Below are 70,654 nucleotides of genomic sequence, written 5' to 3'. Positions count from 1 at the left end.
TGTAAGTACTGTTGACCTTTGCAGTTACTTAGTCATTCTAGAATCACCTTCTCAAACAGCCAAACTGACCTATCATTGAAGACTCATTACTAGATAGACTTGCAGTTCTCCTTAATTTTATTCTGTGTTCCCAAATATAGTCGTTCTGTTGACATTCCAAAAACAAACTGGAAATGCACAACATACACTAGAAACCTACGGTCTCCCTTCCTGGCTGAAGAGGATCCAGAATATCAAATGTCCACCCAAATTCACCTCATGTTATGTGAGGAGCCAGAACAGTATAAAACAGACCACTTAAGCTCCCTGATTCTAACTTTGGATCAGGGACTCCTAGGGAATTTGTTTAGGACTAGTCAGCTATGCAAGACTTGTTTACAAATTTATGGGCCAGAAGTATAAAACTTTGTAGCTGTTGTCTTTATGAAATCTGTTTTTATATTGAGTTGTAGTTTAATGTTCCTGAAGGTAGAGATCAGCTTGGGTTCTAGCCTATGCATGTTTACTCAAAAGCCCAACTGAATTTAATAGGACCTTTTCCCCAGTAAGAGTGCATGGATTGCAGCTGGCGGTTTTAACACTGTGTTTTCAGTTTCCTCCTTTAAATTATGAATGTAAGCTCTTGACATCAGCAAGAGTTTTGCTGCTGAACATAGTGCAATGAGATCTTTTCTCACCCACTTCTGGGATCTCTTATTCCCAAACTTGAGATTAAGTAGATCTCTTGGGATACAGCCATGTAGTCTGATCAACAAAGCAGGAATCCCATCTGGAAGCTGAATTCAGTTTGTTTCCTTCCTCCCTGCCAAACACCTCCATTATTGATAATGAAAGCTATCTATGGCTGTAATTTCAGAAATAAATGGATATATTAAAATGACTAATGATTCTCATTAAAACCACTATATCTCTTAGAGAAGTGCCTCCAAGGAAGATAGAACGATTCACACTTCTGAAATCAGTGCACATTTATAAGAAGCACAGAGTTCAGTATGAAATGAGGACACATTACCGATATGTGGAGGTGAGTGAAGAGCTGTATGTTCAAATAAAGGAGAAGTATATAGATGATAGTGTAAACAGAACAAAAGTTTGATTATGTAGAGAGCAGTGCTCTGTCTGTCAATGTGCGAGCACACACTTCTGTCTTAGGGCGCAATCCTATCAGGATAGGTGGCCACCTCCAAACTTGGAGTTGATCACCTATCCAATGCAGGGCAGGAGAAGCGCGGAGGGGATCGTCCCCTCTACGCTTCAGCCGCCTTGCATTTACGGCTAGACAGCCATGAGACCTCGGAGCGCGAGAAGCGGCAGCCGGACGACACGTAGGATGTGTCATACCAGCATTTCCGACTTCCCCGCCCTGACGCGCCCCCAGGAACACCCTGTTTTTGCTGCTCCGCACTCCTCTTCTGAGCATGGGATTGTTCCATGCTGCCTATGAGGCAGCACAGGAGGGGATGGAGATCAGTTCTGGGGGAACCGACCTATCCTATGGCCGTCTAGCCACTGACTAGCAGCTATAGGATTGCGTCCTCCAACACTTTACTTGTGGTAGGCAGTGACTAGCATGAGTCATATCCAGGCCACTATTGCTTTGACCCTAGAAAGACCACTCCAGAGGTGAGTAACCACGTGAAGGCACAGCAGGGCTGTACAAACTGGGGCTGGGGGGGAGCCCCTTCGTAAGCCAGACAGGGTCATTTGTACAGATTGTCTTCTATTAGAACACATATTGTTATCTGAACTAAAACACTGCTTTTTGTTTCAGTTAAAGCATTTAACTGGCAGCACAGCCAATGTTTACTTGGAATACATTCAACGAAACTTACCTGAAGGGGTTGCCATGGAAGTAAAAAAGGTATTAGCTAAGATTTTTCTTGGGGCTATAGTATAAAAATTTATCTGACTCTTAGCTTTAGTATTAATCAGACAGCAAAGGATTTCTGCCACTTGGTAGCATATCTGCATCTAATACGTATGTTGGATTTTAAGAATTTGTATAAATAAGAATTACAGTAGAAGAGCTACAGAGCTTATGAACTGTTCTAGTATAAAATTGCTGTTCCACATTTTCCTTTGTTTTTAGACAAGATTAGAAAGACTTCCTGAACATATTCAGACACCTATTTGGGATACACTGCCTCCAGTAGAAGAAACAGCAAGTAAATCATAAACACCCTGTCTGTAGATTCCCCCCAACTCCAAGCTTTAATTAGAAGTAAAAATGAAATGTAACATTGTCCTTTTGAGAGAGAGACTTATGCTCACTTTGAAAATGATCTGTAACAGACTAGCTTTTAAGGATCCTGTTTCTCAACCAAACGGCTCTATAAATGCAACTCCAAAAGTCAGCTCATCAGTTCTGAAGAGATCAAGGAAAACAAGTTTGACAAAACTGTGTCGCACACAAAAACAAGTGTATCATAATTTGCTTGACCAATTTAAATACACTGGTACTTTATGTGAAAATATATTAAATGGTTGCTTGCAGTAATAAAAATGCACATGATTTGAAATGTTTAGAAGAATACTTGCTTTGGTAGCTTTGTATAAGGAAGCTCTTAGCAGATTGTTACAGATTTGACAATAACCTACAGCCAACTATCTTAATCGCAGGAACCTTTTTCTATAGAATTTCTGAAAAAGATGTTAACAGAATGTTTGCTTTCCAATAGGGATCCTATTATAAAATTCACTGTATTCCATATATGATTCTTATATATGCTGTGTTAAGAATCTTAGGATGAAGGGGCATCTGTTAGCTGGAGAAAATATGTTCCTAGTGCCAAATTCACAGTGACCTGGTTCGCACAAGCACTAATCCATGGTTTATTTAACCCATAGGTTGTTGTATCCTGGGTTGTCATGATGTGCTGACAAAAATGATTTGTTAACCCTGAACAACCCAGAAAGAGAAGCCATGGTTTGTTGTTAGGTTGTGAGCTCCAAGCTGTTTAAATCATGGTTGTTGTTACATGCAAGTAGTTAAAAGGGGGATCATGTTTACCTTGACTTTTTCTCCCACCCCAAATTACCACCTGCCTTCCACTGCCATTGATGTATGTTTACAGTATTCATGGTATACAGAACTAGCTGTGAGGATAGGCACTATAATACACAAGAAAGCCTAAGGCAGCTTCCTCTTGACTTTTAAACAGCCATAGGAGTGTGTGTTTCTGCAGGAACGTTGGCTGCATTACTAGTTCAAGAAAGACTAGGATACTTAAGGCATATGTTCCAATGGTTTAAGCCTCTTCAGTGTAAATTCTGTACAGATGTTTCCTTATCCATTTATTTCAGTAGTAACGGTGCTCTGAATTGTAGCCTTTCTATTGTAATTCCCTTTACTACCAAACAGACATTAAGTATCATAGCTGAGAAACTCATTTATTACATTTATATTACATTCCACCTTTCAGGATACAAATTGTTGCAAGGTAGCTTATGGGTAATATCAAAAGACATTACTACAACAAACATATAGCAAGTCATTAGGATTCTTCCCACAGAGCAGCTGATGGTGGTAAAGGGCCTTGGGTGTGTATTGGGGGTGGGGGGCAGGGGAAGAGGGACTCTTACTTAAACAGGAGCAGGGACCCAAGGGTCTTCCTCACCTGACTCCCTTTCTTAATAGACAAATTCTGAAGTGTTTAATGTGTAAAACCTATTTAGGTACTGCATGTTCTGGTGTAATATTAAATTACTTTTAAAGAGACTGAATGCTTTTAGGGATAATGGTGTAGGAGAACTAGTCAGACTGAGATCTAAACTGCCACGTTACATGAGAACGAGAGCATAATTTTCAGCCAGGAATTTTTGCAGGATTTATGACTTTCCTATATTGCTGTTAGTTCTTATCCACCAACTCAAGAATCAAACAAGAGTGCAGGGATCACAGCTACTCTTAAGAGAATTGGGGTTAAGAATTTGACATTGTGAATTGGCCAAGTTGCTGGCATGGTAATCTTAAAACAGATTTTTTCTTCTAAACTGTTCAGATTTTTATTTTATTTTTTGCTAAAGAGGAAGTGCAAGGCCAAGCTGTGCCAAAGAGCTTGTCTTAATTAGGCCAGCCTTGAGCAGATGCTAATCTCCCACATAGAGCTTAGTAATAACCAGAGGATCAAAAGCCTACAGAAATATTTCTGATTGGGGCACAAGCCAATCTGTTTTTCACATAAATACCATTTAACATTTTAATCTGCATTCCCCCGTCATTCCAATTTTCCCCTCACAGCAACCGTATGAAATAGAGCAACACTATTCTCATTTTTCAGACAGGTAAATCACACTTATCATCCATTCACTAACAGTGCAGTCTTATACATGTCTATTCAGATGTTCAGTGGGCTTACTCCCAGGAAGCTGTGTATAGGATTGCAGTCTACAGGACTTTGATTTCCTGATACCAAAATCCCCACTCTCTCCATAGTGCTACAATAGTTATTGACATGTCTGGAAAGGTGTTCAGGGTGCTATCCTATGCACACTTACCTGTGAATAAGCTTCACTAAACACAGAGACTGACTTCTGAGTAAACATGCATAGGATTACACTGTCAGCCAAGGCTTTCCATTGCAGATATATAAGCCATTTAATAAATTTATGTATTTGACAAGGTGAGCTTTGGGAACTGTATTTTACCAACATTGGGAATGCATCTTTGCCTCCAGTCCAGGAAGTTGTCTTCCAAGAGGGAACAAAACCACACATAGCTAAAGCTTTCCTTTGTGTAAGCTGTCTCTTAGCAACTAGACTTCAGGCAGCTAGGATACAGAAAAAACCGCAACTGTAAGGGGAAAAGGATTCCACTCTGGTAGAAGACAAAAATGATGTTTGATACAGAGATTGGTCACTCTTATCACAAAATCAAGGTGAATGAATACCTGGCTAAATATCTATTTCTATTGAGAACTATCTGTGTGATTTGGTAAAAAAAAAAAAAAAAAAAAAACACCCCTCAAGAAAACCATGCATTAAGAGAGACTTTTATTTCCTGGGGCTACTGCTGCTCCAAACCACGTGGGTGATTTTATACAAACAGCTCACAGTATACTGGGTGTCTTTATGATTCCTCAAAACATCAGTGACAAGATAATATAAGCCAGGCCTATAACTTGTCAGTTTTACAGTTTCTCTATCATAACAAAACATCTGCAACAAGCTGTTTGAGAAAAACAGTGTAGGGCACAATGTAGCAGGAGCTTTTTCCTGCACAGATTTCATTGAAATGAATAGGGCCATACACAACAGCAAGCTATGTACTCTTTTGCCGTGGTTGTTCATCTCACAGAGTTCATGCAGGAGCAGTCTGTCCATAATTCTGTTTACCTGCAACTAGGGTTAATTGGATGGATGATCCCAGATACCCAGAGAAGTGATAAAACGGTCGGCTGAGACACTGTCCCTCCCACAAAGGAAGCAGTATAGGAGAATGGTGCTTGTTATGTACCATATTCACATACCATACACAAAGTCACAGTAGTTAGATACTTTATTAACTTCTCATGTACTGATACAAATATTTGTTTCTTCATTGAAATGAGTTGATCCTGGAATGATGTTTGTTACAACATATAGTACATTCCTTAAATTTGATTCCTCCCTATCAGTGTCTACTCAGCCTGATAACAGGTCTCTCACAGCATACTGGATGCCTAGGACAAACAGGGTGGCAATCATGCTTTGCTTGTAGGCTTCCAGAAGCATCCAACTAGCAGCTTTTGAAAGTAAGGGTCCTTTGTCTAAACTGGCAAAGCAATTCTTAGAACCTCCCGAGTGTGGCTAAGATAAAAATACATTGGCCACTCTACACCTTTGCAAAGCCAGCTTCTAGGACTACAACTGACACAAAATAAAAGGAACTGCCTTTCTGCATATATAAAACACCATGATGAGACAACTGCCTCCCACTTCAACCCTTGCTTTCCCTCGCAGTGTCTGAAAATACACACCACAATCCTATACTTGTCTACTCAAAAGTAAGTCTGGCTGAGTTCTATGGATACATATAGGACTGCCTCCTTAATTACTGTGGCATGTGTTTGTATGTAACGGGGAAAAAAGAGGGACCATTTTCCAAAACCTTGTGGAGATGCTTCTGCCTAGTAATCTCAAGCATAACAATCATCTTTTGAGGGCTATAAGAAAAACATTTCAATTTCCCCAAAGAATGTAATATTTAATTTAAGCCTTTAGATTTTCAGTCATGAAGTAGCAATTACAATACTACTTCCTTTGGGGGATGTGCAAGTGCAGACTTAGGCCTGGTTTACACTAAACAACAATCCTGAGTATGGGTTGTCATTGAACCATGGGTTGTTGTTACATGCAAACCCTACATTATGGTTTAACTACAACCCAGAGTTCAGAACCCAGCAACAAACCATGGGGTTGCTTCCTTGGTTGTTCATGGTTAACAACCCATAGTTAAACCATAGTGCAGGGTTCGCACATGACAACCCACGATTCAATGGCAATCCATACTCAGGGTTGTTATGTGTGAACCAGGCCTTAAGTTTAAATGCCATTTGGCTACTGCCACAGCATAAAATGGGACAGCCCTGAAGGGTTTTTAGGAGTATACACCACCAAAGCAAGATTCCTGTGTGGGCTCTTGTCTTAGAGCAAAACTACTGTAACCATTACTCAAGTTTGGTACTGATAGAAAATTGTTTGGCATGAAGAATAATTACTCTGAACTCCTGAAATATAACTAAAAAAAACTATGAACATGAACTCTCTATGGTTGAACCTAGGCTTTGGATTTCTTTTACCACAGTGGCTAACCACAACCCTTTGTGCACAGCAGTCAAAGGCCATCAAAACATAATCTTTTTTAACTGACATTTTACCTGCAGATTTGCTACATTTTAATCTCCCTGATATAGTATTCTAGGAACATAGGAAGCTGCCTTATACTGAGTCAGGCCATTACTGTCTGACTCGGCATAAGCCCTGCATTGTCAACACTGACTGGCAGCAGCTCTCTAGAGTTTCAGGCAGGATTCTTTCCTATCTGTACCTGGAGATGCCAGAGAGTGAACGTGAGGCCTTCTGCATGCACTCTATCACACTAAGCTATGCCCTCTCCCTCAACACTGCTTGTTGCTATTTTAGTATTTATTAGTAATTTTACATTTTATCATCTTGGTTCTTTTTGTTAAAAGCTACCTTGAGTGAAAGGCAGGATAAATTTTAACATTTAAATATAAATCCACAACCCACATGCAATGATAAGTAGTGAGGCTTCTTCAATTTTAGAAACAGAACTTAAAACCACACCATTTATTTAGAGTGCTTATATCATGATTTATAGCCCCAAGAGGCTCTCAATGCAGCTTTCAAAAGTTTCTCACAATACAATCATGTTCAAGTGTAGTATCAGGAACAGAAATAATATAGTCTTGGAGGCAAAGTAAGTCAGCTGTACTTAGTAATGACACAGGTCCATTTCAATGGGACCTAAGTTCAACTGACTTAGTCTGGATCCAGCATATGCTATCAAAATTATTCAGGCAGTGTTTTTGTCCCCATCTGTGGTCTTCCCTGATGTCAGCCTTTGGCCGCTACCTACTAGGGAACAGTTCCCATGAGGACCTCAGGAGTGAAGGGAATGGTGCTAAACATTCTCTAAGCATCTATCAATATATTACCAATGTTAAGATCACATTTTCATTCTTCCAGCTTGTATTGGAGCAGCACTACATTTTATTTATTCAGGAATTAGAAAGACTAGTTCTTTTATATACATTTTAAACTTCTTAACTTTGTTAAGATTCAGAACAAGTAGAGTATCCACAAAAAGAGAAGGTAATCTCAAGCTCATCTTCCAGAAAATCTACACTGTCTGTACCATGTGAAATGAGCATCTTGGAAACTGAAATGGAACCAAACACAGAGATGGGCACCATTCTGCAGGCTGTGTACAGATTAGCTAACCTGTCTGTCAATCTGCAGTGGATGTTCCCCAAACCAATGCAAAATAAAGGCACGAAAAGCAGTTTCCTAGTCAGTTCGGTTAAAAAAAGGGGGAGGGGGAAGCAGGCTGATAAACAGGGTTAATAAGGAAAGCAAATGTTCTTCAAAGAAGTTTGCTTGCACACAATCAGATGGCTGCAGCAATATTCTGTATTTTTTATTGTAAATTTCAAAAAAACTATGAAAAGTAAAAGAAAAAAGTAACTACATGATTTGAATATATCAGTTTCAATTGATGCATATGAAATACAGTACTGTGCAAAAGTCTTAGGCCACCACCAGTTTTGTTTTAGCAAAGTTTTAATAACCATCCATAATTTAGGGATGTACGAATCCCTTACCTGGCTCCTCGCAGGGGCATCTGTGGTGGTGGGGAGGCACTCCGTCCCTCCCCCTGGAATCCTCCCTGGCCGGCTCCGCGGAGCCAGGGGCCAGGGCCGTCCGCAGCCAGAGTTCCGGCCATGGCCGGGCTGCTGCAGCCGCAAATGGCGGCCGTCATAGTGGCTGCTATTTGAGTCCTGCCAGGCTGCTGTGATAGGCTACATAAGTATTTACGTAGCCTATCACAGCAAAGAGCAGGGACGCAAACGGCGGCCGCTATGCCATTTGCATGGCTGCCTTTACTGTGATAGGCTACGTAAATATTTATGTAGCCTATCATGGAAAGAGCAGAGGCGCAAACAGCATAGCGGCTGCCGTTTGCGTCCCTGCTCTTTGCGGTGATAGGCTACGTAAATACTTACATAGCCTATCACGGTAGCCTGGCAGGACACAAATGGCAGCCGCTATGACAGCCGCCATTTGCGGCAGCAGCAGCCGGCTGAGAGACCAGCCACCGCTGGAGCCGCATCCGCCCCAGGTAAGCTTCATCCCGGGGGGATTCCGCGGGGTGGTGGGGGGTGGGAGGCCGTTCCGCCACGGGTCTCGGGGGGCCGAATGCCAGTGCATTTGGCCTCACTGAAATCCGTGGCGGAATTCTCTGCCATCCCTACCATAATTATTTTTCGGTCTCTGTATTAAGATACAAACAGAAAATACAGGAAATATGTACAGCCAACAGTCAGTATTTAGTGTGACCTCCCCTGGCTCTAAGCACATCTTGAACTCTTTGGGGGAGACTGTCCTGAAGTTTTCTGAAGTAATCTTCTGGTATATTATACCAGGCTTCTTTCAGCACTTCCCAGAGTTCTTCTTTAGATGTAGGTTGTCTTTTATTTCTTTCTCTGTCCAGGTGATCCCATACTGCCTCTATAATATTCAGGTCTGGACTCTGTGGAGGCCAGTCCATGACTGTGTTTTATTGGCTGTTTTCCTCACTAAATATAATTTCACTGCATTAGCAGTGTGCTTGGGATCATTATCATGCTGAAAAATGAAACCATTCCCAATCAGGCGCTTTCCAGAAGGAATGGCATGATGAATTAAAAACCTGTCTGTACTTCTCAGCATTCATGATCCCATCAATATGGACAAGATCGCCAACACCACAGGCAAAAATGCAGCCCCAAACCAGGACAGACCCTCCACCATGTTTTACTGAAGGCCACAAGCACTCATTCGGCCATCTCTCTCCAACTCTTCTTCTCACATAATGTCAACGATTGGACCCCAAAATTTCAAACTTGGATTCATCACTCCATAATACTCTTTTCCACTGATCCTCATTCCAGTCTTTGTGAGTTTTAGCATATCTTAGCCTTTTCACCCTGTTCCCCTTCCGCAAAAGTGGTTTCTTGGCTGCTACCCTTCCACGAAGACCATTCCTGGCCAGGTGCCTGCTGTTACTCTAGTGTAAGGGGAGGTCACACTAAATACTTGCCACTTTAGCCTATGGAAGCTGTTTTTTCTTATTTTTTTTTCTATTGTTGAATACTGCATACAAATTTCCTGTATTTTCTGGTTGTATTCTAATGAAGAGACTGAGAAATACTTATATATGGTCATTATACCATTGCTAAAACACAAATCTAATGGTGGCCTAGGACTTTTGCACAGTACTGTATATGTATACATATAGTGTGTGTGTGTGTGTGTGTGTGTGTGTATATATATACACACACACACAGAGCTTCCTAGAAAAAAATTATGCATAAACTTAAACAAAGGCTGCAGCAATCTTAATATTCTAGAAAGGGCAATTAATTCTCATTCCTTACAAACATTTGTATGTGCTTGCAAGCTTCAAAAATTAAAAAAAATAAGAGAAAATGTTTTGGGCAGCCTGCTGTTTTATTTTAAATTTCACACAGTAACTTCCTCCAGCTTATTATAGTAAAAGAAAATAATTATGTAGGTTAATTGCCATATTATAGCTCCAATGTGTTTGTATTTACCCCTTAGGTTCAGGTTGGTTTTCTCCATACGAAAAGGCAAAATTCAGCACTATCGTCCTGCTATTAAATGTACAGCATAGTATTAATTTATTGGTTATTGCCAAGGCAGCCTAGCAGTGACTACTTCACTGCTATTGTACTCATATTTTTTCAGCAATTGGTACAAGAATACAGAAGACTGGACATAGTAATCCTTTTCTTCTTGCACTTTCAAACACATTAATGAAGAACAGCAAGATTAGTTAAGCTTAATGGGAAAAAAACAAGGGGCACGTGGTGCCACAGTTCAGTTTATTTGGGGATGGGCCACAGTTCCGTGGTCTTTGCACACTGGAAGTCAGGTTCAGTCTCTGGCAGCACCGGTTAAAGGGATCTCAGGCAGCAGGGCTGGAGAAGAGCCTTTTTTGCTGGAGACCTTGGCTGCTGCCAGTCAGAATAGAGTCTACTGGGCTAGATGGACCAATGGTCTGGCTTGGTATAAAGGCAGTTTTGTATGTTCAAATGTTATTAAGAACCCTTCAGATCAAATGGAAATAATTGGTGTTTTGAATCCACAGAAGAGTGAGCAGAACGTGCGCAGCAGGGCTTCCCTGCTTCCTCACCCCCACTACAGACCCCTGTGCTGCACTCCCCACAACCATTCCTGATGATCAACTGATACTCTGGCATGATGCACGGGGGGAGGGAGACTGCAACGGGATGGGGAAATTGGATGAATTCAGTGGGGCTGTCTTGTGTAAGGGGAAGTGCTTTCCTCCTCACACAAGACAATGCTGGATAAAGCGGGTCCCCAATGGCCCAGGGAGTTCTACTCACATTCAAGAGAATGCAAGTAGAACTCCTTTTTAGACCTTGCCAACTGAGGGGGTGAGGGAGGAGCCCACGTGCCAGGCCCCGTGCTCTAACTCACACACTGATGTACCTTGTTCAGGCTTAACATCTGAATAGGGCTTGAAAGCACTGTCCAATAAGGAGATATGGATCCAAATACAGCTAACAGGAAAAAAGAGGAGACTCGCCACAAGAGTTGTGCTGTGATTTGGCATGCATTGCGCCCACATACAAATATATCTGATTCACACAGACATACTGTTCTGTGAGATGGTTTCTGGCCATAACCTTTTGGTAGAGATCTGCATAAAACCCAGCCTCATGAATTGGTTAGATACATGCCTGGTTGACCAGTGTGTTTTGGCAGCCCAATTTCTGGAACTGAATCTTGAGTCCATTCGAACGATGGGGATCCACCATGAGGCACCTGTGAACCCTGTCCCCTGATGTCCTGAGTGAAATAATATCAATGTGTTGTGTGCATGCATCTGCATTTCGAACATGAATAGAAGCCAGATGAATGTGCACTTTGCCTAAGGAAAAAGAAAGTGAGCAGGGGCGGGGGAACGTTTTAAATACTCTCTCACCTCGAATAAGGCCTTGATGAACGCTCTCCCAAAGGTCTGCATGACATCTCCCACTGGCCTCAAAGGGTGACTATGTTACCCTTCAGAAGATAATGATAGCATCATTTTTTTACCATTGGGCACCAGTAGAACTATTAACCAATTTAGCTTTTTTAAAAGTTAGCAGTTAATACTATGCTTTAAGCTAACATAAAGGGTTGGATCTAGACTCAGTCATGGTTAGATAAGAACCACTGAAATCAATAGAATTCAAGTTGGTAATGACTAAATTAGGTCTCGCTCATTTCAGGCAGTCTACTCTAAGCTTGATGGAAGTCTGGATCCAACTCAAGGAATGTAAATAAAACATTGCTTAGGAATAAGGATTTAACTAGGTTTAGTTCTGAGCAGAAAATTCTCATTTCACAAGAATAACCTTCTTGGGAAAGTTAAACATTAGGTTTTGTGATAAATTAAGGACACTTAAAATCTGAACAAGTTCCAACCCAAGTCTTTTTTTTTTTTTTTAAACAAGGTTCAGGTTAATATCTTGTTCAGCTATCAAATAACTGGAAGCCAGGTGTAAGAGTAAAATAAACATATCTATGGACTTCCATACCTCAATTTATAGCTTTCTTCATTTTATTTTACTTTGCTTGCAGACTTTGGACCCAGTGTAGGGACTGCTCAAGTTAAAAAGCCCCAGTTGCACCAGACTGGCAAAATAAAAAGCTTTTAATTCAGCCCTCAGCACAAAAGAATGCAGAATGTATTAAGAATTAAAATAATTTACAGACTGTGATCATCCTTGACATTAAACAGCACTGTTTTAAAATTTTACAGTTTTATCTGTCATTTCAATAAGTAACATAAAATCTACACATTCCACTATTTGGAAGTTTTTCCAGTGCACCATAACAAAATGGAATCTAAAGTTACTATGTAATGTACAGCAATCTATATTTAAAATAGTATGTACACTGTAGATTTTAACATATCCCTTCATTTTCTGTTGTAGATAACATCACCAGCTGTAATTATACAATTGGTAAAATGTTTGGCTATTACATTAGTATATACAACTAGAAATTTAAACTCGAAGGTCAAGCTGTATACGAAGAACAATAATTAAAAATTAAAACAAACCCCATAAACTTTTGTTCATTTATAAAATTTCTCTTTTCCTTTTAATTAACATTCACAGCTTGTTTTATCCATTACTTTTTATGCATTGGTTACATTTCCAGACATACAGAATAGTTGCCCTTCCAAATATGAAGCATCTTGCTGCATTTACTGTTACCAAATGTTAAGTGCATTTGAAACTAGAGTTCCCAAGATTTAGAGTATACAAATACAAGTTACTGAAACAGATCGAGAGCAAGATTAAAAAAAAAGCTGCACACAATTTAAATATATATGGTTTGAATATTAAAAGCTTGACCTATTGTTAAGAGCTGTTTCTTTTAACTTTAGTGTGCAGATGTCAGTGTCTACAAACTCCAAACTTTGAAAAGGATATGTTTGAAAGTGTCCAAGGAGTCACAGGTCTTTAGGGTATGTTTAAAAATATATGGCTTTTACCAACTTGGTGCATAAGGGCTGTTGGAAAAATATGGATGTCAGAGTTCTATTAGTTTTCTTTGCCATCTTTAATGCTTTACAGGCACTTCTTAGTCCAGCCATTTCAAATGGTCTTAAGGTAAGAAGCAAGCATCCCTGTTACTGAATTTAAAGAATAAGCCTCTTTAATAGGGCCTGCCACCTGGCGGTCCAGGCCATCTGTGGCCCCGTCCAGGTGGCGGAGGGGCTGGTGCACCGGGTCCATTGAGAAAGCTGTATAAAACGATAAAAATCATAATTGCAGGTTTCCCCCTTCTCAGGAGTTACTTTTAAAATAACAGACTTAAAATACCACACTACAATATGGAGTATGCTTCTACTACACATATTTAAAAGGCTTCCAAGGTGATAAAAATATTATGCTAGCAGTAAGACCTGCATTTTTAAAAAAAACTGATATAATGGCTTCTGATTGAACTGTAAGTTTTAAAGAATTTTCTGTAAATATAATTTAACTGGGAAATAAAATGAGCTTAAAAAGGCAAAAAAGAAAGATTCTTACCCTCTTGGAGGTGGGAAATGGCCTCGTGGCCATGGAAGCATTCCTCTAGCTCTGGGGGGAGGAGGTCTGCCCCTGAAGCCCATTAATCCAGGTGGTGGGGGAGGAAGAGGGGGAAGAGGAACCCCATATCTGCACAGACAGATGTAACTAACGGTCATCATGTGACTATTCGGCCCTGCTTCAGAGAGATTTTTCTGCATTTAGAACTGGGTGTGGAAGTACCATTGTGCTGTGGAAATTTTTAAACTATCTTGAGGATTTATATATACCTGGCACTGGAAAAAAAAAAAACCTTAGGCAAATTCTGTTAAACCCATTAAAATCAGGGATAAGATAGCATACTTTCACATTTTGAATATATATCAATCAATAATCTCTTCCCAAATTAATATTCACTGAAGCTGAACACATACACCCTGCTCCCTACACACACAATCTCTTGAATAACAAAATTCAGTAAATACAAATCTGGAGAAAGAGTACTGATCTCCCTAAAACTGGAGGTGATATAGCCTCCCCAATTATTGTGGGGGAGAACGTTGTTTAAAATATTTTCCTCCAAAATTCAGAATTGTATGCCCAGTATCACTGAATAAAAATGAACAAGATTAACCACAGTTCGTCATTTCAGATGAGACAAGCTGTACTTAAGCTCTCCTGGTCACTTGGATGGAGAGGAGGGGGGAATGTGTGAGCCTGAGGCTTGGTCACAGTGTGCTGAACGATGGTTTGGCATAACATGCAAACGTGGTCACCACTGCACAGTTCTAGAATATCGGTATCTAAACAGGATTTTTCTAAGATAATATTTACTACTCCCAAACTTTCTGAGATGGTCCTCCTGACATTGATTCACACCTAGCCCAGGGCCGTTTTGTTTGCATAACTGAAAATTCCCAAAGATACCAATTGCAATGTTGCCTCCTCAGTGGAAAATCCCCATCACAGGTCCTGTGGTGTGCCTATCTCTTTGCAACATGTGTGTGTGTGTGTGTGTGTGAAAACACCCTCACATAGCCACTTCAACATTTCCTCAAATGTTGAGCAGGGTTGTGCCGGGGGGGGGGGGGGGCATGCCAAGCTTTTTCACAGTGCCTGTGTTTGTCAGAATACACAAATGTTTTTCCAACATATATTTCTTTCCAAAGAACAGCAGAACTTCTTTCTAAAGAAGTGAAGCACAATTGCACACATGTGGTGTGCACACCAATTCAAATTGTAACTTTAGTTACTTTTTGTATCACTCTTGGAGAGAGAACTTTCCTAACTCTCTCTAGTTCCTGTGAAATACAAGTCCTGCAACTCATAGAAACCTCCTGAGTAAAAACTGTGGCAGGGTGAACCAACCCAGACCACAGCCCTTTTTAATTATGTCTGCATTGACATCCTCAATACTAACCGTGGTGGTGGAGGCAGAAAAGGCATTCTCATCATTCCTCTTATTGGCAGAGATGGTGGGAAAAGTGGTCCCCCTCGTGCTCCTCTTCGACCTCTTGCGTCTGGATATGGGCGCATTCTTCCCATTCCACGTCTACAAAACATAATCTAGCAATTCAGTACCAATCTAAAAGCCATTAATATCTCAGATCTTAATAGAGACAATGTGGCTAAAACCTGTTCTGTATAAAGCTACATCAGGGACTGAATGAACAGAAATCTATTAAGACATCCAAGTTTAGTAAGGTGAAAGATTCAAAAGGACTATGTACATTGCTATCTTACAAAAACTGTGAAAAACTGAGTAAATTAGTTGCAACAGCAAATCATTTGCACGAACACATTCACCCCAAAGATACTTGTACAACTCGCTCCTCCAATAACCTTGCACTCACGCAACATTTTATGTTTAATATTCATACACTGCAAGAAGCCAGCAACTTCAAACATGCATCATATTACAGAAAATGACTATTCTGTGTCTGTTCGTCCATTAATATTCAAATGCCATTGTAACACACTGTCCCAAACACCTAAAAGTGAAAAAATAGAAAGCCTCTCTGAAGCCATCACCTCTCTATTTCTACATACTGACCTTGCGATTTCCTACAAGCTCAGAATCCTAAAGCACAAAGAACTTCACCATTCATTTCATTACAGAAAAAAGACACACATCTCTCCCTTTAAAGCATGAAACACTCGGACAAGTGTAAATTTTAACTGCAACTGTGTATATTAAGGTTTTGGGAGTTAGGAAGTGTGCTTCCTGACATCCACAAGACACTAAAAGCCTCTATTTTGTTACAAACAATTCTCTCTACTGAAGAGACTGGTCTTCAAGAGGTAGGAAATGTAGTAACAACTTATATAGAGCAAGGATTACCTTATAGGTCCAAAGCCATTCAGTGCTCTTCCTCGCATTTTCCCTCTAGCATATCCTCTGCCACCTCGGCCTCTTCCCCGGACTCCTGGTCCCCTGAACATAAGGAAAGGGAACATACGAAACTCAGCCACTTTTGTTCTAAGAACTAATTATTATGGCACTTTCTGCTACACTGCTCAGCAAAATGCAATCCTATGCATGATGAGACAGAAAAAAGCCCTTCAGCTCCCAGCATGCCCCAGCCAGCACAGCTGGCTGGGGCATGCAGGGAACTGTAGGTCTTTTTTCTGTCTCATCATGCATAGGATTGCGCCCTAAATGATTTTAGGAACTTGGCTACTCCTGCCCTGGAGAGACGTACTTGAGATGCCTGGGTTCAATCCTAGCTTAGGACCAATCAACACATGATGGGAGAGATCCATGATCAGATCTCCCAATGTCTTTTCCTTTACTTCAAAGCATCAAGACTGCGTGTGTGTGTATGTGTGTGCTAATTTGAATGGGGAAACAGAACTGGGGAAAGGAAATGTAAACTCCCCCCCCCCAACATACATGCAGTTTCCTTGATTGAAGGTACCAGTATTATACCTGCCAAACTTCTTTGTCTGAAAAACTGGAATATCTCACAGAACCTTTGCAAAAATTATTAAGGGAGCAATCATATGGCCGCTAGACAGGGGCTAGATGGCCATTAGAGATGCTGTTATCCAGGAACCAACCTCGGAGCACAGGCTGTGCTCCGAGGTTGGTTCCCAGAGAACCGACCTCCCCCCGCTTCCGCACTGCCTCAGAGGCAGCAGAGAACAGCCCCATCCTCAGCGCTCGCAAGAGGAGCGCGGAGAGGCCAGAAAGGGGTGTGGCTGGGGGTGTTCCAGGGTAGGGAGAGCGTAGCTGCCTGTACAACACATCCTATATGTCGTACAGCAGCCTCCTTCCCCACTCCGTGCTCCTGAGGCTAGACAGCCGCAATCGGCTGTCTAGCAGAAAAAGCAGGGCAGGAGGAGTGAATGATCCCCTCCATGCTTCTCATGCCTTGCTCTGGATAGGCGGTTGCCCCCTAGTTCAGAGGCAGCCGCCTATCTAGAAAGGATTGCGCCCTAAAAGGATTATAAAGCACTTTGTATTCTACTATATTAACAATAGTAGTAACTAAGAAATTGTGTCTCACTTTTTCTTAGTTTCAGTCATTTCTATGTTTTCTGGAGCAGATTCAGTCTGATCCATTAGGACTTCAGCTTCTTCTTCCATCTATTACAAATAAAAAACAAAACAAAACCATGTTTCAACCTGCAGATTTATGAATCTATTCCTCCCAAATCTAATTTTGGGGGTTTCTTAGCATAATGTGTTAAAAACATGAAATAGTAACTAACAATTATATATCACTTTACAGACACAAAGAAAAATGTCAGAACATGCCTGCTAGGCAGTCTTACCCAACTCGACATCTTGCACCATATCTTTTAATTAAACGTTGCACAAACAGCCCGCATTATCTTCTTTTATTGTTGTGTTTTTAATTAGTAATTATAAATTTGGTTTTATGTTACCTTTAAATTAAGACTTTGTTTTTAATCCAGATTTTACTGTTAGCCACTTTGAGTGCCATTCTTTGGCAGAAAGGCGGGATATAAAATAAATAAACAAACAAACATTGCACAAATAGCCCACACTGATCACACTAAAGCCAAGTGCCTTGGCTGCCAAGAATAGTGACCAGCAGGTGCTTGGGCACCAGGGCCACTTCAGTGAACACACTGTGCAGGGCTGTGTGAACACTACTGGCAGCAATGAATCAAGGAATAGTATTCCCCCATCAAGAGTGCAAGAAATGTCAACCATAATATGATCTCCCCACCCTGTTAAGTACTGTTCACAGATCACATGCATGGCGAAACTAACACTGTCAAAGTACAAGGGGGGAGGCAGGTGGATAATACCCTTTATCAGCTAATGGAGTTTATTCATTATGTGTGGGAAGAATAAAGGCAGTAGGACAACGTGTAGTCTTAACACTTTGTTAAAGCATACATCTAATCTATTATATTTTAAAAGTAAACAATGCATTCTTTTAAATACCATTCAAAGAAATTTATTAACTAAAGTTTACAATAAAATAGACTTGATTTCTTGTGGTATAGCGTATATTTTGTTGTATATTGTATTATACATATTTACCTTTCTTAACGTAAATTTAACTAGCTGTAAATATCCAGTAGATTTAAAAAACAACAAAAAAACAGCACAAACCTATGCATTTCTACTCAGAAGTAAGCCTCACTGAGTTCAATGGCGCTTATTCCCCGGTAACTGGGCATAGGATTGCAGCCTAAATCACGTATTAAACAGATGCTCATGAAATTCTACAGTGGTGAGCAATTTGTGTTGTAGTAAATAGTAGCACAAGAGGGAAACACAGAACAGGATGCAGAGGAGAATGTATTAATGGAGAAAGGAAGGTCTGGGACCCCCAGTTTCTCTCCATAAGTGAAAGAAGAAGAGGAGAGAGTTTTCCCCTTGCATACAGCACAAAAATGCATTTAGAATTATAAAACTGAAAGGAACCTCAAAGGTCATCTAGTCCAAACCTCTGCTGATGCAGTTGTCACAGACTGTATTCTGGGTTTCAGTTCCATTGGAACCCAGGTTAGAGTCCCCTCCCCACTCTACACCCATTTCTATATTGCCAGCTGAGGCAATAAGACCTAATGCATCTGATAAAGCAGAATATAGTCCACAGTTATATGCCATAATAAATCTGTAAAGTCTTTAAGGTGCCAGAAGACTCTAGAAGTACAGTATATATATGCCTACACGAAAGCAAGGCCCACTGAGTTCAACCGAGCTTGGTACCAAGCACTGAACTGCAGCCTTACTTAGATATTGTCTACTGAGAAGCCCCACAGAGTTCAATGTGACTTACTCCCAGGTAAGTGTGTATACAAGATGCCAGCCTTGATTGGCTATGATCCAAGACTAAACACCTGGGAACAAATGCTAGGGGAAAGCCAACCTGGTGCCCTCCAGATGTGTTGGACAACAGAAGGCCTTCTGGGAGTTGTAGTCCAACACATCTGGAGGGCACCAGGTTGGGGGAAGCTGCGCTATCGCCCGCATGCGCTGCTTCGTGAGTTTCATTCTGAGAGGAATCTGGCCAGGGCCCTGGCCGGGTTAAACGGACCTTTTAGTCAGACCCAGCGAGGCAAGTCCCAAATGCTGTAGGCGGCGAGCAGAGACCGGGAACAGGAAAGAAAAGAAATCCTAGGGCGAGGGAGGACTTACCGCTCCACACTTGCCAAAGGAGCCCGTGCCCTGCCAGAAGTAACGTCCCAGCCCCGCCAGCGGGTGGGAGGAGAAACACGAACTTCCTCTCTTTCGGGCTCAGCCCACAAACAAAACGTTCCTCAAAATGGCGCCTCAGCAGATCCCCGAGAGAGGAGGGGGAGCCGACAGGTCACGCCCACTCCGGGCGAAGGGGCGGGGCCTGCTTGCCAACGGCCAGCGTCCCCCCACCCCCGCGTGTCTGTGGCCGGAGTAGGGACCCAAGGCGAGCCCTGCCGGATCAGGCGAAGGGTCCGTGTAGTCCAGCATTCTGCTCACACAGCGGACAACCAGCTGTCGACCAGGAACCCACAAGCAGGGCATGAGCGGAACAGCACCCTCCCACCCATGTTCCCCAGCAACTGGTGTACAGAGGCTCGCTGCCTCTGGTTCTGGAGGTAGCACGTAGCCCTGAGGACTAGTAGCCATCGATAGCCTTTTCCTCCGCGAATTTCTCCAGTCCCCTTTCAAAGCCATTCAAATGGTGGCCATCCCTACTTCTTGTGGTAGCGAATTCCATCTTTTGACTATGCGCTGCCCCCGGTTATCTAGTATTTTGAGAGAGGGAGAAAACTCCACACCATGCATAATTTTGTACACCTCTATCGTCTCCCCTCGCCTTTTTTCTAAGTTAAACAATTGGGATTCCCTTCGGCGTTAGAGAGGCAGGACAGGGGGAAAGCGGGGAAGTGGTACAAGCTGCCCTAAAGATCATGTTTACTCAGGAGGAGGTCCCGCTGAGTTCAATGGCGCTTATTCCCTTGTGTGCGCATAGGATTGCAGCCTAAGTAACCTGGTGCCCTCCAGATGTTTTGGACTACAACTTTCAGAATCCCTGACCATAGGCCATGTTGGGTGGGGCTTATGGGAGTTGTAGTCTAAAACATCTAGGGGGAACCTAGGCCTGCCTTTAAGGCTGTAATCTGGAAGTACATTTTATCTGGGAGTAAATCCCATTGAACTCAGTGGGACTTACTTCTGAGTAAAAACAGCCAAGAGTCTTGTGGCACCTTAAGGACTGTGGCACAAGCTTTGGTGCATAGATAGGCTTTGGCTGCTCCTGATTATTAATTATGCATCCAAAAATATTTAAAAGGAAAGAGCCCCCCTTTGTTAAAAGGTAAGGGATGTATAGAAGAAGGGGACGGCAGAGGATGAGATGGCTGGATAGCATCACCGATGCAATGAATATGGACTTGAGCACGCTCCGGGAGAGAGCGCAGGACAGGAAGGCCTGGCGTGCTACGGTCCATGGGGTCACGAAGGGTCGGACACGACTGAACAACAAGGAAGGGATGTATATCACACCAATACATTATGATTGATCAGTACTGTCAACAATTTTATTACGGTTTCCACCACCACCACACACGCATCCACTGATTTGTTTCTAACCAGCTTGTCAACATTCAAATAGATACATACGCAGTAACGATATATTATAAGAATGACAACAGCGGGTACCCTGTTAGAAAACTTCATTTTTCTTGTAAGGAATTGCAGCCCGATCCTACACACATTTACTCAGAAGTCCCGTCGAGTTCAAATGGGCTTACTCGCAAGTAAATATGTTTAGACCTGCAGCCCTAATCGAGTATTTGCCCCCAAATGCTTTCTAGCCCGGATTATTGTTCAGGTATTATTCAAGTATTAGGGGGACACTTGCCTCTTTTACAATTTGCTTTGAAATGTACTCGTGAGAGCCCCATCGGATCAGACCCGATACCCAGCTACAGCGCAATCCTGTGCTCGTTTACCAGGAAGTAAGTCCTACTGTGTTCAGTGGGGCTTACTCCCAGGTAAGTGTGCATATGATTCAGGTGTTCGGCTGCAGTGCTATATCCACTTACCTGGGAGTAAGTCCAATAGAACTCAACCGAACTTACTTCACACTAAAATCGCATAGGATTGCACTGTTAGCCCAAATCATGTGGCTAGGCAGGTGCTCAACTAACAGCAGCAAAAAAGTAAAAATGCTAAGCCTTGAAAGTGCTTAAGGGCGCAATCCTATGCATGTTGAGACAGAGAAAAGGCCTACAACTCCCAGAATTCCCCAGCCAGCTGGCTGGGGCATATTGGGAGTTGTAGGCCTTTTCTCTGTCTCAACATGCATAGGATTGCGCCCTAAGTGTGCAAAGTTCTTAAGAACAAGATGATGATGACGCCTATTATTATATAATACTGTTACTACTGTGTGTTTTTTCAAAACTTAATTAAAAAACACACCACTTGGTAAAGCCGTTAGAGTTAAGAAACGCGCGCAATGGCACCGAAGCACTATCGTTAATGAAGACAACCGTCTGCTACCGTCCAGGCGACCGATCACTTCTGCTGCAAGAGCAAAACACTCTCAGCGGATCAAGCCCCGCCCACTGTCGCAAGGCGGAAGAAAGCAACGAGCCGTAAAGCGACAGGGAAAGGGGATCCGTGTGGGCGCAGCGACGGAGGCTCGAGAACATGGGGAAGAGGAAAGCCCGGTTCCAGCACCAGCAGCTGATCAGCAACTTGAGCAAGAAGCAGAAGAAGCACCTGAAGGATTTCGGGGAGGAGCACCCTTTCTATGATCGGTGAGCTGCCGTTCTCAGTAGTTTCTGGAAGCTGGAATTTGCTGATGCGGGCATCACTTCCTCTATGGCAGCCTTTCCCCAACATGGTGCCCTCCAGAAGTGGACTGCAAACCGTCCCCATCAGCTAGGGATGATGGGGATTGTAGTCCAACACCTCCGGAGGGCACCGAGTTGGCGGAAAGCTGCTCTAAGTGCCCTCTTTCCCCCACTCCTGTATCTTACTGCATGCTGGACAGCAACACATTGAGTGATCCAGAGTGGACTGGCCCTGCTATTTTCTCATTTTCATTTCCAACACTTTTTGCTTCTTTACTCCCTGTGTTTGCACCCCCCGCGACTGACAGAGGTCAGAAGACTTGTGATTGTCTCCCCAGGAATGCTAGGGATATGACTAGGCCGCCGAGCCCTCTCAGTGTGCCTCCTCCAAAAGTTGTAGGTATGTAGACCTTGATCACAAGGCATTTGCATATTAGCGGATGTAGGTGCCCCTAGAATGTTGGCTTCCCAGGTAGAGTTGCTTATTGTGCAACTCAATAAGAGCCAGTGTGGAGTAGCCATTAGAGTGTTGGATTGTAAGCAAGTGTAAAGTGATGTCCGTTTGGGCAAAAAATCCCAACGTCAGGTATAAACTGATGAGATCTGACTTAGTGGTGACTGACCAAGAAAGAGATCTTGGGGTTGTGGTGGACAACTCGATGAAAATGGCCACCCAGTGTGCAGCCGCTGTAAAGAAGGCAAATTCCATGTTAGGCATAACTAGGAAAGGAATTGAAAATAAAACTGCCAATATCATACTACCGCTATATAAGTCTATGGTGCAACCACACTTACTGTGTAGAGTTCTCATCACTGCACTTAAAAAAAGACACTGTAGAGTTGGAAGAAGCGCATAGTTAAACTATGGAATTCGCTACCACAGGATGTAGTGATGGCCACCAATTTGAATGGCTTTAAAAGGGGGTTGGACAAATTCCTGGAGGAAAAGGCTATCAATGGCTTCTAGCCCTGATGGCTATGTGCTACCTCCAGTACCAGAGTCAGTGAGCTTATGTACGCCAGTTGCTGGGGAACATGGGTGGGAGGGCGCTGTTGTGCTAATGCCCTGCTTGCGGGTTCCCAGAATACAGCTGGTTGTCCACTGTGTGAACAGAATGCTGGACTAGATGGACCCTTGGTCTGATCCAGCAGAGCTGTTATGTTCTTATGTTCTAACTGAGGGCGCAATCCTATGAAGATAGTCGGAAGCACTATCTGGAGCACAGAGGAGATCTTTGCCTCCGCTTTCCAGGTGCCTTGCATTTCTGCTGCAGCAGTGCTTCGGAGGGGGAGGGAAGGAGGCTGGGGCAGCCATAGGAAATGTCATTTGGCTGCTGGCCATGTCTCCTGCCCTCCCCACTCCCGGGAACACCCCCTTTCCCCATTTCTCAGTGCAGAGATGTAGCCAGAACTGTGCTGGCTACAAGGGGGAGGGGAGCGTGTTTTCTGGGCTCCAGGGTTGGAGCCCTGTTTACAACTTCGGAGCCCCAAAACCAAACAGTCCTATGTCCCCCCCCCCCGATGCTGTCTGAGGGACATAGGATTGCTCCATCCAATGATCAACTCCCCTATGAGGAAAGGTTTAGCTTAGAAAAAAGGCGAGTAAGGGGAGACATGATAGAGGTGTACAAAATTATGCACAGTGTGGAGAAAGTGGATAGAAACACATTTCTCTCCTTCTCTCATAATACTAGAACCAGGGGTCATCCCATGGAGCTGATTGGTGGGAGATTCAGGACAGATGAAAGGAAGTACTTCACACAGTGTGTACTTAAACTATGGAACTTGCTACCACAAGATGTAGGGATGGCCACCAATTTGGATAACTTTAAAAGGGGGTTAGACAAATTCATGGAGAATAAGGCTATCAACGGCTAGTAGTCCTGATGGCTATATGCTACCTCCAGTATCAGAGGCAGTACACCAGATGCTGAGGAACATGGGTGGGTGAGTGCTGTTGCACTCATGTCCTGCTTGTGGGTTTCCCATGGGCAGCTGGTTGGCCACTGTGTGAACAGAATGCTGGATTAAATGGATCCTTGGTCTGATCCAGCATGCCTCATCTTATGTTCTTATGACTGGAACTTAGGAGATCCAGCTTCTAGTCCCCCATTCAGCCCTGAAGCCCCCTGGGTGACTTTGGACCAGACTCTCAGCCTGGCGTACTCCACAGTGTAGTTGTGAGGATAAAATGGAGGGGAGGAGGGCCGTGTAAGCTGCTTTGGGTTGCTTGCAGGAGGAAAAAAGGCAGGATATAAATGTAATAATAATAATCTCATTGCACAATGCCTTAGGGATATTGAGGAGGGGGCCAACAGGCAATGGTTCAGCTTTACAGCTACCTACCATAAGTGGCGTAGACGATCTTCACCTCCCCATCCTCCCACCCTGCAGATTTTGTTAAAAGATGCTATTTAGCCCATCTAGCAAGGGTGCTTCAGAGGGGGAGAGAAGGAGGCTGGAAGAGGTTCAGAATAACTCATATCCTGGCCTCTCCAGTCTCCTCCCCTCCCCGCCAACCAGAACGCCCCCTTTCCTCATCCTCTGATGTCGCTTTTCCGACCTCAAAGGGCAGTCTGCACAGTTCTTTCCGCACTGGCTGCTAGGGGGTGGGGGGAGGAGGGTCGGACCTCGAACTCCCCCTGCCGAGGTTGGAGCACTATCTCCGACCTTGGAAGGGGGAATCTGAACAATCCTATGGACCCTGTGATGTTCACCCAGGGACCATAGGATTGCTCTCTAAACAAATAAAGTAGCAACATGGAGTTGTGCTCAGTAATACTCTCTCCTTACTATGCTAAACCGTCATGCACTTCCTTCGTGGCTGTTTTAATCTTAAGGACTTCAGAAAAATCTTCATGGTTATGTATTTGTCTCTCTAATCCGCTTATCAGATGGTGAAGAGAAATTAATTTAAGTTATTTCCTTTCAGGGTTTCTAGGAAAGAACAATCAACTCAAATTTGTGAACTGGTAAGACTGTTGGTACCTTTTCTTTATGTGTCCCTTTTTTGTATTTTTATTAGGAGGTGAATAAAATTTACCGGAAACACTAACGCACAAGATTTTGCTAATTCTATAGCATAGTTTTGCAATTAATAAAGCAGGAGGTAGTTAATCCTTACAGCTTTCTCCACCTTTGAGGTCTCCATGCTTGATTGCATATTACTTATAGCAATCTTCCCCAACCTGGAGGCTATCAAGATGTCATGGACTAGAACTCCCATCATCCCCAGCCAACATGGCCACTGGCTGTGAAAGATGTAGTCCTGACACATCTGGAGCACCACCAGGTTGGGGAAGGCTGATATATAGTCAGGGCAAACTGTATTCTGTGCCCAGGTTAGGCAGAAAGTAGATCTCCAGATTTTTGGACTTCAACTCCTAACATTCCCTGACATTGGCCATGATGGCAGGGGCTTCTGGGAGTTGAAGTCTAAAACATCTGGAGATCTACCTTCTGCGACCCCTGTTCTATGTGTCTTTGGAGCTGCCTTAAAGTGTGGTATTTTTCACAGAATTCTAGATCCAGCAGATCTCAAGTTTCATTTACCCTTAGCACTCATGGGTATAATGGAAAATTTGCACATCTGAAGACTAAAAAGGTGGCGAAAGTGTTTGTTACAGTTTGCAGCAACTGTAGAATACAGCAATCCCAACTGTTGGCTCCAGTTCATTTTCTCTTCCCACCCCACTCCAGCCCACCTATATGCGTTAGCCTTGAACTTTTCTCCTTCCATTCCCTTATTACTTGCCAAATAATACTAGGTTGTTTGAAAACTGGAAGCTTGGAAGCAGAATGAAAAGTGCATGTTGAGTAAGAGATGTAAACGCCTCTTAGATGCAAAAACTGTTCTGAGCACATAATTTGGATTTCCTTGCCACAAAACTTGGAATGTCCTTAAAGGTTTGGTTTTTTCAAATTGGCACCATTTATGTACATCCCTGCCTAGGACAGTACTCCGTATTCCAGTGTCAGTGGATAAGGAAGAAAGGAGTCAATAACTGGGGCTGCCTTCCCCAATCTGATGCCCTACAGATGTGTTGGACTACACCTGCCATTATCTCCAGCCAGCATGGCTAGATGTTAACACATCAGAAGAGCACCATGTTGGGGAAGACTGCTGCTGTAGGGCTTGCCAGTGACTATTTAAAATGGGTGTTGAACTTTCAGCTCGAGGGCTGAATTCCAGTTCAGAAAAGCTCCTAAAGGCCGCATTCCACTGGTGGGCAGAGCCAAAGGCAAAAGGGGCAAGGACAGAATTCCTCTGTATTTTAGCTTGAAGCTCTTCCTGCCAGCACCTAAGCCTTAGGAGAGGCATTTCAACCTTTTAGAATAAGGAAAAAAACTACACTACAGCCCGGAAACCACCAAATGATCAGTGGTCAGGGAAAGCTGTGTGGCCATCTGGGGAACCCCTTTGGGCCTGATTGGAACACAGGAGGGCTGAATTTGGCCCCTGAGTCTGGGGCTCTGCACCCTTGATTTAAAAATATCAATTTAAAACAAAATTGGATTCATCAGTGGTCTACATCAATGGCGCACAACCTGCAGTCCCCCACAAGGATTCCGTGATCCACCCACCCCCTGCTGCTAATTGCCCAACCACCTATCCTCTACAGCACTCTTTTCCTGCCTCTGCTACCAGTGAAGAAAGAGCAATCTGTAACAGGATCACTGGTGTGCGTGCATGCATGTGTGAATGCATGTAAGCCCCGAGCCAACATCACAAATGGCCCCTGGGACTGAAAAGGTTGTGCACCCCTGGTCTGTAAGCATGAGGTCCTATATTCAACCCCTGGCATTGCCAGTTAACTGGGTTAGGAAACACCTCTGCCTGTGAACCTTGCAGAGTTGCTGCCAGTCGGTTTAAGCAATGCTAGGCTTCATATATATCTGTGGTCTAAAGGGGACATCACGTGTCTGTATCATTGTGTTTGTGCTCTGGGATATTTTTTTGTTTCCATCATCAGTCTGAAGATTCTGACCAGTCGAGCTTGGAAAGCGATGCAGAGAATGATTCGGAACCCGTCTCAGTGTACCACAAGCTACTGTCCACTTTGAAAACTGCTCCATATTCAGACAACGAGGAGGAGGAAGAGGATGGATCGGAAGAAGGAAGTGACAAGGATGGCACAGAAGTAGACAGTGATGAGGTGGAGGATGAGGGAGAGATGGAGGATGAAGTACCAGAATCAGGTAGTGCAGGGCATTTTTAATCTGTGAATTTCACATGTTCCTGGGTTGGTTGCATAATGAGGGTCATTTTCCTCGCATTTTGAGACGGGCTTTTTTTTCTTTCATCATGTGACAGTGCACTATTAATGTTGTGCAGTCCCTTTAAGAGACAGGCTCACTTCCTCCCTTCCTGTCTAGTGTGGGGAATTACCAGCCTTGTTATTGGCTGCGGGTTGGAGGAGGTAGCATACAGCCCAAAGCACCAGCAGGTGAGGCAGTGAATTGATTAAGTTATTTATTTACTGCATTCTTATCCCACTTTTCAGACTACTACTGCCTCCCAAAGTGGCTAACAACAGTAAAAAAGAGAGACGGGCCCTGCCATCAGGCTTACAAACTAAAATGACAAGATGCACAAGGGAAGGGGCATGGAAGGAAAAGGTGATGGGCTCTAAGCAGGCATTTAAATGTATTTATTTATTACATTTTGTCCCTCCATTTTTCCTCTTGCCCAGGGTGGCTTATATAATCCTTCTCTCCATTTTATGCTCACAACATAAAATGGCCTGTGAGGTAGGTTAGGCTGAGAGTCGGTGACTGGCCTAATGTCACTCAGCGCACTTCATGGCCAAGCGGGAACTAAAACCCGGATCTCCCGAGTCCCAGTCCAACACTCTAACCACAACACCACTGCCCAGGCTGATGCTCCCTTGCTGGTGGTCCTGCTTGAATGGCAGTTGGTGGCTCTTGTTTCTTGGGTTGATTGATGGGGCCAGAACGTTCTTTCTCCCTTACTTCTGTAGTCCCAGGGGAATTGTCAGTTGAAGTCAAGTGCTCTTTCCAGCTTCTTTAAGGTATGATAGTTATGATAATGGATCTATGATCTAATCTTACTCAACTGGCATCCAACAGCTAGTATAAGCTTGTGTAGAGTATGGATATACAGTTTCTCTCAAGAAAAAATATCCATCTACTGCCAAATCTAGAAGCACTAAGATTTAAGGCAATTGTGGGCTGTAGCTCTTGCACAAACTCACAACCTTTTCTTTCTTGATCTTTCATAGAGAAGGAAGCATTGCTGGAGAAAAATAGCCAAGAGGAACCCAAAGGTCCAGATACTTTGAGGGACCTACAACTTGAAACTGCTGAAGACTTCACAGATTTACGGCATGAATCTGAGTTTAGTCTGGAAACCAATTTCATAGAGGAAATGTGTAGTGATCCCAGTGCAGATCGGAAAGAAAGTAGTTCTTCTGTAGAAGTTATAAAAGGTAAACCGCAAGATCTCTTTGATTTTTAAAAATAAAAGTGGGGCCACTGCCTGTAAACTCACCTCTGCAGCATTTAAACCAGGTCTGTGCAACTTGAGAGCTACAAAACTGATTTTCCTGTTAGATATCATGTTTGGAATCTTTGACCAGCTTCTAATAATTAATTGTTCCTACCGATGACTATTACTCTTTTCCACAGATCAGCTTCTTTTAAATGTTTCGGAATCGAAGCTTGGTTCCAGTGTTCTCAGTTTCGGTCAGTCCCATAACCATGTTTTTATCTCTTGACACAGATCAATTTAAGTGTCACATGGATGAAGAACTAGACGAAAAAGAAGTAGATAAAATCCTTGCACACTCAAAATCTACCAGCCAGCTTAAGGTAACTTGTCCCATGAGCAGTGTAGTTCCTTGGATTTGTTTCTTAGATTTACTAGGTCTAAGTTCAAAAATCTTTAACTCGTCCATTTATATGTTCAGCTTCTGTAAAAGAAGATAAATAAAGAAGGTGATGCCAACATGAGAGATTTGGATTCTGGGACCACGGGCTATACTTCCTGGAAGATGGACTGTTGGCAAGGGACGGGTTGCACCTCACAAGGGCTGGGAAGAATGTGGCCACAGCATGAAGAACTTTATCAGGAGGACTATAAACTGAATCCTACGAGGGAGGGAGACGTAAAGTTGGGGGTAACAATGGACGAAAACTCATGCACCACAATGGACACAACAACAGCTCTAATAGCACCCAGTAATAGTCTTCAAAAACATGTAGGAAGAAAGCCAAACTATAAAGCACATGGTCTTCGATGTCTACATACTAATGCCCAGAGTATGGCAAACAAACAGAACGAACTTGAACGCTTTAATACGGGAGGGAAATTATGACTTGATAGGTGTAACTGAAACTTGGTGGGATGACTCCCATGATTGGAATACAGCAATTGAAGGATATAACTTGTTCAGAAAGAACAGAAGGAACACAAAGGGAGGCACTATATGTGAAAAATACATATCTCTGCACAGAAATACAGGAGGATGAGCTTGGTAGCCCCATCGAGGGCATCTGGGTTAAAATAAATGGAGCAAAGAATAAAAGGAACATGGTGGTTGAAGTCTACTACCAGCTACCCAGTCAAGGAGAACACAAGGCTGAAACTTTTGAAAAGCAAATTGCCAATGTTTCAAGGAAGCAAGATGTAGTAGTAATGGGGGACTTCAATTTCCCCGATATTTGTTGGGAGACAAATTCTGCAAAACATGGCCCCTCCAAGAAATTCCTGACTTGTGTTGCTGATAACTTCCTCCTACAGAAAGTGGAGGAAGGAACTAGAGGATCGCCTATCCTTGACTTGATCCTAACCAACAGAGATGACTTAGTGGATAAAGTAGCAGTTACGGGAACTCTGGGGGAAAGTGACCATGTTATACTTGAGTTCTTGATTCTAAAAGAAGCAAAAGCCGAGTGTAGCCAAACGCATACCCTGGATTTTAGGAAAGCCAATTTTAATAAACTCAGAACAATGATAAGTAAGGTCCCATGGCGAGTGACTCTAATGAGAACAAGAGTCCAACATGGGTGGGAGGTGAGGGGAGATATAATAGCGCTCTTCAAGTACTTAAAAAGTTGTCACAGAGAAGAAGGCCAGGATCTCTTCTTGATAATCCCAGAGCAGAGGACACGGAATAATGGGCTCAAGTTACAGGAAGCCAGATTCTGGCTGAACATCAGGAAAAACATCATATTATTCTAACAGTCAGGACAATGGAACCAATTCCCTAGGGAGGTTGTGGGCTCTCCCACACTGGAGGCATTCAAGATGAAGCTGGACAGCCATCTGTCAGGGATGCTTTGACTTAGATTCCTGCATTGAGCAGGGGGTTGTCTTATAGGCCTCCTCCAACCCTACTATTCGATGATTCTATGAACCTCACAAAGTCTGTAACATTGCAATCCTATGCATGTCTACTGGGAAGTAAGTCCCATTAAGTTCAATGGGTCTTAATCCCAGGTAAGTGTGAATAGGAGGGTAGGTAGCCTTTTGGGCACATGGGAAATTTGAGAAGCTGTCCTGGGCACAACCATAAAATGGCTGCCATGGGTGGGCTTGGCTAGTCACAAAGGACAAGGAAGCTGCCCAGAGCCATTCATGGGAAATTAAGATGGCAGCAGCTAGAAGCTCTCACTTCTCTTTAAAGAAATCCCAGCTGACAGTAAAAAAAAAAAAAGCAAAAGCAAAAATATTCCTTAAATAAAAATTGAGAGGGTTGTGGTGTCTCAGTGGGAGCCAAAGAAAGTGTCTGGGGGCACCATGTTGCCTATGCTGGTGTATAGAATTGCATCTTAAGAGGGGCAATTGAAATTCTGTTGTGTTAAACTTCTGTGTGCTTTCCTTTTAGTGGCCGGTGCTGGGTCAGTTAGCTTTTTCTTCCACGTTGGAGAAGTTCGGAACAATTAAGCCAGATAAAGAAGCTGATCTGAAACAGCTTCATCTTCACAAGCCATTAGGATCCACTTGGCCGAAAGTGAACAGCCTGTTCCTTTCAATGCAGACAAAGTCGAAAGATCAGCCATTTACCCCTTTACAAAGAGAGCTCTTCTGCATTATGAATTCATACAAGGACTTGTTCTACACAGAGAGGACCGCTCTAAGAAATGGGGAGGAGGTTCGCCATGTCTACTGCCTGCATGCCCTGAACCACGTGCTGAAGGCAAATGCTCAGGTGCTTGGCAATAATGCCAAGCGAAGGGACCAGAAACCTGGAATTGATGATGAAGGCTTCAGGGATCAAGGACTCACTAGACCAAAGGTGAAAGGATTTCCTTAATGTATGGTTATTGCACAGATAACATGGCTTGGTGTATATCATTATACCTTTTAAGCCAGGTGCAATAATATCCCTGGTTTAAAGAGAGCCAGTGTGGTGTAGTGGTTAGAGTGTTGGGCTGGGAGTCGGGAGATCCGGGTTCTAGTCTCCACTCGGCCATGGAAGCTCACTGGGTAACTTTGGGCCAATCACAGACTCTCAGCGCAATCTACCTCACAGGGTGGTTGTTGTGAGGATAAAATGGAGGAGGGTTATGTACGCCACCTTAGATTCCTTGGAGGAAAAAAGTTGGGATATTAAATAAACAAACCAACCAGGGGTCCAGAACCTTAAGCCCAGGGGCCAAATCCAGCCCTCCTGGGTCCCAATCTGGCCCTCTGGGGTTCTAGAAATGGCCATGCCCCTCCCCCCAACCACCGATTGTTTGGGGTTTTCCTGGCTTTTTTGCAGTTTTTCCCCATTCTAAGAGGTTCAAATTCTGCTCTTACGGCTTAGTTACTGGCAGTAAGTGTTTTAAGATAGCAGTGCTGGTATGTTTGGTCTTTTGCCCCCACCCCTTTTGCCTCCAGTCACAAATGCAGCCCCTGAGAGCTTCCCCAAAATGGAATTCAGCCCTTGAGCTTAAAGAGGTTCTGTAGCCCTGCCTTAAACAGAGCTGCTGTCACGCAGGAAAGACTTCCTTCAGGTCACCCTGTGAATCCCTGACCAGTGGTGGAAGTGTAAAGCCACTTATGACTTGGTAGCCACAAGGTAGAGGTCCTTGGTTCATTGTTTTGACTGGAGAGTAAAAACAACGCAGCTCTCCATGAGTTCAGAACCATCATGTAATAAGACAGCAAATGATTCTATCCATCAAGATTGTCCAGCCCCAATTGCACTTCTCTCATATCTGAAACTCTGGGCCAGTTTTGGTTTTTGAACTTGGGTACAAAATGAACTTAAATAGTAAAATCCACATGCCTGCTGCTCTTTGCTTCTCTAGGGTCTGTCCCTTAGGTGACCTTAAACCTTGTTTTGGGCTTGTGTAACCTTTCTGGGTCAACCATCCATGTTTTGCCTTAAATATTCTTGGCAACACTCAAATGTGAGCTAGGGAAGGGGAGTCTGATGATGAATGAGAAGGTATGCCCTTGAGAACTGACCACCCATATACCCCACAGACAAATGTTCTACATCAAATATTTTTAAAGTTCTTACTTTTGGGACCACTTCTTCCATAGCAATCTGGCCATCTGCTGTGATCGAAATCTGAGGCCTTTCTTCAGGTTCCCCTGCCATCTGATGTGCAGTGGATGGCAGCTGTCGAGAGAGCCTTTTCAGTGGTGGCTTCTCATCTTTGAAATGCCCTCTCCAGGAAGGCCTGCCTGGCTACTGTTATTGGCCCCTCATTTCTATAATTTAGGCACCAAGCCAAAACCCAAGGCTTTAAGAATTTAAACATTTTTAACTTAGATCAGTTTTTATTTTTACTGGGCTATTTGAATGGACAGTTGCTGTCTTAGTTTGTATATTTTATTTTATTATTTTCTATTTTAATTTTATTGTATATAACTGGTTCGTTAGCAGCCCTGAGAGCATACATTGATGTTGAAGTTGCAGGATATAAATTATGTACGTAAGGCTGCAATCTTATATGCAGTAGATGTGTAAGATCGCACTGTAAGCAAATAAATATTTTAAGAGATAGATAATCAGCTAAAACTGGACTGAGGGCATAGCAGTGGGGATTTTTCCTTCCCACAGCAGTGTGTTCTTGTAGCACTTAAAAACACACACATGTACAGACTAAAGTATCTACAATACAGCAAGCTTTGTGTGTTTATGCTTTGTGAGGCTTTTTTTGAAAAAACAAACACCTTTCTAAACAAAATGGAATTGCTTTTATTTACATTTTTCTGCCTAGGTGTTGGTAGTGGTGCCCTTCCGGGAATCCGCTTTGCGTGTGGTCCATATTTTTATCAGTCTTCTTGAATCGGCAAGTCAAAAGAAAATCGACGTGAGTAACAAAAAACGGTTCAAGGGGGAGTTTGGCTCAGATCCAGAAGAGAAACCTCCAAATCTGAAAAGGCCTGAAGATTATGAAGCTGTTTTTGCTGGGAACATTGATGACCACTTCAGAATAGGTACTGACATTCTATGATCAGTCATTTTAGCTTTAAAAGATGTGACAGACTGGGTTCGGACGATTGCGTAGGGAGAAGAAGCCATTGTGGTTTCTGCCCATGGATGCTGCGCGCTTGACTGCTATTTGTATAATTCCCTGTGATGCGCCGCAGGTTGTCCGAACGTGGTGACTTACAGTAGACGTTGTAAGGTGGGTACGAAGCCACCCCGATGCACCACGCACCAAGTTTGGAGGACATGCCAACCCACACTGTATCACAGGGAATTATGCAAATGGCAGTCATGCACACAGTGCATGCAGGATGGGAGGGAGAGGCCATGATGGCTTCTTCTCCCTACATGATTGTCCGAACACCCCCAGAGGTTAAAGTGTTAAACATGTTTTACCAATTGTTGAAAGCCCACCAAATGTCCAAAATAATGGCTATGTACACATGTCACTTTAAGCCTAAAATTATGGCTTAATACACCAAATGTGAATGAACAGTGTGCGCATAATGCATCCCTTTCTCCTTTGTGCCTTCCTTTCACTCAAGCAGGTAAACTACCCAGGAAGAGGATAAGTTCTTGTGATGTCCATAACTGGGATTATGGTTTGTTGCATCAAAACAAGCTAGGATTCGCAGGCCAGTTTTAAACCAGAGGTTGGCCTACGAATCCTGGCATGTTTGGCGTATTAAACCATAATCCTGGATTTGGATATCACAAGAAGCTATCCCTCTTCCTAGTTGAATTTACCCATCACATGAACAGAGGGTTAAAGTGAGAACAAATGGGTTGTGTGCACTAGTCTGCTTGTTCCTATCTTGTTCATATCTATCTTAAAATGCTCATTGCTATTTGACTTTCATACAACCTCTCTTTTCCCATTTTGACTTCTTAGGGCTGCTTCATTCATCATAAATTCCTACAGCTCAGCAGTGGTATAGGTTTACTGGAAAATGTTCCAGTGTCATAAATCAGTTGGGATGTGATTTCGCATGTTTGACATATTTAACAATTTTTTTGAAGTATAGGATATTAATTTTACATGCTGTATACATAGCTCTGATTTCTTTTCAAACAGCCAAACACATTTGAACTGAAATACTTGCTTAGGGCAGGGGAAATCAATAAAGTACAGTTTATGTAGTTAAAATAGTCAAAACTTTACTTGGAAATTATTTTTATTGCAATATTATAAATATTTTAAGACATGAAAACAGAATGAGGCAGTTTGCATGAAATGTCAAATCCGTTAACTCATAGGATGTATGCCCTGCGAGAGCCACTTCCACTTACTGTAAACAACCCCCAATTCATGTGATTGGAGGTTGTCAGTGTGACATGTGAACCCAGACTGCTGACCCCGTGGTTTGTTGTTGAGTTACCTGCTGGGTTGTTCAGGCCCTAAAGAATCCAGTGGTCTGGGTTTGCATGTCATGTTGACAACCTCTAATAACGCCGATCAGAGAAGCGGCTTGTGTCCCCACAAATTGTGACTTAAATAACCCATGATTTAGTACAATTAAATAACCCATGATTTAGTACAAAATTAGTACAATTAACAGTTTTCAATGTCTTAAATTTCTTCTCTAACTGTAAACAAGTATATGCTAATGACCGAGTTCACACATCATGGCGGCAAATCATAGAATAGAATAGTATGATTTGCCGCCGTGATGTGTGAACTCGGTCATTAGCTTGTTTACAGTTAGAGAAGAAATTTAAGGCATTAAAAACTGTTAATTGTACTAATTTTAATATGCCCAACGAGCTATGCATTTGTACTATATATGCATTCATACCTTCTAGGAATAGTCACCAGAGAAACGTTTATAACTTTGACACTGCCTCCAATTTGACTAGTATCTGCTAATTTTTATGAAACAATGTTTTTTTAGAAATGTAAATATTTCTGTGGAAAATTCCATTGCATTGCAAAAGATTCCTGTGGAAACTTTCATTTCAGAAGCCTTTCTGCAGAAAAACTTTCCACCCCACATTATTAGAAGGGGGGTGGAAATTACCCAGTTAGAGCTAGGAAACAATCCTGCCTGAAACCCTGGAGAGTTGCTTCCAGTCAGTGTTTACAACACTGGGCTAGATGGAACCCGGGTCTGGCTCAGCGTAAGGCAGCTTGCTGTGTTCCTAATCCATGCATCTTCCTGTGCAGAAGTTGTTTCGTTGTGGGAATTCCTTTATGTGTAACTAGGTCTTGAGTTGATAAGCTTTTATACTAAAAAGTCCTCAGTTTCAGAAAACCCAATACAATTTGTCTTTTAAAAAGGAATGATATTGTATCGGTCAATTCTGTCTTAATTATGCCAGTATGGTCGTTTGTCCGGACAGTAACCTTGACACAAATGCCCAACATGGGTCAGGTTGCATGGGTTTGATGTGTTTCAAATAGTTGTGCTTCAAGCTTTATAGATCAGGGGTGGGCAACCTCTTTTGGGTCAAGGGCTGCATTAGTAGCTGTGGAATCCTTTGGGAGCTGGCAGTATGTGATGTGGTGGTCAGCGGTACCAGGACACATGTGATGGGATTATTTAATAATGATGCCTCCTGTTAGAAAGGAAATTAGCAGAGTAAAAAAGAAAAGGCAAAACAGAATGGGTGTGTACCAATCCCACATGCACACAGGTTATCTTAGGCTAATGAAAGGAGACCACACCCTTCTTCAGTGAAGAAAAAGAAAACAGTTTGACTCACAAATATTCTTGCATATAAAATGCAGGTACAAGCTAGAGTTTCAAAAGGAGTTTGCTCTGTCAATTTCGTCTTCCACTCACACCCACCTACCTACCTCTCTGCAAGGATCTCTGGGAGGTAAAGTTAAAGCCTCCCCCACCAGCAGTCTTGATCAAGATTGCCAATTCCTCACTGCTAATAGCAGTCTGTTCCCTGCTGATGAGGTGGGCAGAGCATGAAGGCTGTAGGTTGTGAAGCTCTGCCTGCCTATCTGTATGTCACGCCTGTTTACCTGTGCCTGAGACATTGCTGCCAGTCAGAGTAAACAATACTGGTTGAGATGGATCAGCAGTCTTGACTCGGGTCGGAGGCAGCTTCTTGTCTGTCTGTCTGTATATCCTGATCCTTTTGTTGGCTGTTTTGTCATATGTTATGTTACGTTTCCTGTAGTATGCTCTAGATGCCATGCTGCCTTAAACTGCCCTGATCTTTCTGTCTACTTACCTAAAGATTGATTTAAAATAGACTAAAGGTTGTAGAGATACAAGCTAATCCAAAATCTCATTGAACACTAGCACTGACAATCACTACATGTACAACCCCAATTTGCAACTGATTTTGCCACTAGACTGTTTTGTGCAGGGGTGGGAAGTGGAGGGCCAGTTGTATTCTGCCCCCCTCCCCCCCCTCCAGCCACTGTCTAGCTGCACTAGTCGGCCCTTCCTCCTCAACAGTGGGGAAGAGGTAGACAGGAGTGGAGTAGCTTACACTAACTTGGAGTGTGCAGCAGAATCCTTTGTACTGTCACAGTACACCAGGACACATTCTCACAATGGGTCAGAAGCAGTGCAAAACTGTATCTTGTGTTGGTTTCATCCTTGAAAGCCCTAAATGGCTTAGGACCTGGCTATCTAAGGAACTACCTGCCTCATTATGAACCTGTCCAAGTAGTAAGATCTGCAGGAGAGGCCCTTTTGAGGGCACCATTACCCGTAGAGGTCTGTTTGTTGGTCATGAGTGAAAGCGCTTTCTCCTGTGTTTCCCCCAAACGATGGAATGTGCTCCCTCAAGAACTATGACTGGCCCCCACTCTCTTGGCCTTGAGAAAGGGTGTGAAGGTGCATCTTTTCAATTTAGCCTGTCAATATGTCTAGTTTTTAATATTTTAATGATTTTACTGTTTTAAATGTTCTTGTCTTTATTGCAAGGTTTTATTGTTTTCTATTGTTGTACATTGCCTTGGTGTCTTTTTAACAGATAAGGCAGTATATAAAAGTTAATAATAGTAATCCTCGTCTTCTGACCCAGCTGGTTGCTTCATGTAAAGTGAGAATATGCCCTTTAGTCCTCTGTGAAAGTGCAGAGGACACCGGAGACACACTCCAGCGTTTGTTCCCTGCCTCCTCCTGGCTACATCTCACTTGGAATATAGGAAGCTGCCTTATACAGAGTCAGACCCTGGGCCCATCTAGCCCAGTATTGTCAACACTGACTGGCAGTGGCTCTCCAGGGTTTCAGGCAGGAATTTTTCCAGCCCTACCTGGAGATGCCAGGGATCAAACCTGGAACCTTCTGCATGCAAAGCAGGTGCTCTACCACTGAGCCACAGTCACAGCTTGCCTATTTCATAGCCCAGCTGCCCACTTGAGAAGGGAGGGGTTGAGCAGTGGTAGGTGCAGGAGGCAGCCAGGGGATCAGATGGTTCCTAGGTCACCAGTTGCCAAAGCTTGATGTACATCATGCGCTTACGTGCTGAAGCTGTAATTTTGTAAAGAAGTTATGTATGCGTCGCATTTATTATTATTCTGGTGTTCTTTAACCCCACATGTCCCCACTCCTGTACTGTTGTGAAATGGTTGTCGAAGTCATGAGAAAACTAAACGTGAGTTTGATTGCAGTGTTGAGATACTGGCTTGCCCGTAGCTATTAATCAGGAGGGGCCTGAAGAAAGCCTGCATCCAGTAACCCAAACATTTTGCTGCTTTGGAAAATGGTGGCTGTGTAGTTAAAAGGCCTGTGCTTTCCAGCTGAGCTCTCCTGTGTGCCGACGAGGTGCAGCAAGTCTAAACATTGGCTGAGCAGAAAATATTAAGACTGTTTCAGAAAGTGTAATTCCATGCTGCTTTGTCAGTGGCTTATGCAGAGAATTTTCTGATGATATCGAGAGCACCAGCTATGAGAAGGCAGCCTTCAAACTTAGTGTTACTTGAAGGCATTGTCTCATGAAAGATATTGGATAATATAGCAAGAGAGGCAAGTAGTACCTCATTAATGCCACTGATGATCTTCACTTATAATTAAGTGAAGTTGCCAAATGGTTCCCTTCAGTATTCTTTTCCCTGTACAAATGTCTTACCCATTTACAACCTGCGCCGAAAGAAACGGAGGAGTCTCCTTTACCACAGTTATGAACATGGTTTGTTGCATTCCTTTCTGCAATACCCGTTGCCCCATGAGCATTTTACTGAAATATGTCATTGAAAAGTTAGAATGTCAAAGGCTTTGTGCCACTTTTCATGCCGTCCCATCTCCCATTCTTAAAAGAGCACTCAAGCATCTTCTAATATTAATGACACTAATTTGTGCCCTTTAAAAGCAGTTTAAAAACTGCAAAGCATTCTGGTCAGCTGAATGTTCATGCTTAACAGTGAAATCCTATCCATGTTTACTCAAAAGTAAACATGCGGTAGCCCTGTTCAGGTGTCTTGTGTGTAGGGTTAAAGTGTGGCTGGGGACATGAGTGCTCATGTAACCCCCACCTTGCACGCCCAGTACTCAGTTAATTTTTTATCTTCTATTGTGCATTTTTACAAAGCAAACTGAAAACATAACAAAACCTAAAAAAAAGAACAAAATACAAATACAACGACATCTTCAAAAATCCTCAGTTTGTAATATTACAATATTTGAGAAAGAAAAAAAAGGGGGGGAATAGGTTACACATAAACTTCAGTAAAAGCAGGTTTCAGTCAGAACTCTAAAGGAGCTATCCAAGATGCACAGCACCTTGGGTAGCTCTGTTAGAGTACTGGCTGGTTCTGACTGAAACCCAGAGCAGATTCAACACCCCACTGCCATCAGAGCCACCAGCCTCCACTGCGGTCATGTTTATTGCTATAGCCTGTTTTTTCAGCGGTCTCTTCCATCACAGGCCTGGTTCACCAGGAGAGAGACTAACAGTTTCAGCTCCGCTCATCCAAATGCAAAGGAAACAAAATGGCCCTTGAGCATTGTGGGATAGTGTATAAGAGAGAGCCCATTGGTTAAATAATGGCTGGCTGATGTAATCTTACTTGTGTGTGTTTGAACAGGTGTTGCAGTTCTTCAGAAGAGTATGCGACTGTATGCACCATTTTACTCCTCCGATATTATAATCGCATCTCCCCTTGGTCTGAGGACGGTTATTGGCGCTGAAGGCGAGAAGAAGAGAGACTACGATTTCCTCTCATCAATAGAAATTCTTATAATAGATGAAGCTGACGTCTACCTAATGCAGAACTGGGAGCATGTGTTGGTAATGCCTTCTAAACCTTGTTTTTGGCATACCATGCTATGGTTGCCAAGATGCTTCATAAATGGCCACTAGATTTTAGCTTCTAGAAATGTGACTGTTTTCATTTGAATTAAATAGGTAGACAAATGTCTTCCTGTTTGCTGAGAATGGATGCATTCTTTGAGATGAACATTGCTGATTCCCTCACTACTACTGCTACTACTACCTCTTCTTCTTCGCTATAAAGAAACAAAGCAAATGAGCTGTCCTCCACAGGCAAGGCTTTTCCTATGCTAGAAAATTATGTGGAGCTCTTTGTAAGGACACTTTGAACCGGTGTAGCGCTGTTGCAAAAACAAGGGAAACATGGAAAAGCAGTATAAAGGACTATTGGTCTTTGCTGTCTCTGTATTGTTTCCTGTAGGCTAGTAGTGGAACAATAGAACTAGCTATAACCTTGTAAGAAATAAAATTTCTAAAAAAAAAACCCAAGACACCAGATTGTCCAACACTGCAGTTATACCAAATTGGGTTCTATGGACTTTGTGGCACTGGGACATGCTGCAGTGATAGATGGCTCCGGTCTCCTGGATGGTGCAGCACCAGTGGTTTACCAGTTTGAGAAGCAACTAAGGTGGCTTCCTACCAACAACAGTAAAAGGTTTCTACCAACAAAGAAGGTGTGTGTGTGTCTAGTTCAATATTCCAGACCTCATAGGAAGCTGCCTTATCAGTCAGACTGTTGGTCCATCTAGCCCAGTATTGTCGACACTGACTGGCAGCAGCTCTCCAAGGCTTCAGGCAGGTGTTCTTCCTGCCCTACCTTGAAATATCAGGGATCGGACCTGGTACCTTCTGCATGCAAAGCACGTGCTCTACCACTGAGTTACGGCCACCTCCATGCATGTGTCTCCCCCCCCCCCCCCCCGGCCACTCCTGTTTTTTTTTTTAATGCAATACATTGTTCTGGTTGTCTTTTAATGTTTTAATATTTTTACAATTTTAATATTGATGATTTAATTGTATTTTAAACTTTTGTACAGTTGTATTTATATTTCTATTTATAGGTTTTAATTGTAGTAGTTTTAACATTGTAAGGCCGCCTTGAGTCCCAGTATTGGGGAAAAGGTGGGATATAAATAAATATAATAATAATAATTGGGGGGACAGGGGTGGGATGGTTATTTTCTCTGTTTGCCTCTTTCTGCAAACTGAAACAGAATGACACACATGTTGTATTTTTTTAATCTCGCAGCACCTGCTTAGCCACATTAACCTGTTGCCTTTGGAATCTCATGGGGTGGATTTCTCACGGGTGCGAATGTTCAGTCTGAACAACTGGTCCAAGTATTATCGGCAGACGCTGCTATTTGGCGCCCTCCAGCACCCGCAGATCAACTCTATCTTCAATAAGCAGTGCTTCAATTACAGGGGACAGGTTAGTTCACAGACCTGTCGGTAGCCCTTTTATAGACCTGAGGAGGGCTTGCTGGGCCTTCATCATGACCCTGAAGCAATCAAAAAGCTTGTGGGTTATATAAACCTTCCTATCTCTTATGTGCTTAATGTTCCCAACCAAGCTGGTTGTAGACTGTTGCTGCCCCTGCCACTGGTTAGTACTCTTGTCTCCTGCTTCCAAATTGATACTGAAGCTTGTTTATTAAAATACAATTTTCCTCCCAGTATCAAGTAAAAATATAAATCTTGTCACGCCACTTCTTAACATAGGGATGAGCAATGTGCAGCCTGCAGGCCACATGCAGCTCCTGCTGCTCCCCCCCCCCATTATAAATAAAAGATATAATTAAAGAACAAAAATGGCATCCGGAGCAGCCATTTTGAAGCCTTTTTGACCCTTTTAGGGCTCCGTAGCTATTATTGGCACCCTGTAGCTGCTGCAGATGCCTTTTTTTTTCCTGGCAGTGCTGGGGGGTTTGGGGGGAAGGTACAACCTACAGGGAAGAGCTGGGGCGGGGGACAAAAATGGCCCCAGACCTCCCAAAGTTGTCCACCCCTGATTTAAAAGAAATGTTCTGGTTCAGCCTCCCAACTCCCTTGCGTTAAAAACAAATCTTGGTTCATTGTAAAATAGGGATCAGCAACTACTGTCTCTGGAGTCAAATACACCCATGTGAGAGGCACCATCTGCCTCTCTCCCCTGTTTGACAGCTTGGAGGCCCAGAGGCCTGTGTGGAGGGGGAAGTGCCCTTGGGACTTGTCAGCAGTCTACTTCAGGAAATGGAGGGGAAGGGACCACGACCAACCCATCCTCCATAGTTGCTGACCAGGAATGTAGAATCTTTTGAACTCTATACTGTTCAGGGCAGCTTCCCCCATCCTGGTACCCCCTCCAGACGTGTTAAGAGTATGACACATAATCTTGGTTTGAATCACATAACTATTAAAGTCTGTTTGATTAAAGTAGGGGTGGGCAATTTCCGGGGGAGGGGGCAAGTTGCCCTTGCGCCCCCCCCCCCGAACCCATCCGCAGCCTGCCGCACCACTGAATTTGCTGCCAAAATTGAGTGCGGTGGCAAAAACCCTGGTGCTTTTGCTGTAAAACAAGGCACGCAAGGAGCATCGCCTTTGTTTTTCAACAAAATTGCCGGGGGGGGGGGGTGCTGCTGCTGCTGCAGGAGCAAATTTGGCCAGGAGAAGGGCCACAAAAAGGGCCAGAGAGGCCACATGTGGCCCACCCCAAATTAAAGTCAGGGTTCCTTATACGTTTGAGAATTGCTAGATTTGACGTACGAACCAACTGACGTTGAGTTTTGGAGGTGTCACTGTGAGCGAGGGCAGATTGAGAGAGAGTTCCCTCTGAACCTCGATGTCCACAAGCAGCGTAGCTCTGAATATTGGATGCTGGGGCCGAACAGTGATGGTAGTTGTCGTTGTCATGGCCTGCTTCTTTGCTTCTAGGGCAGGGGTGGGGAACTAGTTTGCCCCTGGGACCAATCTGGCAGCCTGGATGATGTTAGCGGGTGGGTCCCCGTCTCCAAGCTGCTCCCCTTCTCCATACATCATCAAGTGCCTCTCTGATGCCCATTTTAAGTTTCTCTGTGCAAAGAGAGGCACAGAGCCTCTATCCGCACAGAGAAAAGGACTTGTCCGGTGCTCCTCAATTGGGGAAAGGGGGCAAAGCCAGCTTGGGACTTAGCAGAGGCCTCGAGGAGCGCTCTAATTGGGCAAGGGGAGGGAGGAGTAAAGTCAACTGAGGCACAGCCCCAAGGCAGTGGCTCTCTTCGTCCCCCACTCCCTCTCTCTTCTGAGGGGGCAGAGTTTGGGCTTCCCGCAGGCCAGATGGGATGGCTTAGTGGGCCAGATATGGGCTGCGGGCCGGAATGTCCCTGTCCCACAGGCATCTACTTGGCCATTATTTTTGGAAACAGAATTTTAGTCAAGATGCACTGCTCTGTTTCAGACCAGCAAGCCAACTCTTTCTGTCTTAAGCTGAGAGCTGATCTCAAAACCCTGGTCTGATGTTAGTTTTCTGCCACTGTTGCAATTGCTTCTTGCAGGTAGCTGTAAGGAACGCACCCTTGACGGGTTCCATCAGTCATGTTGTGGTACAGCTCCCTCATGTTTTTCGCAAAGTAGAAGCTGAAAACTCTATTTCTGTAATAGATGCAAGGTAATGCAGCCTTTTGTGTTGTGCTCCCCCGATGGCAGCTTCAAATTCTGTGCTCAGCACAGTGCAGAGTAGTGGAAAGCGTGGGTGTTTTTAAATTAAAAAGACAAACCAACAAAGCTTGCTGTGTGGGATAACTTCAGTCTGGCAGCGTATGTGCTCCTGCATATTTTAGGCTAATTGCTGTTGTGCTAAAGAAACCTTTATGTTATATATCAGCGCTGAACAACTTGTGCCCTCCAAATGTTTTGGCCTACAACTCACATCAGCCCTAACCAGCATAGCCAGTGGTGAGGGATCATGGGAGTTGTAGACCAAAATACCTCAAGGGCCATAAGTTGCCCACCCCTGGTATATACTAATAGCAAACTCATTCTCTGATCATGGATCCCAAGCACAAGAGGGAGGTATCAGCAGGCTTGGGGGAAACCCTGAGGATTGCAGAAATATCCCTCCCCCTGAAAAAAGCCCTAAGGGGGAGGGAACCCTAAAAACAGCCCAGTGAGGACTGAACAAGCTTTAGTGGGCATGGAATGCTAACTGATGGTTTGGGTGGGAGGCAGAAGGTGAAATGGAGCTGGAGAATGGAATGGAGTGTCCTGGAAGAGGTTATGACTGGAACCCTGAACAGGAATGCTCCACATTGCAACCTTTTTTGCAGGTCTGGCTTCATCTTGCTAGTTTATCTCTTTGGGGTGTTTTGGTTTAACATAAGAAGAGCCCTGCTGGATCAGACCAAGGGTCCATCCAGTCCAGCACTCCGTTCACAGTGGCCAACCAGCTGTCCACAGGAAACCCACCAGCAGGACATGAGTGCAACAGCACTCTCCCGCCAATGTTCCTCAGCAACTGGTGTACACAGGCATACTGCCTCTCATACTGGAGGTAGCGTATAGCTATCAGGACCAGTAGCCATTGATAGCCTTCTCCGCCATGAATTTGTCCAATCCTATTTTAAAGCCATCAAAATTGGTGGCCAGCACTGCATCTTGTGGAAGCAAATTCCATAGTTTAATTCCATAGGTTTCTGTAAGGTAAGCTGCTCTGTCTGCAGTGTTATCATATTTGCCATAAAGATGCTGTTCTTGATAGGCTTCCTGTGGCTAGAGCAGTGATGCACAACCATTTTGCACACCCTTCCCCCCCTACACAAACATTTCATTCCGTTCCAGCTTATCTATTTTTTCTCATATGTTTATTCCCTTTTATCTATTTCATCCCATCCCATCTTTTTTTCTTTCTTTTTTTAATAAAGAACATTACATTTCAGCCCCCACCCCTCCAGTCTTACTTTTTCTGAGAAAAAACGCTGTGCGTTGCTCTGCTTCCTGGTAGCAGCAGTAAGCAGCAAGTCTTGTGTGTAGCAGATCACCTTCCCTTAGATGCTCTGAGGGAGCCCTGTGGCTCCTGCCATAGAAGCCTTGTTCCTAGAGCATCCCCAGAAGCAGGAAGATGCTGGAAATGAAGCTTTGCAGTGGGCTTTACTCCTTTTGTGTGTGTTTTTGGTGGTGGTGGTGGTGGTGGTGGCAGCAGATACTGGGTGTCTTGGGGTGGGGGCTCCTGCAGTCCATGCTTTTTGCATACCTGGGGTAAAATCCAACATAAGTCCCACTTAGAGTAGACCCACTGAATTGAATGGGACTTCAGTTAGTCACTGGGTCCCATCTAAGTAGGATTTTACCCTTGGGCTAGAAAACTCTGTACTGACTCTCTGGATGGTCTCCCCCCCCCCCCCCCACCGGCCGCCCCTTAATTGCATTTACAGTGTATTTGCGCTGTGTGTGTGTATTCAACATTTGTATTAGATGTTGCAAAATTGACTTTTGGAACTCAGTAACATACCTGTATTTTCTTAATCAGGTTTCACTTCTTCACTGACAAAGTGTTGCCTGAGTATCGTGATGCTGTCATGTCACACACACTCATCTATGTTCCATCCTATTTCGATTATGTGCGTCTTCGTAACTACTTCAAGAAGGATGAGCTGAGCTTTACGCACATGTGCGAATACACCAGTAAATCTGGCATTTCCAGGGCAAGGCAATTCTTTCTAAAGGGAGAGAAGCCATTTCTAATATTCACAGAACGTTTCCACTTTTATAAAAGGTAAGCTGGTTTAGCTGTGCAATATTATGGAAAGCTTCCTACAGTACAGGAAGATTTCTGACATAGTATTATTATTTGTAAACCACTGTAAACATGGCTTTTTCCAAAGGACAGGTTCGACAGGTCCCAAATATAGGTTAGAAGGCTATACACAGATGGTTCAAATTCTGAATGTGTTAAAAGTTGATGTTTCTCAGGCTATGTTCTATCCTCTTCTTCCCCTAAGAGAGGGAAATGTATCCTGGGAATCAATGCCAGGTTATGGCATCATGATGCAGTGTGTCTTTCCTTTTTGTGGCTTGAAGCAATTAGATGGGTGGATAGCAGCTACTGTTAAAGAGTTATTAGTGATTGTTAGGCATCCAAATGGGATAGGCAGTTTATGAATAATGGAAGTGATATGTTGATTGATTGGTTACTGGGCAGTTTAAAAGTTCACTCAATCAAAGTTCCCCAGGCAGTGAACAATATATTAAAAACATAACACAAAGATCAAAACAAAAAATAAAAACAGAGCAGAATAAAATCAAGATAAAACCAGCAGCAAAGATAAAAACCATTCCAGCACGTAAAACCACATTAAAACTAACAGCAGAATAAATTGCTGAAAACAGTAAAACCAGTTTTTAAAATGCCTGGGACAATAAAAAGGTCTTCATCTGGCTCCAAAAAGACCATAGGTACTAGGTGAGCCTCTCTGGGGAGAGCATTCCACAAATGGGGTGCCATCACTGAAAAGGCCCTCTCTCTTGTAACTGTCCACCTCATCTCATTTGGTGGGGGACCAATAAGTGATTGCTCTGTGATGATTGTAGGTCTCTTGTGTCAAGTTGTGTACTCATCAACACCTGTTTGATAATGGCAGAGTGCCTGGGTAGCACATATATGGCTGCCGGTTATATCCTTGGAATTTTCCAGTTCAGAGGTCTTAGGTAGCAAGGCTGTGCAAGATTTTGTTCCAGGTGGGAAAACCTTCACCAACGTGTGTGCACTTGTAGCTCAACAATCTGAATGGAGGTGTCAGAGCATGACTGACAGATTTTACTTGGAGAAGCTTTGATGAAGCATATTCTGTTGGGGGTGGGGGCTGGTTGCAAGGGGGGTCTGGCAACAACATGTTCTGACATGGGATATATCACTCGACAAAATGGGTACAAGGATGAAGACCAACTGGAGACAGAAATTTGTTTAGGTAAAGTTACCGCTGCTGTGGATAAACCATGCAAAATGCCACTCAAGTGTCTCCTTTATTTGCTTTCTGACTGACTGGTTCTACAGAAGCAGATGAGGCCGTTCTTGGTTTGCAGTCGCCCTTTCCTGCAAAGACAAATAATTAACCTCCTCAGAACATGCCCAGAAAAGATGCAGTCCTTTCCCAGAGGTTTTACTTGGTAAATTCAGTGGAATGAACAAAGGTGGAGTGAGATGATGCAGCTTGATAAGAGAAGAATGGGCCTGCGGGCGGTTAACTTGCCAGCACACAAGACCCAGAAAGGGTGAGGCAGTTGTAGATTAGAAAAGGCTTAGTTGGAAAAGCAGCTTTTGAGCAGGTATTAGAAGGTGGTGAGGAGAGAGATCAGCAAGAGGGAGCTGTTCAGGTATCCAGAGAGCCATGTTTTTGGTGGTTAGCAGTCTACAGGAGCTATTTCTACCACCTCATGTTACAACTTTAATCCTGCTTTCATCAAAATGGGTTACGAACACCCACAAATTTCACTAGGTGGAAACCCCACTATTCATTTTGTTTAGCTGAAGTCCCATCTCCCACGTTCAAATTCCTGGGGTCTGGTATAGAGAGGATTGAAGAATTTAAAGTTAACCTATAACTTTGTGAGTTATGAAAAAGCCTCTGTTGCAGTGTACTGTTGCGGGTGACCATTTTGAGCTCTTTCCTCTTTATTCAGGTACTCAATTAGAGGCATCAGGAACCTCATTTTTTATGAACTGCCAACCTATCCACATTTCTATAGTGAGGTCTGCAATATGTTGAAGTTGGCAGGCAGCAGGGAAGAGGCCACCTTGACCTGTACGGTGCTTTACTCAAAATATGACATCCAGAAGCTGGCTGCTGTGGTGGGTGTCGAACGGGCAGCCCAAATGCTCCAGTCTTCCAAAAATGTGCACCTTTTTGTCACTGGAGAAATGGAATAAAATAAGCAGAAAACTGAAATTTGGATGGACTCCTTGGTTTGTTTAATAACAGACTTGTTTGAGGCATGTATTTCTTCTGGAACAGGTGCTAAAAGAGGGAAGTTATTTACACAATATCTTTGTTTTTAAAGGATACAATTTACATTTCATTGAAGAAATAAAGGTTGCAAAAAAGTGTGCATTTCTTCTTTGTGTTATAGTAATAATACCAAAGCCTGGGACATATAGCAGGGGCAGCTATCTGAAATGGGGAGGAGTGGGGTAACTAACTGAAACTGAAATTTGGGGTGCAGATAACCCCCTACCCAGCCCTCCATAGGCTGAGTGATGTGAAAGGGGTGTTGCCATACCCTCTATCATCATTTGGTCCCCAGCTGCTGCGCTGGGTGCATGTTTCACTTAGCATGTCCATTGGAGAAGGCCTGCACACAGCAAAACCACTTTGCCTGCCCTGCACCTTCTCCCACTGGGGAGAGGAGGCTACAGGTACATTTCCATACTGCCAATAGCCAAAGCTGTCTGGGCAGTTCACAACAGTTAAACCCATACGATATAACAACATGACAACACAGTATAAAACTTAATAGTTTAAAAGTACAGTAACACTATGGAGGAAGGCAAAGGATGGGTGAAGCCCATTTGCCTGTGTTTGCAGGGCTCCTTCAAGCGTCGGATGAGTGCACAGCCTACGTGCCTTCAATCCCCTTGTAACTGATTGGAGATAACAAGGTGATTCCACTCCCTGCCTCCTCTCTAAGTCCCTGATAGCCTCCAGGCCTTGGGGAGGGGAGTAGAAAAAGCTCATGGAGAGAGCTCAAATCTCCACAAACCAGAGCCCACCCTGATAGAGGTACTGTACAGGGTAAACACGTTTCTCTGGTCCAGCCTTCCCCAACCTGGTTCTCCTCCAGGTGTTTTGGACTGCAATTCCCATCATTGCTCATGCTGGCTGGGGCTGATGGGAATTGTAGTCCAAAACATCTGGAGGAGAACCAGGTTGGGGAAGGCTGCTCTAAGAGAAGGTTAATGTCTGTAAAGATGGGGCTGGTTCTCGTTTCCATTTTTTATTTCCACATATGGATGGCAAAGGGTGCATTTGGGGCAGTATCTGTCTGTCTCTCATTTCCAACATGGCACTATCATCAATGTAGTAAAGAACAGTAAAGCCCACATGATTCCCCAAAGGATGAAGATATAGCAGCCATAAACTAGTGGTGTGGGTGTTTTGGACTTTTTACTCAGTTTTAATAAACTCTCCAATACATTACGGTAAGGAGCAACACTTAGTAGCTGTTGAGAAATATTATTTGGCCCCACACTTGACAACTCCCAGGATGTAAGGATGTTACCGTGGGGCATGCTGGTTGTTTTTTAGGGCCTGGTCCATCACTCTACCTTCTTAAAGTTCCCTCCAGTAAAACTAATTGCTGACCAGGACATTGCAGTGGCCAGACAGCTGTAGCCACTCACTATCTGAATATCAGCAGCAAACATGAGAGAGAGATCATGTAAAACAAAAAGAACAATGCATCTTGTGGCACTTTAAAGACTAACAAACTTGTTATGATATAAGCTTTCATGGACTAGAGTCCATTTCACGAGGTACATGAAGTGTTATCCTAAGCTACGGGTGTGTGTATGTATAGGGGAGTAAACAGCAAAGTTGGAGGATAATAAAATGCAGAAAGTACAGACAGTGACACATATTACTAGTGGCCATTCACCAAACAGTTGTTGCCAATAACACTAACATCCTGGCACTGGGTAAGCTAGTTAACACATGCAGTGTGATTAAAAACATGTTAACAGTAGTACTTCCTGTTGGTTGCCATCATATTTCCAAATACGTCAAACTTTAAAAACCTGTATAGTGACTATATTTTAAGTATCCATTAAATCACAAAGTATGGCTGTAGACCTGTGGGTCATTAGTCTGCGGTTGCCTTGCTTTCTATTTTAGCACTAAGCTAATTAATTGTATATTACTAATTCCTTAACTGCAGGAGCTATACACCAAGAAAGAGTGTGTATCACCACAATCCCACTTAAACAGCTGATATAATCAGTGCAGGTTTGTTGTTTTTGTACTGAGATGCTAAGTTATTTGACTTCTAGAATTTTCTCTGCTTCCCAGGTGGAATTATGGCCAAAGACATAAAAGCAGACAGCTAAATTAGGTTTAAGTCTTGTTCCTTCCCGTCCTCCCCCAACCCCTGATGTACTTATCAGAGATGAGTGTCTGTCCTCTGAGGAGCCTAAAGTGGGATAACAACATAGAGAGATAACAGTGGGCAGTAAAGGCAGCGCATTCGTACTTGTTTTTCTGTGAGGGCTGGTATTTTTAAAGGTGATCAAAACTGTTTGGGTTAACTCTCGTTGCCCTTCCTTTTAAAAGGAAAACTTGTTGCCAATCACATACAAGCTGCATTCCAGTTCAGACGTTTGAGCCAGTAGTAATACTGGTTGGTATCCAATGCTGTCACAGCACTAGCACTGTGCTAGTATTATTAGTAGTAGTAGTACTAGCAGTACTAGCCAGGAGAGTTGCAGTGGAAGAGGAGACAAAGGCAAAGAGGTAAGTGGGCTGGAGGAAGCCCAGGGGGCTGTCCTTTCCCTTCTGAGCGGCTGTGAACTCACCAGGTGCTCCTGAGAGATCCAACTGAATTGGGAGGGGTGTGTGGCCTGAGTACTCTCAGCAGCTGTGTGGCCAGGAAGTTTCAGTCTGTTTCCCGCCTCCCAGCAGAGCAGAGGAAGCTGCTCCAGGTGGTCTAGGGACTATAGAAGGAAGGAAGCTCCAAGAGAGAGGGTGATCAGAGCGAGCAAACAGGGAGAGCAAACTGGTGTTGGCCAGGGGAGGTCAAGGGGGAGGCCCCTAAAGTGTGTTTTTTCTTTCTTGTTTTTTTCTTTTTTCCCCATTTTTTTTTTCATTTTTTCAAATTTCTTTTTTCTTGTAACACACACTTCCACACCAGTGGGCCAGTGTTTTTAACCTCCAGTGAACAGAGGACAAAGTACAGGCTATTCCAGTACATCAGAAAGCTAGAAACATAAAGGGAGTAGAGACTATGGAAGGAAAAGACTCTCCAGTGGTGGTGACCTGCAACGTCTGTGCCATGTTTGTTTTCTTGCCTGAGATCAACATGGCCTACATGTGCAACAAGTGCAAGTTGATCATGTTGTTGGAAGAAAAAGTAAGAGGAGTGGAGCGGCGAGTGTTGACCCTCCAGGGAATAAGAGAACACGAAGAGTTCTAGGACAGAATGGTGCAACTACAACAGCAAAGTGAAGAACAGAAGCTAGAAGAACAACAGCAAGCTGAGGCAGAAGAGGGAAATGCTGAGGTGAGGAAAAATGAAGTAGAGGGTACTCCTTGGAAAAGGGTGACAGGAGCAGAAGAACTAGAAGCCACTCTACACCAGTGGAAGCAGTGGAGCTAGGGAACTGTTTCCAGGTACTTGAGGACGAGAATGGAGGACAGCCTGTGGAGGACGAATTACAGGGGAACCTGCATGACAGCGAGCAAGAGGATGTAGGTCGGTCAAGCAGAGGTGATGAAACCAAGACTTACAACAAGAAGAGAAGAGTAGCAGTAGTGGGAGACACCTTGCTGCGTGGGATTGAAACCCAAGTATGTCGCAAAGACCCATGGACTAGCCAGGTATGCTGTCTCCCACTGACAACAATTCCACTGACAACAATTCCAAGATCCTTCTCGCTTGTAGTGTGGTTGAGCCACATATTCCCCATCTTGTAACTGTGCATTTGTTTTCTTTTTCGTAGGTGCAAAACTTGGCATTTATCCTTATTAAATGTCATTCTGTTGTTTTCTGCCCAGCGCTCCAGTCTATCCAGATCACTATGAATTTTGTTTCTATCTTCCGAAGTATTAGCTATCCCGCCCAATTTGGTGTCATCTGCAAATTTGATCAGCATTCCCTGCACCTCCTCCTCCAAGTCATTCATAAAAATGTTGAAGAGCACTGGGCCCAGGACTGAGTCCTGTGGTACCCCACTCGTTACCTCTCCCCAGTTTGAGAAGGTCCCATTGATAAGCACTCTTTGAGTCCGATTCTGTAGCCAACTGTGGATCCACCGGATTGTTGTTTCATCTAGCCCACTTTGAGCTAGTTTGCTCATCAGGATATCATGGGGCACTTTGTCGAAAGCTTTGCTGAGGTCGAGGTATATGATGTCTACAGCATTCCCATGGTCTACAAGGGAGGTTACTTGATCAAAAAATGAGATCAGATTTGTCTGGCAGGACTTGTTTTTGACAAATCCATGTTGGCTTCGAGTAATCACGGCATTGTTTTCAAGGTGCTTCCAGATGGATTGCTTTATCATCTGCTCCAGAATTTTCCCAGGGATTGATCTGTGGTTCCCAGGTTCCTCCTTTTTACTCTTTTTGAAGATAGGGACAACATTAGCCCTCCTCCAGTCATCTGGCACTTCCCCCGTCCTCCATGATTTCTCAAAGAGAATAGACAGCAGTTCTGAGAGTTCTTCTGCCAGTTCCTTTATGACTCTAGGATGCAGTTCATCTGGCCCTGGAGATTTGAACTCATTCAAAGTCATTAGGTGTTCCTTGACCATATGCCTATCGATCTCAAGCTGCAATCCTGCCCCTTCAGCCTGTACTTTGCCTTTGCCAGGGGGGTCATAGACCCTCTTTTGGGAGAAGACTGAGCCAAAGTAGGAATTGAGCACCTCTGCCTTTTCTTTGTCATATGTTATCGTTTTGCTATCCTTATTTAATAGCTGAACCACCATTTCTTTCCTCTGCCTTTTACTATGCACGTAGCTGAAGAAAGCCTTTTTGTTGTTTTTAGCATCCCTCGCTAACCTCAGCTCGTTCTCAGCTTTAGCCTTCCTGACGCCATCCCTGCAATTCTGTGCTACCTGCCTGTACTCTTCCTTTGTTACTTGGCCTTCTTTCCACTTCCTATATGTGTCCTCTTTTGGATTTCCCCGATATTTGTTGGGAGACAAATTCTGCAAAACATGGCCCCTCCAAGAGATTCCTGACTTGTGTTGCTGATAATTTCCTCCTACAGAAAGTAGAGGAAGGAACTAGAGGATCGGCTATCCTTGACTTGATCCTAACCAACAGAGATGACTTAGTGGATAAAGTAGCAGTTACGGGAACTCTGGGGAAAAGCGACCATGTAATACTTGAGTTCTTGGTTCTAAAGGAAGCAAAAGCTGGGTGTAGCCAAACGTATACCCTGGATTTTAGGAAAGCCAATTTTAATAAACTCAGAACAATGATCAGTAACTTCCCATGGCAAGTGACTCTAAGGAAAAAAGGATTCCCAGATGGGTGGGAGTTTTTAAAAAAGGAAATTCTCAAGGCACAATTACAAACAATTCCAACAAGAAAAAAAGGCGGAAGACAACAGAAGAAGCCAATGTGGCTTCACAAAAAGCTTAGAGGTGACCTGAAAACAAAAAAGCACACATACAGGAAGTGGAAGGAAGGACAAGCTACAACAGAAGAGTACAGCCAGGTAGCACAGAATTGCAGGGATGGCGTCAGGAAGGCTAAAGCTGAGAACAAGCTGACGTTAGCAAGGGATGCTAAAAGCAAGAAAAAGGCTTTCTTCAGATACACGTATTGTAAAAGACAAAGGAAAGAAATGATGTTTCAACTATTAAATAGGGATAGCAAAATGATAACAGATGACAAGGAAGTGCTCAATTCCTACTTTGGCTCAGATATCTCCCAAAAGAGGGTCTATGAGCCCGCTGGCAAAGGCAATGTACAGGCTGAAGGGGCAGGATTGCAGCTTGAGATCGATAGACATATGGTCAAGGAGCACCTAATTACTTTGAACAAGTTCACATCTCCAAGACCAGATGAACTGCATCCTAGAGTAATAAAGGAACTGGCAGAAGAACTCCCAGAGCCACTGTCTACTCTCTTTGAGAAATCATGGAGGACGGGTGAAGTGCCAGATGACTGGAGGAGGACTAATGTTGTCCCTATCTTCAAAAAGGGCAAAAAGGAGGAACCTGGGAACTACAGACCAGTCAGTCTGACATCAATCCCTGGGAAAATTCTGGAGCAGATGATAAAGCAATCCCTCTGTAAGCACCTTGAAAACAATGCAGTCATTACTCAAAGCCAACATGGATTTGTCAAGAACAAATCCTGCCAGACGAATCTGATCTCATTTTTGGATCAGGTAACCTCCCTTATGGACTGTGGGAATGCTGTGTCCATAATATACCTCAACATCAGCAAAGCTTTTGACAAAGTGCCCCATGATATCCCGATTAGCAAACTTAGGGATGTCAGAGAATTCCGCCACGGATCTCAGTGAGGCCGAATGCCAGTGCATTCGGCCCCCCGAAATCTGTGGCAGAATGAAGCCCCCGCCCCCCCAACCCACGAAAGGCACATGAAACGGAGCACTTACCTGCTGCCATCTGCGCTGACTTGCGAGTGGCGGCCGCCCTGCGATTCAGGGCATACACCGCCGAAAACAGCGTACGCAAATGGCGGTGGCTACGGTGGCTGCCATTTGCGTTCCCTATTTTTAGCCATTTTAGCCTATGTAAATATTTACGTAGGCTATTATGGCAAAAAAAAGGGGAATGCAAATAGCGTAGTGGGCACCACTTGTGTTCCTTTTCCCCCCGCTGTTTTAGCCTACATAAATATTTTCGTAAGCTATTACGGCGAAAAAAAAAAGGAATGCAAATAGCACCCACTATGCTACAAAAAAGAAAACAAATGCACAGTTACAAGATGGGGAATATGTGGCTCAACCACACTACAAGCGAGAAGGATCTTGGAATTGTTGTTGATCACAAGCTGAATATGAGCCAACAATGTGATGTGACTGCAAAAAAGGCAAATGCTGTTTTGGGCGGCATTAATAGAAGTATAGCTTACAAATCACATGAAGTACTAGTTCCCCTCTACTCGGCACTGGTTAGGCCTCATCTTGAATATTGTGTCCAGTTCTGGTCGCCACACTTTAAGAAGGATGCAGACAAACTGGAGAGGGTTCAGAGGAGGGCAACGAAGATGATCAGGGGACTGGAAACAAAGCCCTATGAGGAGAGTCTGAAGGAACTGGGCATGTTTAGCCTTGAGAAGAGAAGACTGAGGGGAAATAGGATAGCGCTCTTCAAGTACATGAAAGGTTGTCACAGACAGTAAGGCCAGGATCTCTTCTTGATCATCCCAGAGTTCAGGACACGGAATAATGGGCTCAAGTTACAGGAAGCCAGATTCCGGCTGAATATCAGGAGAAAATTCCTGACTGTAAGAGCAATACGACAATGGAACCAATTACCTAGGGAGGTGGTGGGCTCTCCACACTGGAGGCATTCAAGATGAAGCTGGCCAGCCATCTGTCAGGGATGCTTTGACTTGGATTCCTGCATTGAGCAGGGGGTTGGACTCGATGGGCTTGTAGGCCCCTTCCAACCCTACTATTCTATGATTCTATGAACTTCCTTTAAACTGGCCCCAGCCTGTGGTTATTGCCTCCAATACTACACATGCTGTATTGCCATGCTTTCTCCATATATAGCAACTATATATATATATGTATATATGTATATATATATATATTATATATATATGCTATATATATAATGATATATATAGCATATATCTCTGCTGTAAGTCACTCCAGGCTTTCCAACACCCACAACATAATTCACACTTGTTGGGCAAAGGGGAAAAGCGGCAGTTTGCTACCAATATTCAGCAGTGTAGTTTGCAGCTGAAATTTGGTGGTAACTCACAGCTTTCAGTGGTGCAGCTAGGGCTAGACCTTTGGACAAAAGTCCAGAACCCTGCAGTCCAGGGACCTCCCAAATGACCATCCAGTGAGTGGCAGATCATAAGGGCATGAGGGTAGCAGAAGCAAACTCCGTTTTATTCCTGTAGTCATGACAGTGCTATGATTTAAGTGAGCTTTAAATACAAAATTGCAGATGCTCAGAGTATTCTTCTTTTATCTGAGTTGGCAAACATGTTAAATATAAGAAATGTAGAGTTGATTGTAAAGCATGGAATGGTGCGAGGACAGAAATGTTAGTTGTGTGCTTTGTGCCACACAGCCATCTAAAGCCCACCCCCTTCCCTATAAGACCATTAAGTCTAGGGTCTAAAATTTCCTAACTCTGATAACCTCTCATCTTGATTACTGCAATGTGTTATACGTGAGGCTGTCTTTGAACACAGTCCTGAAACTTCAGCTGGCCCAAAATAGGGCAGTGAGTCTACTTTTCCTTCTGCGCTGGCAGCCGGTCCATGTCTGGGCCTGAAGGCTGAGCGTCGAAGAATTGATGCTTTCCAACTGTGGTGCTGGAGAAGCCTCTTACGAGTCCCCTGGACTGCAAGTAGGTCAAATCAGTCAGTCCTAAAGGAAATCAACCCTGACTGCTCATTGGAAGGACAGATACTGAAGCTGAAGCTCAAATATTTTGGCCACCTAATGCGAAGAGAAAACTCCCTGGAAAAGACCCTGATGCTGGGAAAGATTGAAGGCAAAAGGAGAAGGGGACGGCAGAGGATGAGATGGCTAGATAGCATCACCGATGCAATGAATATGGACTTGAGCACACTCCAGGAGAGAGCGGAGGACAGGAAGGCCTGGCGTGCTCTGGTCCATGGGGTCACGAAGAGTCGGACACGACTGAACGACTGAATAACAACAAAGGGCTTGAGGCCAGGTTACCTGAAGGATCTCCTCCTCCCATATGTACCTGCCTGGACCCTAAGATCATCTTCAGGGGTCCTTCTCCAGGAGCCCCCGCCAAAGGAAGTGAGGCGGGTGGCTACCAAGAGGGCCTTTTCTGCTATGGCACCCTGGTTATGGAGTGAGTTTCCTGGAGAGGTTCGCCTGGCACCTACATTGTACTCTTTCCAGCAGCCAATGAAAACCTTTTTATTTTCCCAGGCATTTTAGTCTTTGAGTTCTGTTATTTTAAATCTGTTGTTACATTTTCAATCTCTACATTGCTGGTAAGTTTTATTTTGGTTTTACTTTTATACTATAGTTTTAAACTTTCAAATTGTATATTGTATTTAATGCTATATTTTGTGGTTTAACTGTTGCGAACCGCCCAGAGAGCGCTGGCTATTGGGCGGTATAGAAATGTAATACATACATAAATAGCCGCACCACTGCTGGCGTTGGTTTACGCCAGCGGTGTGTCAGCACTGGATGCTCCGCGCTGTCTTTCATGTGTGGAAGGTGAGAGCCAGGCTCAGCTCCAGAAGTGCATATGTCTGACTTGAGATCTTTTGTGGTATATTCCAGGTTCACATGAGATGTACTTCCTGTGATGCAGGGGCGGCATTGCTCCTAAGGCCTGGATCCCCATCACACAAAAGAAGTCCCCCAAACAGATGAGAACCCAGTAATGCGTGCCTCACTCTCAGATACAGTTTTACAGAGTGATCAAGAGTTGCAGAAGAGTGAAAAACCTAAGAGCCCATTTTGCTCTCTGACAAGCCTGATTCCCACATATAAAAACAATGAAAGGTTCCTCTTTCTTCTTCCCTTTCTTTTTCTTGTGCTGCTGTGTTGTTTGAGCTGAGCAGGGACTGCCCTTTGACTTAGCTGGTTTGCCCTTACTCTGTTTCCTGAGAGCCGATTAAGCTAAGTAATACCATATTAACTATCTCCTCTTAGAGCCCTGATGCATTGTGGCAAGGCACCAAGGCCATGTGTGTTAATGTCTTAGGTATTGAAAGCCAAAGAAAAAGTGGTCCAAAACGCTTAAAAGGAAACCACCAGAAAAATATTCCTCATCCCTAGAATGAACAGAATGCACTCAGACACAGAATTAATTGTCTCTGAAGCATTAATTGGGTGCACTGGAAGATGGCCATTCACGGCAATAAGGCAAAGCATCTCAGAAGTTCTCAGATCTAATTAGCATCACTTAGGCTGATGGTACAACAAAAGAGGAAGGGGAGGGTGTGTCAGCTGAGGTGGCAGACACCACATGGGAATTAATACGCCATTCAGATCTGAGTGAACAGGATGTTTCCCAGTTGAGGTTGTTATGCCTCCTGACAAGAAGTCTCTGTGTTGAACAACTTTTACAGAGACCTCTTGGTTCAGTCACAGTGCAATGTCCTCCTAGGGAGGCCCGCCTGGTTCCCTCACTTATTGCCTTCTGATGAGCAGCAAAAACTGCTTTGTTTGCATAAACTGGCATTGTGTTAATCTCATTGTTTTGTGTTGCTCCTTGTAATGACTGTTTTTACTTCTCACTTGTAATCTACCTTAGGGAGTCTTATGACTGAAAGGGTGGGTAGAAATGGTTTAACAAGTGTGCACCTAAAAATGCAAAGTGTGAATGCATCAGATGTGGGCATCATACAGGTACCTGTGGCAGGGAGCCATGATTAGCTGCTGCTTCCTGTTGACTTGCATTTCTCTCAGTAATATATGAAATGGCTTAGGGGAAGTCTATCTGAAGGAGCACCTTCTCTCATATGTCCCTGCCCATTTGCTAAAATAATCTTTGGAGGCTGTTCTCTGGGTTCCCCTGCCCACAATGGTGTGCGAGGTGGCTACCAGGGAAAGAGACTTCACTGTAGTGGCCCCCTGTCTGTGGAATGCACTTCCCAAGGAGATAGCCTGGTGTCTTCACTGTATACATTTAGATGCCAGGTTAAGACCTTCCTCTTCCAACAGGCATTTAATCTTTAATCTGTTGCTCTGATTATTAACTTTACTATTGGCTCTTTAATATTTTTAATGTTTTATTATTTGAATTGTTATATTTATTGTTTTGGTTGTTGTTTTGTTTGGGGTTTTTATGCTGGTATCCACCCCGGGGGCATCTGCCAGTTGGGTGGTTTATAAATTTAATAAATAAAATAAATATGAATATAAGACATTTTAAATGGCTAAAAAAAATAACTGAGAACCCCCAGAAAGGTTGAATAAAGTCATTTTCATTTATATGAATATGAGAAAAGTGTTATACTGCCTATTGCCATGAAAAAGACATCCAATATCTCTCAGCCACTGGCATTTTTTCCATTGCAGCAGTTTGCTAGTAACCTCTTCTCCAGATTGTTAGGATATGGCATTTGGCTAAACGACAAGTACTACAGGTTTTATTTACTTACTTACTTACTTACTTACAATATTTATATACCACTCCACAGCAAAGATCTCAGAGCAGTGAATAGCAAGATAAAAGAATCAAACATAATTAAAACTATTAAAACATTTTAAAAGAGCAGACTCTGAACATAATAACGGCGGCTGGTCACTCAGGGAAAGCCTCTTGAAATAATGCCTTCAGGAGGCGCCGAAAGCAACACAACATTGGCACCTGCCTGACCTCCAAAGGCAGGGAATTCCATAGGAAGGGGGCTGCTGTGCTGAAGGCTCTCTTCCTGGTGGACTCCAACCGGGCCATAGCTCCATGTGGAACTACCAGGAGCAAGCCCTCCGATGACCTCAACGACCGGGCAGGTTGGTAACGAAGAAGGCACTCTCTCAGGTATCTTGGTCCCAAGTTGTTTAGGGATTGTACACTAGTACTGATACCTTAAACCTGGCCCGGTAGCAAATTGGCAGCCAGTGCAGTTCCCTCAGCAAAGGAGTTACATGCTGAAAAGGGTCAGTTCCCAACAACAGCCGAACTGCTGCATTCTGCACTAGCTCCAGCTTCTGGACCAGCCTCAAGGGCAGCCCCACATAGAGTGCATTGCAGTAGTCCAGTCTTGAGGTTACTAGTGCCTGTGCCACTTTGGCCAAGCTGTATCTGTCCAAGAGAGGCCATAGCTGGCAAACCAGCCAAAGCTGGTAAAAGGCACTCTGAGCCGCAGCGGCCACTTGGGCCTCCAATGACAACGATGGATCTAGGAGTACCCCCAGACTACGAGCCTGATCTTTCAGAGGGAGTGCAACCCCATCCAGAACAGGCAATGCACCTATCTCCCGGACTCGAGAACCACTCACCCACAAGGCTTCCGTCTTGCCAGGATTCAGCTTCAGTTTATTGGCCCTCATCCAGCCCATTACTGAGTTGAGACACTTATCCAGAACTTGCACAGCCTGTCCTGATTCAGATGTCACAGGTAGATAGAGCTGCGTGTTATCAGCATACTGATGGCATTTAGTGCCAAATCCCCTAATGACCGCCCCCAGTGGCTTATAGATATTAAACAACATTGGGGACAAGATGGTGCCCTATGGGACCCCATAGCTCAATTGCCAAGGTGCCGAGGAATAGTCAGCCAATGTTACTCTCTGAAATCAATCCCGTAGGTAGGACTGGAACCACTGTAACACAGTGCCTCCAATACCCATCCCATGGAGTCGATCCAGGAGGATACCATGGTCTATGGTATCAAAAGCTGATGAGAGATGGAGCAGAATTAACAGGGTTGCACTCCCCCTGTCCCTCTCTCGATAAAGGTCATCCATCAGGGTGACCAAGGCTGATTCAGTCCCATAACCAGATCGAAACCAGACTGGAATGGGTCTAGATAATCAGTATCCTCCAAGAGTGCCTGCAGTTGCTCCACCATGATCCTCTCAAGTACCTTCCCTAGGAAAGGGGTATTTGCAACTGGGCAGTACTTGTCTAATACTGTTGGGGCTAGAGTGGGCTTCTTCAGGAGTGACAGCACTACTGCCTCCTTAAGGACAGCAGGGACCACCCCTTCCCGCAGGGAAGCATTTATCACTCCCTGGACCCCACCCAGTCATACCTCCTCTGCTAGCTTTTATTAGCCAAGAGGGGCAGGGATCAAGATGGCACATGGTTGGTCACATTACTGCAAGCACCTTGTCCACATGATCAGGCCGCAAGAACTGGAAGTGATCCCACAAAATCAGGCAGATGGTGGCATCAGACACCTAGACTGGAACTGTGATAACAACAGCATCAAGTTCACTGTGGAGACAAGAGATTTTGTCCTCAAAGTGCAATGCAAAAAGGTCACAGCTGGTCCTCGATGGGCCAGGGCCCCATTTGCTGGGGCGGATGTTAACAATCCCTGGACCACCTGGAAGAGTTCCGCTGGACGGCTACTTGAGGACGCAATGGAGGCAGCAAAATAGGCCTTCTTTGCTGCCTGCACCACCACACAATAGGCATGATTATGTGCTCTAGAGCATGCTCGGTCATCTTCGCTTCAAGTCTTATACCATTTGTGCTCTAGCCAATATCCAGCCTGTTTCATTGACCACAGCTCCCCAGTGTACCAAGGAGCAGAGCGGGCTCTACAGTGCCGAGAGGGCACTCAGGTACAATCGAGTCATTGGCCCTCCATATCTCACTGTTCCACGGTGAGATGAGGGCCTCAGCTGGATCACCAGCCCTCTCCATTGGAAAATCCCCAAGAGCATTCAGAAATCCATTGGATTCTATCAGTTTCCTGGGGTGGACCATCAGAATGGGTCCCCCACCCCTGCAGGAGGGAAGTGACACTGTGAGTTCAAACCTCACCAGGAAATGGTCTGACCATGACAGTGGGGTTACATGGACCCCCCCCCCCAATCTTCAGACTACCCATCTCACAAGTTGGAGCAAAAACCAAATCAAGGGTATGCCCTGCTTCATATGTTGGACCAATGACAAGCTGAGACAGCCCCATAGTTGTCATGGAGGCCATGAAGTCCCGAGCTGGAACTCCAGAGGCAGCCCCAGCATGGAAGTTGAAGTCACCCAGAACCACTGTCCTGGGTTTCTCCAACACCACACTCGAGACTGCCTCTGCCAGCTCAGTCAGGGAGGATGCTGGGCAGCAGGGTGGGCGGTGCACCAGCAGCATCTCTATGGCTCAACAGCAAGTGCAGCCCCTCAAGGCCTGCTCCAAGGTGGAGTGGTTTCCTGATGATAGAGATGGAAATTCTATAAACCACAGTGACTCCCCCACCCCCTGGCCCTCCAACCTATGTTGGTGCTGCACCAAGTACCCAGGTCAACCCCAACCAGCTCACCCATCCAAATCTCAGTAATAGATGCCAGGTTGGCCTTCTCATCCATGATTAAATCATAAATGAGTGTGGTTTTATTGTGGACCGACCTGGCATTAATTAGCAGCACCACAAGACAGGAGGGCTCAGTTTGTAGCTTGTGGTTATAACCAGCCACTGGTCACATCTATAATGTCAGGCCTGCCAACCAACCAAACAATATAAAGAACAAGAAAGTGCTTATTTCCTAGCCATTCAACCTACTTCCATTAGTTCATGCTCATTCCATCTCTCACCTGGAGTGTGGCAAACAGTTCTCCCCCCTGGCCCTCACCCAGGGAAGGCCCCACTTCTAAGTACCACAGGCTCTCACCCTGGGCAGAAGAAGCAACTCTGGTACATGATGCCCCAATTCCCTGTCTCTCACCTAGGTTGGGCAAACAATGAGATTTTAGTACAACTGTTGTCAGGGGATCCCTGCTCTCACTCAGAGACACTCCACTCACACACAACAGGTAGTCAATGACAAGCAGAGAGTAAAAAGAAAACTAAGGAAGAAGGCGAAAGTAAGAGGCACCCTCGCCCTCGTAGCATTCCGAAGGGGCAAATCAAAGGGGCGCACCCCCTTTGGGGTCTTCCTCCTCGGGGACGCCCCTATCAGGGTAGCCCACCACCTTGTGGCAGGGTGGCTTAAATCTCTGTGATGCCAAAGAGAATTCCACTGTAAAAATGTTTTTTGTTTTTTTTAAAGAAAACGCATTTTCAGGAGTTGCCACCTCTATACATATCCAAAAAACTATTCCTTCTACTCTGAATGGGAGAGCTGGGAAAGGAGGAAGATAGGTAGAGACAAGGCATGGAGCAAATTTCAAAATGGGGAACTCGAGTATTTTGAAATTCCAGAATTCCAGTTTCATTAAAAGAAAGAGAGAGAGAGAGAGAGACGGTGTGTGCATCGGTGAGCTCGGGGAATAAACAAAGTTGGGAAAGGGAGGCCAATGTGTGTCACTGCAGATGTTGAAACCATATCCCCAAAAACTACATGAGGAAAGCACTAGGGAATATCCTCACCTTTGGAGAACGGCACTTCTGATCTGGGTTTTTCTGGCTGAAGTCATTATCCCCGTTAAGAGAAAAAATGGATGAAAAGAAGATAAAACATGGGCTGATTACTCAATGATGATGATAACAATGACCGGATACCATGTGAAATTACAGTAATGAACTGTGCCCAGTGCACATTAAAAGGTCTGTCTGGAAGCAAACTTTATTTCTATGGAAAAACTTTTATCAACCATTTCTCTTTTTTTATACATGCTTGCTGTTGTTCTTTGATGTGTCCAGATACCCTGCTTTCCTGCCCTCCCCACAATCCCTCCCTCCCTTCCCCCAGACAAACACAGTGAAGCTGTTGCAACAATGCAGTTGTGGAAATCAAAAGCAGAATTGACTGGATCTGGGGTTGTTTAAAAATTAAAATTACATCTTCAAACAAACAAAAATAGAAGCAATGTTGTCCATGCAGCATTTTAGGTGGCAACCCTATAGCACCAGAAACTGGGGATAGCCAGGGGTTTACAGAGGGTAAGTACAAAAAACACACTAGAGACCCTTTGGCTTACAAGACATAATCTCTGTGTTTTGAAATGGCAGCATCTTTTGAGCCTCTCTTATAAGCCTTTGGCTTCTGTTGCCAACAAGTTTGCCAACATGACAATAGATGAAGGTGAAGGGGAAATTTGTATCCTCAAACAAATTTCACTTAATAATTTAAAATAAAAACACTGCCAATTGCCTCCACGATCACCACCCCTTTTGACTTGGCATGGGAAAGAAATTGGATGCTAACTCCTGTGATTATTCACGAATGTGCCGGGTTTATGAACTGCATTAACTAACGTTTCGCCAAATGGATCTCTCAGCCCTAGCAACTTTCAAGCCATCTCTGAGTAGATAAATTAGTCATTTCTTTTTCGATATATATCTTTTATAGAACCTTTTACATTATTTTACATGGCTTTCGAGAAGACACATAAAAATCCTGTATGCAACTTCATACTTGCATATCATAAATAACTACTGCCTCAATTGTAGCTTTTTACCAAAGGATACAGATGAATTCTGACAGACCTTTGCATCTTTTGTTCCAGAAAATCTGAGCAGTTATCATGGGGCATATAATCATTAGCCCTTCCTTGGGCATTTCTACACCAGCCTAAAACCCTTCATTTAAAACGGGGCTTTCTGTTTCCATTTTAAATGCAGGATCACAACTGACTCCTTTAACGTTTGCTTCCTCCCCCCCCCCCCTGTCTTCCATTATCTGACATTGATCTCGTGCCTCTTCTTGCCTCTTTAACTCTTTTGACAGAGGAAACTGAAGCGGAATTTGATAGCTCATTATCTGTGATCTATTTAAAAATGGAACAAAGGGCATTTAGTGCAGGAGGGTCATGGCAGGGTCAATGCATCATGTAAAGAGCTCGCAAACTTCCGTGAAGGAGCAATCTCAATCGCAGGATAAAAGCCCGGGGTGAAGGAGCCCCTTCTCTTTTCCCAGTCTGATCTTCCACCCCAGGGTAGCTGAGGAGGGAAAAGAGAGGTACAGGGCCAGGGTATCGATCCAAATTAGGGATGTGCATCAGATTCAGCCAAAGCTCAAGCTGAATCACGCCCCTTTGGACCATTTCTGGTGCTTCTTTCGGTGAAGCAAGCTTCCTTCCAAAGCTGCCAGAATTGGACGTGGACACCACGCAAGCCTTCATTTGGATTTCAGAGAGGGAGACTGTGTGTCTCCAAAACAGCATCTTTTTGTTTCTTTTCTCTAAAACACTGTTCATCCGGAGCAGGGGGTTGACTGACAGATGCACCTTCTCATCATAGGGCAAGTTTTACTAGGAGCTGTCATAGTAGCATAAGAAGAGCCATGCTGGATCAGACTAAGGATCTATCCAGTCTAGCATTCTGTTCACGAAGCGGCCAACCAGCTGTTGACCAGGAAACCAGAAGCAGGACATGAGTGTAACAGCACCTCCCGCACATGTTCCCCAGCAACTGGTGTACATAAGCATACTGCCTCAGGTACTGGAGGTAGCACATAGCCCACAAGCCTAGTAGCCATAGATAGCCTTCTCCTCCAGGAATTTGTCTAACCCGCTCTCTGGCGTGCTATGGTCTATGGGGTCATGAACAGTTGGACACAACTTAATGACTGAACAACAACAACAAAGCCATCCAAGTTGGTGGCCATCACTACATCTTCCAGTAGCGAATTCCATCATTTAATTTAACTATGTGCTGTGTAAAGAAGTATTTCCTTTTATCTGTCCTGAATCTCCCACCAATCAGCTTCATGGGATGACCCCACTGGGTTCTAGTATTATGAGAGAGGAAGAAAAATGTCCAATCATGGTGGTTTGATGTGGGGGGTGGGAACTGTGACTACTTGTTAGTTTCATAAAATAGGATGTGTCTCCAGCTTCCTCTGCTCTTTGATAGTTGCTTTCAACATGTGAAGAGTGAGCTCAGGTGTGCTGCAGTTGGTAGAATGTTTTTCTGGTGGCTTCTTTCTCATTTTTGATTCTGATCATCCTTTCTCCATCCCAAATTCTCCCCAACCTTTCCCCGGTCCTTTTCCTGCATTGCAATCTATGTTTTCTCCCCTAATCCTTACCGCTACATCTTTTCCTGTTAGCTCTGTGTCGCTCTCTCATAAGACTTAGAAGTTAATTGTTTATCCCCACCCCACCCCCTGCAACTATTAAGGGGGGAAAATAAACTTTATTTTTGAAGTCAGTTTGGTTTGCTCCTTGTCTTTCCGTACTTTTACTTTAGTGTGGATGATGATGTTAGTATAAGTTTTAGTTGCTATTACTATATTATATCATTATTTTATCATTATACTGTGGTCTTTGTTTTCAGTGCAAGTTTTCAGCTTCTTATTATTTTCAGTTTCTCCTTCCATTTTAAATCCCTTTCCCCTCTAACTTTCATTTCTTGTGCACATGCACACAGCCTATTTATATTCTTCAGTCTGTTTGGTGTGTGACTGTCCATGTCTAGTGTCCACTGTCTTCGTATTGTGTAGAATAGAATAGACGTATGTTATTATTTATTAGGCATTTGAATCCTTCCTTGCCCCTTCCTACTCTTTTCTTAAATTCTTTTATCTTTCTAAACTCTTTCTTTCTTCTACTGTGTGCACTTCATATCTGTTTCTTTATTTTACAAGTGAACCAGCAGCATTCTGCTAGTGTGTGATATGGCTGGGTTCTGGCGTGTGTGTGTGCACGTGTGTGTGCACGTGTGTGCATTACTGAATACACACTCAGTGCAATACAGTCTAATTATTTGTGCACCCAGACATTGTTTCTAATACAGCTACTTTTTTATTTATTTATGAGATTAAGATCTACAGCCAATAAAATTTCCAAGCAGTAAACAATAAAAAGGGGATAATAATAATAATGTGGAGTTAAAACTTTAAAAATCAAATTGTGCCAATAAAACCCTGGCTGGTTAGTCAGGAAAGGCTTGTTTAAATAAAAATGTCTGCAGCAGGGGTCGAAAACGAAACGACATCGGTGTGTCAACGACATCAACAGGCAGGGAGTTCCATAGGGAGCCAATACACTGAAGGCTGTACTCCAGGTGAATTCCAAACGGACTGCAGGACCATGCAGAATCACTAGGAGTGACTCATCTGATGACCCCAGTGACCAGGGAGAAAGTGCTTTGACACGTAACAGTTACAAAACCAGCTAGTTATGGGTACAAGCCATGCAGTGTCAGTAGCAGTATTATTAGGGGCAGAGGGACTGGGAGAGCTGTTGACACTGCCCTTGCCATTGTTCTCCACCACTGCCACCACCATCACCACCCAAAATCAAACATCCCTCCTTTGCAGCAGGTGGTAGTAGCAGCTTGGACTCAGAGCATTCCTTCTAGAAGATTTATCCCGGCTCTGAGGCTGGTTGCAGGAGTGGAATCCAGCCTACCCAAACTGCAAAGTGGGCTCTTTCTGTAGAAGTGGCAGCGAGCAGCAGCAGGACTCTGCTTCCCCCATCAGTGGGGGAAGAGACAAGGGATGAGATTTTTTTAGACGTTGACATTCCCCAGGAGCTCTCTGATGCAGTGGAGTTGCTCACCGAGATGAAAGAAGCTGATGATCTATTTGCCCATGGCGCTGTGAGCCTGAGCTCCTGCACAGAAGGCAGCACCATCTGTACTTCTTCTGGGGTGAGGAATGTGGTGGGGTGGTGGTGGTGGTGGTGGAGGAGGTGACAGAGGCACAATTGCCACCAACAGCAGGGCTCCCTCTGGTGCCCCCCGCTACTCTGGTAGAGGAGACCCAGAGAGTTTAGGCAGATGATCTTCTGGGTTCACCTTCCAAGAAAGATTATGAGATCATTTCAAGGTTGCTGCCCCACATGCCTACATTGCAGGAAGGATCTAAGCAGGGGAAAGCAACCTAGCCACTACACCAGCAGCAGCAGTCTGCTCCAGCTGCTGAAGAAGCACCGGAGAGTCCTGCTAGGGGAAGAAAAGTCAGGGGGCAGTGAGGGCAAGACTGGTGTGCTGCGGCAGAGTTAGTATGAGCGGTGTAAGGCTTCCTCTGTCAACCTCCACTCCCCCCACACAAGAAGCAGAAGCAGAGGTGTAGGCAGGCCACGAAGGAGGATATGAGGTATACAAAACTATGCATGGTGTGGAGAAAATGGATAGAGAGACATTTCTCCTTCATTATATTAGAACCCTGGGGTCATCCCATGAAGCTGATTGGTGGGAGATTCAGGACAGGTACTTCTTCATACAGCACAGAGTTAAACGATGGAATTCGCTACCTCAGGATGTAGTGATGGCCACCAATTTGGATGGCTTTAAAAGGGGGTTAGACAAATTCATGGAGGAGAAAGCTATCAATGGCTACTAGTCCTGATGGCTATGTGCTACCTCCAGTACCAGAGACAGTGTGTCTATGTACACCAGTTGCTGAAAAACACAACCAGGAGGGTGCTATTGCACACATGTTCTATTTATGGATTTCCTACAGGCAACTGGTTCGCCACAGAATGCTGGACTAGATGGACCTTGGTCTGATCCAGCATGGCTCTTTTTATGTTCTTATGTTCTTTGGGTGGGGCAAATATGAGACCACAAGATGGTGGTTTCTAACTCCACCACAAATCACCAACTGCATCGCTGATACGTTGGCGTTGGACAATCAGGCATTTGGCCTGGGTTCAGGTGGCTGATGGAGCTCATGGTCTCATATTACAATATGCCATTGTGCACCACCTTCAGCAGCACCCATCCTTCTGAAACTTTGCATGTTTCCTACCTTCCTACCTCTAGGTTGTCTATCATTATCACAACAGTGGTCTATACAGAACATAGGCAGATAAGTGCGTCCTCCTTTGGATGTATTTTTCTGACATTTGCAGCCGTAATCTCCTAAAGGGCTACTATGCCTGAAAATATCAACTTCTCACCAAGAGGGAAAAGGTTATAGCTGTTTTTTTAAATTTCCCATGATAGTCCATGGGAGGCACAAAGCCTCAGATTTCCAAATCTCAACTCAGGTTCAATACCTCTGAATCGATCTGAGCAGAATCATTTTCCAAAGTACTGAATCAAGGGCAAATCAAATCTGGGGGTCAGTGCACACCCCTAATCTAAATAATTTAAATGTACAGTCAAAGCCAGAAATATTGGAACAAGGATAACTGTTTTGGCAGTTGGCCTCTGTATACCACCACATTGAAGTTGAAAGGAAACACACCCAGATGGGAGTGAAGTCAGGACTTTCAGCTGAAATTCATTTCATTTTCATTCATTTATTATATTTCTATACCGCCCCATAGCCAAAGCTCTCTGGGTGGTTTACAGAAGTTAAAATATTAAAATACAATAGTTTAAAAGGCATTTACATAAAAGCACACAGACGATATACAAAAAACAACATATAACTAAAAAGAACTTTGAACAGTCAGTCATAACTAAAGACACATCCAGGACCGATTAAACTCATCATGTACTGCCAAATGCCTGGGAAAAGAGATGGGCCTTAACCTGGTGCCGAAAAGATAACGATGTTGGCACTAGGAGGACGTCTTTGGGAAGCTCGTTCCACAGATGGAGGACCACCAATGAGAAGGCCCTCTCCCTCACTGGCACCTTCCAAGCTTCCCTTGGAGGAGGCACTTGGAGGAGGACCTTAGATGCTAAACGTAGCATACAGGTAGGTTCATTTTGGGACAGGCATGCCTCCAGGTACTGCAGTCCCAAGCTGTGGAGGGCTTTATAGGTTAAAACCAAGACCATACAGGTCTTGGGAGAAGGCCAACTTTAGGGACCCTGAGCTGGGATGCCATTACTTATGGGCTGCAGGGCTGCTGTATGAGAAACACAGTGTCCGTTTGGAAGCCTGGGATCAGTTGCATGATTCTTCGGCAGCCTTCTCCCCAATCAGACTATTGGTCCCTTTAGCCAAGTCTTGCCTCTTCTAACTGGATGCAATTATCCAAGGACGGGGCAAAGTTCTTCCCAAGCCCTGCTGCTTACACAAAGATGCCAGAGAATGAGACTTCCTGAAGCTGCTGTATCACTGAGCTGGAGCCTCTTGTAGACCTTCAGGAAACCCCAAGTCCCTGGAACTCATGCCCACTTCTTCTTTGGAAAAGGAAGGGGGAGGGGGGAGAGAGAGAGTCTCTCACTTGGGTCCCTTTCAGAAGTGCTGGTCTACAATCACTAGAAGTATGAGGAGGAAGATGAGAAAACCTCCTGCAGAAGGTTGATCTGCGAGTAATCTGAAATATCTGATATCAGAAGCTGCAGGGGATCACTGGGTGCCGAGGACAGAAAAGGCCTTTCAGTCAACACATACATGCAGGTGTAGTTCCCTTTGTTCTCTGAACTGATGTTGCTAACGGAATATTCGCCCATGTCAAAGTCAGGCTTCATGGGCCATTTTGCTGTTGTGTCTCCAGTCTTGTAGAGGTAGAACATAGCAGGGCCATCTTCAGTTTCACACCGCACATTGATTTCTTCCCCAAAACTAACTAACTGACTGGGGTTACTGGAGATGGCAGGCTGCGGTAAAGTAGGATCTAATAGGTACAGGTGAACATCATCGCTGGCCTTTGAGGCAATGAAAGACCTTGACAAAGGGCTGTAGATGCAGTGGTAGATTCCTCCATGCTCCCGGGTCAAGCTGCTGAGGAGGAACGTTGCCATGTCCCCATCTGGCTCAGCTGATAGTGGCATCCCATGATCTCCATTCTTATGAAGAAAGAACTTCTTGATCGGCCCTTTACTCCAGCACTGGATTGTGATGTTGCCTCCCAGAACTGCCATTCTGCTGGAGCTCAGGGAGATATGTGGCCTGGGTAGATCAGGATCTTGAATCAGCAGTTCTACAGGATTGCTGGGCTGTGAGCACATTCCACTATGTATGCAAAAACTGCAAAATTCAAGCGGTTTGACAAAAGTGGGGCACTAACCATTCAGAAAGTACAGCCAGTGGCATACACACACACCCATCGTTGGGGGCTCATAAGTAATGGAACGAATGGCTGAGAAGCAGCTGCATGGCCAGGTGTGGCCTGTTTCCTGGGTACCCCATAACCAATCAAGCAGATAAAAGGCCTGGAGGTGGTTCTGAGTGTTACATTTGCATTTGGTAGCTGTTCACTGGAACTCCCAACATGAGGTCCAAAGAGGTGTCCATGAGAGTGAAGGAGGCCATCATTAGGCTGAGGAAACAACAGAAACCCATCAGAGAGATAGCAGAAACATTGGGAGTGGCCAATACAACAGTTTGGAACATCCTGAAAAAGAAGGAATTAACTGGCAAGCTCAGCAACAGCAAAAGCCCTAGAAGTCCACGGAAGACAACTAAAGTGGATGACCGCAGAATTCTGCTCATGGTGAAGAGGAACCCTTTCACTACATCTAGCTAGGTCAAGAACTCTCTTGAGGTCAAGAATGCTCTTGAATGCATGTCATTGTCAACATGTACAGTCAAGAGATGGCTTTATGAAGGTAAATATGAAGGCTTCACAACAAGGTGCAAACCACTGGTAACACTCAAGAACAGAAAGGCCAGATTAGCCTTTGCCAGCAAACACCTAAAAAAGCCTGCCCAGTTCTGGAATGAGATTCTTTGGACTGATGAAACCAAGATTACCTTGTACCAGAAT

General features: G+C 44.0%; 4 protein-coding genes across 8 annotated transcripts in view; 2 read left to right on the top strand and 2 right to left on the bottom strand.

The window, feature by feature from the left end:
- The window catches only part of MRPS10 (mitochondrial ribosomal protein S10), an 8,297-nt gene extending 2,244 nt beyond the window's left edge, over positions 1-6,053 (top strand). For both annotated transcript variants that reach the window (XM_084828901.1, XM_084828900.1), the window contains 4 exons: position 1; positions 916-1,024; positions 1,772-1,861; positions 2,090-6,053. The exon at position 1 is cut by the window's left edge and continues 139 nt beyond it. In XM_084828901.1, the coding sequence (XP_084685027.1) occupies position 1; positions 916-1,024; positions 1,772-1,861; positions 2,090-2,176 (287 nt within the window). In that variant the 3' untranslated portion in view covers positions 2,177-6,053. The remainder of the gene's footprint in view (positions 2-915; positions 1,025-1,771; positions 1,862-2,089) is intronic.
- A 1,487-nt stretch (positions 6,054-7,540) lies between these two features.
- LOC146360119 (uncharacterized) lies at positions 7,541-19,564 on the bottom strand. 3 transcript variants are annotated; one of them, XM_084828904.1, is made up of 6 exons: positions 19,441-19,564; positions 17,327-17,406; positions 16,159-16,251; positions 15,238-15,369; positions 13,839-13,967; positions 7,541-11,814 (listed from the first exon to the last, which is right to left on the bottom strand). In XM_084828904.1, exons 2-6 carry the CDS (start codon positions 17,404-17,406, stop codon positions 11,805-11,807), a joined length of 444 nt encoding a protein of 147 aa, XP_084685030.1. In that variant the 5' UTR covers positions 19,441-19,564; the 3' UTR covers positions 7,541-11,804. The 3 variants fall into 3 exon arrangements, with proteins under 3 accessions (XP_084685030.1, XP_084685029.1, XP_084685028.1); XM_084828903.1 differs by lacking the exon at positions 7,541-11,814 and adding an exon at positions 12,193-13,549 and having other exon boundaries at positions 19,340-19,564; XM_084828902.1 differs by lacking the exon at positions 7,541-11,814 and adding an exon at positions 12,193-13,549.
- Positions 19,565-21,883: 2,319 nt separating this feature from the next.
- UTP25 (UTP25 small subunit processome component) lies at positions 21,884-48,406 on the top strand. Of its 2 annotated transcripts, XM_084828891.1 has the most exons (12): positions 21,884-22,046; positions 25,015-25,054; positions 27,056-27,281; positions 28,325-28,531; positions 28,825-28,913; positions 30,932-31,342; positions 33,264-33,483; positions 39,469-39,671; positions 40,906-41,088; positions 43,169-43,281; positions 45,139-45,384; positions 47,289-48,406. In XM_084828891.1, the coding sequence occupies exons 1-12, from the start codon at positions 21,937-21,939 to the stop codon at positions 47,533-47,535; spliced, it is 2,295 nt and encodes a 764-aa protein (XP_084685017.1). In that variant the 5' UTR covers positions 21,884-21,936; the 3' UTR covers positions 47,536-48,406. The 2 variants fall into 2 exon arrangements, with proteins under 2 accessions (XP_084685017.1, XP_084685018.1); XM_084828892.1 differs by lacking the exons at positions 21,884-22,046; positions 25,015-25,054; positions 27,056-27,281 and adding an exon at positions 27,587-27,701.
- Positions 48,407-69,203: 20,797 nt separating this feature from the next.
- Positions 69,204-69,896, bottom strand: LOC146360117 (T-cell-interacting, activating receptor on myeloid cells protein 1-like). Its single transcript, XM_084821588.1, has one exon. It carries the CDS (start codon positions 69,894-69,896, stop codon positions 69,204-69,206), a length of 693 nt encoding a protein of 230 aa, XP_084677714.1.
- Between the last annotated feature and the right edge of the window lie 758 nt (positions 69,897-70,654).

This window comes from Heloderma suspectum, chromosome 1 (assembly GCF_057233095.1).
Source record: "Heloderma suspectum isolate Gila_16-S chromosome 1, 16-S_ref, whole genome shotgun sequence".
Classification (NCBI taxonomy): Eukaryota; Metazoa; Chordata; class Lepidosauria; order Squamata; family Helodermatidae; genus Heloderma; species Heloderma suspectum.
This window is presented reverse-complemented; position numbering and strand designations above follow the sequence as displayed.

Bases quoted from the DNA above. Each gene is read 5' to 3' on its own strand.
- LOC146360119 (XM_084828903.1), bottom strand. From the start codon at position 17,406: ATGGAAGAAGAAGCTGAAGTCCTAATGGATCAGACTGAATCTGCTCCA. The intron at 13,968-15,237 runs GTTAGTATTGAG...CTGTCTGTGCAG, and splicing joins TTTCTGCCTCCACCACCACG to ATATGGGGTTCCTCTTCCCC. The intron at 13,550-13,838 runs GTAAGAATCTTT...CGTTTTATACAG, and splicing joins CATTTCCCACCTCCAAGAGG to CTTTCTCAATGGACCCGGTG.
- UTP25 (XM_084828891.1), top strand. From the start codon at position 21,937: ATGGGGAAGAGGAAAGCCCGGTTCCAGCACCAGCAGCTGATCAGCAAC. The intron at 39,672-40,905 runs GTAATGCCTTCT...TTAATCTCGCAG, and splicing joins AGAACTGGGAGCATGTGTTG to CACCTGCTTAGCCACATTAA. The intron at 45,385-47,288 runs GTAAGCTGGTTT...CTCTTTATTCAG, and splicing joins CGTTTCCACTTTTATAAAAG to GTACTCAATTAGAGGCATCA.
- LOC146360117 (XM_084821588.1), bottom strand. From the start codon at position 69,896: ATGTGCTCACAGCCCAGCAATCCTGTAGAACTGCTGATTCAAGATCCT.